At 34.8% G+C, this 72,089-nt stretch overlaps 2 protein-coding genes across 2 annotated transcripts in view; both read right to left on the reverse strand.

The window, feature by feature from the left end:
• Positions 1 to 1,664: 1,664 nt before the first annotated feature.
• LOC123877572 lies at positions 1,665 to 27,930 on the reverse strand. The gene is made up of 5 exons (XM_045924389.1): positions 27,746 to 27,930; positions 18,693 to 18,853; positions 15,437 to 15,636; positions 6,574 to 6,788; positions 1,665 to 1,881 (listed from the first exon to the last, which is right to left on the reverse strand). Exons 1-5 carry the CDS (start codon positions 27,809 to 27,811, stop codon positions 1,861 to 1,863), a joined length of 663 nt encoding a protein of 220 aa, XP_045780345.1. The 5' UTR covers positions 27,812 to 27,930; the 3' UTR covers positions 1,665 to 1,860.
• Positions 27,931 to 59,534: 31,604 nt separating this feature from the next.
• The window catches only part of LOC123877560, a 17,844-nt gene continuing 5,289 nt past the window's right edge, over positions 59,535 to 72,089 (reverse strand). Inside the window, exons 2-4 of the mRNA XM_045924377.1 lie at positions 71,078 to 71,515; positions 62,277 to 62,452; positions 59,535 to 59,735 (exon numbers count right to left, since the gene is read on the reverse strand). Of these exons, the coding sequence (XP_045780333.1) occupies positions 59,535 to 59,735; positions 62,277 to 62,452; positions 71,078 to 71,507 (807 nt within the window). The 5' untranslated portion in view covers positions 71,508 to 71,515. The remainder of the gene's footprint in view (positions 59,736 to 62,276; positions 62,453 to 71,077; positions 71,516 to 72,089) is intronic.

Genomic DNA, 72,089 nt, shown 5'->3' on the forward strand with positions numbered 1-72,089 from the left:
TAGACTTAGTACTAAAGTTTGAAAGTTAGGGCCGGCGCACATATGGCGGAGCGCAGCGCAGAGCATTTTTCACAGTCAAAATATTATCGACATTGTCCCCATTGAAATAATATCTAAAATCAACTGTGCATCCGTGCGGATACTCGCGCATGCGCGCAGTCCTGCGCGTGCTCGCGCATTCTCTGGGAGAAATTCGCGTAATGTGTCACTCGATTAGAAAACTTCGCGGGCATGCTCTGCGCTGCGCTCCGCCATATTACGTGCGCCAGCCCTTAAAGCGTAGCGATCGCAATCACCTCTGATTGGCTGACACACTTGATAGCTCAGCGGTTAAAGGAGCGGACTGAAATCCGAAAGATCGCCGGTTCAAACCCCACCCGTTGCACTATTGTCGTACCTACTCTTAGCACAAGCTTTATGCTTAGTGATAAACTTGGTTAACATTCTCTCATTATTGGCTAAGCACTTTAAGAGGGGTCTCTCCGTCACTCGCTCCATACAAACGTAGTTCGTTTCTCATTTGAATAGTAACCAATCATACTCAAAGGAATTTTGTAGAAACGTTCCGGAAACTAATATCTATGCCTGTGGTTTTCCAGATTTCCGTTAAAATATTCGGTTTCAAAGTAACGCGGTCTTAAAAATTCACATACAAATCTTTGAGCCCCTGTAATTTTAAAACTACATATTTTTAGAAAAATCTAAAACACCACAGGCACAGATATTAGTTTCTAGAATATGTCTGCATTTCATGGACTTTGGTTGCTTAATATTCAAATGAAATTGGAACTACGATTGTATGGAGTAAGTGACGGAGAGAGCCCTGTTAAAGGCTTTTGAGCACGTACAGCTGACGATCCTGCGCCTGCTCTCTCCGGTCGTGTTAGATTTACCATCTCATCGAATGCAAGTAAGACATTAGAGAGTGCTTCTATCTATAGTTGTGCAAACATTTTTGCACTATGAATATCTCCCGCGCTGATGGCTAATCTCTGTGGAGATTAATATTGTGGCTGGAATTCTATCGATAGGAGATCACTATTGGCTAAAATACACAGTTAGTCTAATTGCAGTAATAGTTTCAGCATTATTAGAATAATAATTGCGATTGACACTGTGTGATTCAATTGTCACAACTTTCGTGCTAGCCTTTGAATGCAGCGCATTGAATTCAATGCGTTTGATAAAAACGCAAGGAAACGTAGTCATGTGCAAAGGCGTTTATTTTTTTTTAATGAGGATACAAAAACAACAAAACAGTGTTAGTGAATATTCCTTTTAATCCACAATAAATACCCATTAGTATATTAATGCCAATAAATTAATAAATTAATATTATTATAACAATTCAAGCAAAAAGCTTGTACATTATATAAATGCTACCTACTATACAAGTTAGTAAAGTATAGGTTTAAATAAAATAAATAAATTATTTACAATCGTTACCGAATCGTTCATGGTAGAGTTAACAATAAACTAAAGACTATTGTTAAGGCCCCTGCACATCACACTATATTAATTAAACGGCCTATATACTCTACGGTTATTAAGCGTTCATGATAATGAAACAAATCCGTATCGCATCTTCTAAATAATAATAGTCATTAGTATAATTCATGACTAAAATTGATACGGATATGGTAAAAAAAAAATACGAAGTTTAAACACGTTGCACTTCGCAAAATCGTGGCAGGTAACCATATAGTGTATAAGCAGCCTTAGAGTTTTTTTTAAATAAGTGACTAAACTACTTTTTTTATTTTAGTTTATTGTTAACTTTCCCATATCAGCAGTTTGTTAGTTGAGGTTAAACCCGTGAAGGTTTCGTCAATCTCCATCAGGTCCCATTCACCAATATGATTAGTCCTTTTTGATGATAGCCTGAAAAGTATTCGAAAAATAAGTTCTTTATGGTCAATTTTACATAGTAAATGGTTCAGGAGGTGGCTAACATACAATTAAGTAGTTCAGAGCCTCAATAGCTCAACGGTTGAGGAGCGGACTGAATTCCGAAAGGTCGGCGGTTCAAACCCCACCCGTTGCACTTTTGTTGTACCTACTCCTAACACAGCTTTGCGCTTAGTTGGAGGGGAAAGGGGAATATTAGTCATGATTAGCATGGCTTATAATCTTTTTTTTAAAAAAAGGAGCATTAAACTTTAATCAAGTTTCGGGAAAAACTGTTATAAAATAACATTTTTTGTTTTAAAAAATGTTAAAAAAATAATTAAAAACGTGTTTAAAGCATGTGTTTAAAAAAATTGATAAGAGCAGATGTCAATTGTCAACCCTGCATTTACTGTAATGATTTGCGATTCGGTTTTGTTACTACAGCAATGTTCTAAGTTGTATTCAAAAAAGTGCGTAGGTGCTGATAACTTTCCCGTAAATTTTGAACACAAAATGTTATTTTAACTATTATAGAAGCAGAGTTTTAATATTTAAGCAATATGTAACAATACTAAATGAATTTCACTTTACTTTTGCCTCATAGTGAAAATTTATTGTAGCCAAATTTGCTAGGAAACAATTCGTGATATTTCATGAATAAATAAATACCATGTGCGGGAAGGTAGGCAAAATAATATGTACGGAATTCAATAAAAGTTTGCAGACAAAAAGTTTTAACAATACATTGGAAAAGTTTGCGAAAAATAAATTAGATCTAACTTTAACAGAACATCTAGGCAAACATGTTTCATGAATTCGGGCAAATTGTAGACCGGAGCCTACTAAGATACTTTGAGTTTGCTCAGATAAGAGTAAAAACGAGTCAAATTTTTATGTCAGACACGTAACTCTGTCGCGTTTGAACACATCCGAGATATTCTCACAGATGACTGAAGTCGGATCTAGAGCATAAGTTTCCATCGAAATATTTGTATGAATACTCCAGAACGTATTTTCATGGACTCGGATCGGATGAGTGCCTCACCGCCCTAAGGCTGAGATCTATAAAGCGTACTTTGACTTTGCTCAGACTTAAGCTTCAGTTAAAACGAGACAGATTTATACCATTGATATAACGCTGTCTCGTTTTAACAGTGTCTTAAGTCTAAGCTAAGTCAAAGTGGGCTCTATAAATCTCAGCCTTAGAGTTACGTAAATCTGTCTTTGTATACATTAACTGACAGACAATGACAGATATACGATAGCATACCTATTTATGTCACGTTAGTTAACTTGAAAGCCTCATCCAAGCTTTTAAGCATTAGATTTATATACTTATGAATTGGAAAAGTTTTATTTCAATCGATTCAGTTGCTTTCATGTGAGCCCAGATATTTTTAAGAACATTAAAATTTAGACCATATTATTAAGTGCATAAATAAAGCATGAAAAAATTAGAATGTTAAACTATTGAAAAATCAAATCCAGTTGAATGGTAGTTTCTGATGGTCTGATTTTGTTTTTAAAGCGGCGTTTGCTACTTATAATATTATATTATGCTTTTGAAATTATTGAGTGAGCAAAGTTTTGTCTCAAACGGCTCAACGCATTTACGAAGAAACTACTAGATAACATTAAAATAATTTCATTTTAATAGTTAAGAATCAGTTCAAGAACAATTTGTTTCTACTAAATCATGACTGTGATGTAGATAAATAGTCTGAAAGTTAAACAAAAGTTCGTACAAGCGAAGTTTTGGTAATAAATAACAAGTTGAAATATTCGTACCGACAGCTTAGTTCCTAGAAACTTATTATTGCAGTATGTTTTATCCGTGCTTTACTAGTTGATACCCACGACATTTCCTACTTAGATTTAAGCCTCAATAGCTCAACCGGTAAAGGGGTGGACTGAAAACCGAAAGGTCGACGGTTCAAACCCCGCCCGTTGCACTATTGTCGTACCTACTCCTAGCACAAGCCTGACGCTTAGTTGGAGAGGAAAGGGGAATATTAGTCATTTAACATGGCTAATATTCTTTTTTTAAAAAAAAAAAAGAAGTAAAGAATTTTTTGGGTTCCGCACCCAAGGGTGTAAACGGGACCCTATTACTAAGACTCCGCTGTCCTTCCGTCCGTCTGTCTGTGAGTGGACTGTATCTCGTAAACCGTAGAGATAAGGTAAAGATAGAAAGTTGAATTTTTTTCTATTGCCGCTATAACAACAAATATTAAAAATTTCAAAATGGCTGTCATGAAATTAAAAATAAATAAAAATTGTAATTTCTTATATTACGATTGATAGTACGGAACCCATGATAATAATTAATTATTGTAATGCACCTTCTATGTAAAGGTTTAAACTTACAGTATATTATTAAGAAGGGTCTCTCCGTCACTCGCTTCATACAAACGTAGTTCCAATTTCATTTGAATATTAAGCAACCAAAGTCCATGAAATTTAGCAGACATATTCTAGAAACTAATATCTATATCTGTGGTTTTCCAGATTTCTGCTAAAATATTCGGTTTCAAAGTTACGCGGTCTTAAAAATTTATATACAAATCTTTGAGCCCCTGTAATTTTAAAACTACATATTTTTAGAAAAATCTAAAACACCACAGACACAGATATTAGTTTCTAGAATATGTCTCCAAAATTTCATGGACTTTGGTTGCTTAATATTCAAATGAAATTGGAACTACGATTGTATGAAGCGAGTGACGGAGAGAGCCCTGTTAAAGGAATAAATATTTTAACAAGTATTTTTAGCTGTCAGTCCGAAGTAAGAGTACCTACAGAGCAAAAAAGCAGATTTTGTTCATAAGAATATTGAAAAGAAAAATTGAAAAGAAAATTAAAGAAATGAAAAACAGAAAGTATGTGAAATAGATTTTTAATAGTTATGTATTTTGTACTTTTAAAATATTGTCAATAAGCTATTGATTGGTAAAGAAACAGTATCATACACTTCTAAAAAAATTAGTAAAAAGTTTTCAAATGTTTAATTTGGTTTCTTTTTCCTAATTTTACAGTTGTAATAAACTAAGACTTATGTAAGTTAAGTATTAGGAAAGTGCAATATTTTCTAAGGAGTAATAAATAACCTCATCTCTTTCTTATTAATGTAATAAAAAAGGATAAAATATTTTCGATTAAATTATATTTCTTTACCACCAAAGTCGTTTGCAAAATACAGACACTTAAATTTATTAAGTGTGCATGCAACGTGCCTTTTTACATAACGACTTTTTCATACAGATTTTGCATAGTATGCAAAAATAAGCTCACGACTATATCGTCGTATGTTCTAAAAGTCGTCATAAGCAAAGACTTTGAACCTATTAATCTAGAACTAAGGCGCAAATTGATCTTATATCGCTATGATTCAGTGAAAGTAATCGATGTGTATAAGATAGGCCTTTATAAATGAAAAACACGTTCATAAACCAATCTGGGGCCTTACTACCATCGCTTAAGAGGACTCTCTCCGTCACTCGTTTCATACAATCGTAGTTCCAATCTCATTTGAATATTAAGCAACCAAAGTTCATGAAATTTTGCAGACATATTCTAGAAACTAATATCTATGTCTGTGGTTTTCCAGATTTCTGTTAAAATATTCGGTTTCAAAGTTACGCGGTCTTAAAAATTTTCATACAAATCTTTGAGCCCCTGTAATTTTAAAACCACATATTTTTAGAAAAATCTAAAACACCACAGACACAGATATTTGTTTCTAGAATATGTCTGCAAAATTTCATGGACTTTGGTTGCTTAATATTCAAATGAAATTGGAACTACGATTGTATGAAACGAGTGACGGAGAGAGCCCTGTGAAAATGTTTCAATATTGTTTTGAAATTTTCATATAAAACTTGTATGAAACTGTCAAAACAATATTGAAATATTATTACTTCAAGCGGTGGTAGTAGGGCCCCTGATTTGCAAAATTAAACTCATTTTGTTTTACAATCGCATACAGGTTCAACAAGTGCAACTTTGAAACTACACATTTTTACGGAAATCTGACAATCTACAGACACAGATATTTGTTTCCAAGACGTATAGCGACAGAATTTCATTGAGTTTGGTTGCAAAATATTCAAATGAGAAACAAACTTAGTTTGTTATGAAAAGCACTAGGAAGCGTGCTAAGGTTACTTCTTAATATAATCAGAATACCTTTTACAAAAGGCGGATTTATTCAATTTACAAGCGCATTGTCGTGCTCGTATTTATTTTAGTAACCCCCGACCAAAAAAGAGGGGTGTTATAAGTTTGACGTGTGTATCTGTATATCTGTGTATCTGTCTGTGGCATCGTAGCTTCTAAACTAATGAACCGATTTTAATTTAGTCTTTTTGTTTGAAAGGTGGCTTGATCGAGAGTGTTCTTAGCTATAATTCAAGAAAATCGGTTCACCCGTTTGAAAGTTATCAGCTCTTTTCTAGTTACTGTTAACTTCACTTGTCGGGGGTGTTATAAATTTTTAATTTACACTTGTTTAGTACGAAAAAGGCCAATCTGTATATACATCGATGGTGTAAGTATAAAAGTATCTAACACGAAATGTTTTAACACATTGTCCTTTAGCTCTTAATAGATACGTACATGCAAAGGCAACTCACACTTAGCATGCGGTTCCATGCAACAAAGTCCATGCATGCATTAGTCGGTCACCTGAGGAGAGAACAGTTTCTTCAGTCCGATGATCGTTGCCAGCAGGAGTGCGATCTTGGAGACCAGGAGGGCCTTTCCTACCATCAAATAGAGGCCTTTGAAAGTCAGGGCCCCCAGCAGACCCATCTTCATGGCCGCGGCTGCGAGGAATGGCCCCATGTTTTTGTTCCTTGCTCTACCAGTTTCAATGGCTTTGTGAGCTTTCATTGACACACCTGGAAGAGGAAATGGAAATTCTTAAGTTATTTTTAGTATAGGGTCTTGGAATGTAGAAATAAAGGCAATATGTAATAAAGGGAATACGCGACACTATGAAAATTTCAACACGGATGGACAGATGGACGGACAGCAGTGGAGTCTTAATAATAGTCCCGTTGACACTCTATGGTTGAATATGGAACTCTAATAAGCTTTTAACAAGAAAATTTTGTCCACTAGCACACTAATCCATACTAATATTATAAATGCGAAAGTGTGTCTGTCTGCTATCTTTTCACGGCCCAACAGTTTAACCGACTCTGACGAAATTTGGTACAGGGTTAGCTTATATCCCGGGGACGGACATAGGCTACTTTTTATCCTGGAAAATCAAAGAGTTCCCACGGTATCTTTAAAAACTTTAAATGCGGACGAAGTCGCGGACATCCTCTAGTACTAGCATAAAGCTGGAGTAGGTAACTGTTAATTATTAACATTAAAAGAGCGAAGAACAGGTCTCTTTGTACCTGCACTAATTAATTTCAATGCTGTGAAGTAAATATTGTTTAGGACCTAGTTACAGTTTAATGAACGTTTTTATAAATTGCTCCTTACAATACATTAACAGGGCTCTCTCCGTCACTCGTTTCCACTCGTTTCATACAATCGTAGTTCCAATTTCATTTGAATATTAAGCAACCAAAGTCCATGAAATTTTGCAGACATATTCTAGAAACTAATATCTGTGTCTGTGGTGTTTTAGATTTTTCTAAAAATATGTAGTTTTAAAATTACAGGGGCTCAAAGATTTGTATGAAATTTTTTAAGACCGCGTAACTTTGAAACCGAATATTTTAACAGAAATCTGGAAAACCACAGACATAGATATTAGTTTCTAGAATATGTCTGCAAAATTTCATGACTTTGGTTGCTTAATATTCAAATGAAATTGGAACTACGATTGTATGAAACGAGTGACGGAGAGAGCCCTGTTACTCGAGCTCGAGGCGTGTGCCTGCTATATTTGTTTTACAATATATACAGGTGTAACCAGAACGCTAACAAAGATACTGAAGATAAGAATAACGATTACTGACAAAATACCATTAAAAAAAAACTACAAAAGAAAATGAAAAAATAATCCTATACTGTATTTTTAAACGTTTGCGATGTATTGCAAATAAAACATCTAACCGACGCTACAGGTCAACGAACGTTTACGTAAATAGGTCACTCGAGGGTGTTATAAATTAAAAATTTATAACACCCCCGACAAGTGAAGGTTACAGTAACTAGAAAAGAGCTGATAACTTTCAAACGGCTGAACCGATTTTTTTGGATTAAAGCTAAGAACACTCTCGATCGAGCCATCTTTCAAACAATAAAAAACTAAATTAAAATCGGTTCATTAGTTTAGGAGCTACGATGCCACAGACAGATACACAGATACACACGTCAAACTTATAACACCCCTTTTTTTGGGTCGGGGGTTAAAAATGGTTACCGTAATTTGAAAACAGCAGACGAACCAATGTATCGAGACTTCAAGCAAATTGTTTTGATGTGGCAGAAATTAGAAACTGTCGACCGACGTTGACTGATTCACTCCCCTATCGATCGATTGCATCGATCAACGTCGATCGGATGAGTGCTATAACACTCTAGAGGTCCATAATTCTCTTTAATGGGTTCTCCGAATAACAGCCAGTGATCAGGCTTAGCATGGTATTGCAATCGCGAAAACGTTGATAGATTTCGAGCATCGAAACACGTAAAGTCAAAGTAAAACTGACCCAACCAACATTTTTTTGAGTTTCATAATATCAGCCTCAAGGAAAATTTTGAAAGAAATCGGCAGTACGCCGTATCACTAACTTTAAACCGTTTTTTATAACACTGCATGACCTGCACTTTGTTATCGTTTGTCCGTACTTAAATAATCCATTTTTAAACCAAGTATTTTAGCGTCCTGGTTACAGTAAATATTTTGCTTAGTAGTATATCAGTCAGATCATAAAGCCAGCATGTCCGCAAAAATTAAGGGCTATAAATTATATAATACTAGCTGATACCCGCGACTTCGTTCGCGTGGATGTAGGTTTTTTAAAATTCCCGTGGAACTCTTTGATTTTCCGGGATGAAAAGTAGCCTATGTGCTAATCCAGGGTATAATCTATCTCCATTCTAAATTTCAGCCCAATCCGTCCAGTGGTTTTAGCGTGAAGGAGTAACAAACATACACACACACACACACACACACACACACACACACACACACACACACACATACAAACTTTCTCCTTTATAATATTAGTGTGATTATATAAATCTCATTGTATAAGTATATTTACGCTGTGATAATACTCAGCATCTTTTAAATAGAGGCAATAATAGTTCTGTCTGGTTTTCCGGGCAACTGCTCAGAAATGAACAATAGCCTGACCTCATTATCTTCAATCTATAATAGACGTCTAATCCTCTTTTGTTGTGAAACAGTTTTATTAAATTTTTCTACATCTTTACTTTTTACTCGACTGTGGCAAAATAAAAAACAAAAGATTCAATTAGAATTTTACAAGTACTTTTGAATCGTCAAATGCATCTACCACTGGTTCGGAAAGCCAAAAGGAAGATTTATGATTTTAGTAGTATTATGTATTTAGGTATGTTCTACCGTATCGCCTATACTACTAATTCAATTTTGATGAATGAAGTGTCAATCAATTCGTTATTATAATTAGAGTGATATAACATTTTATACAAACAAAATCAATATGGCGGATTTTACATCCAAAGGAGTGTAAATTAAAAATTTATAACACCCCCGACAAGTGAAGGTTACAGTAACTAGAAAAGAGCTCATAACTTTCAAACGGCTGAACCGATTTTCTTGAATTATAGCTAAGAACACTCTCGATCAAGCCACCTTTCAAACAAAAAAAACGAAATTAAAATCGGTTCATTAGTCTAGGAGCTGCGATGCCACAGACAGATACACAGATACACACGTCAAACTTATAACACCCCTCTTTTTGGGTCGAGGGTTAAAAAGTAGAGGTCTCTGAAATTTTTGTTTTGGTATCGTATCGAGTGGAATCGTATCGTATCGTACAAATGAAAGAGGAGAAAATTCTGAGATCATAAATATGAACTCAGAATAACAGAGACCATGGGATCATGGAGTCTTAGTGCTAAAAAAAATTTGCGAGACGTTTCACCGCGAATTTCATTTTTTTGGTGGCAGAAAGGCTGGCTCATTTCTTGCGCAACGGATCAGCCTGGCTGTCCAGCGCGGAAATGCAGCCAGTATTCTTGTCACCATTCCACAAGCTAGCCATAAGTTTTAATGTAATATTTACTAAACCTAAAAATAATATGAATTTAAGTACAATGTTAAAATATACCAAGCGACAAGAAACAATCTTAGTATATTTCAGCCTTGACAGATTTTAGTTCTGAACCTCAGCTTCTGTATTTTTTTGCGACGAATTTTTCAGCACTTCTAACAGTCTGAAAAGAGCATGCTGATTCTGCTCGGTAGGAAGTACATTCCGAACCAGTGGTAGACAGTGACAACTCAAAAGCACATAAAAAGTATGATTAAATAAAAATCTTTCAATTTTTTTAGACATTTTCCCATCTTTCCATTAATTATTATCTAGCCAGATATGGAAAGATGGGAAAATGTCTAAAAAAATTGAAAGATTTTTATTCAATCACTAGCTGACGCCCGCGACTTCATCCGCGTGGATTTAGGTTTTTCAAAATCCCGTGGGAACTCTTTGATTTTCCGGGATCAAAAGTAGCCTATGTGCTAATCCAGGATATTATCTATCTACATTCTGAATTTCAGCCAAATCCGTCCAGTGGTTTTTGCGTGAAGGAGTAACAAACATACACACACACACACACACACACACATACAAAATTTCGCCTTTATAATATTAGTGTGATTATGATCTAGCCAAATATGCTATCCATTACATCAACTAGACAGAAAATGGATTTAGGGTATAAGATATATCTAACACATCCTAATGGTATTATAATAGTTCAAAGTTCACAAGTCATCCCTCACTAATGGTCAAAGTAAATAGCTTAGCCTTATCTCACAGTCTAAGATAACTTCAAGTTTGGGGTCCCGTATAAACTTTGACTAAACTTAGAATAAACTTCTTAAATTTGAGATTAATCTAAGGAATTTACATACTTTTTCAGTAAAAGGAATTTAGGTATCTGGGCCCAAAGATACTAAGTACAAACTTTCTTGTAATTTTACAAGAAATCTTGGGACATTAATTGTAACCGTCACTCGGAAAAAGCAAATATTATTGTCTTGTTAAGAAAGTAAGTATTAATTATTGTCAATATTAGTACCCACGCAATATCGTGATTTCATATCGAAATAATATTGTTGGTATTGAAAATATCGCAATAATGTTGACATATTGTATCCGTTTGTTACTGAAATCCTACGATGTAAAAAGTTGACAACTAAAACCCGACCACGATCGTCTTAGGAGGGGTCTCTCCGTCACTTACTCCATATAAACGTAGTTCCAATATAATTTGAATATTAAGCAACCAAAGTCCATGAAATTTTGCAGACATATTCTAGAAACTAATATCTATGCTTGTGGTTTTCCAGATTTCTGTTAAAATATTCGGTTTCAAAGTTACACGGCCTTAAGAATTCACATACAAATCTTTGAGCCCCTGTAATTTTAAAACTACATATTTTTAGAAAAATCTAAAACACCACGGGCACAGATATAAGTTTCTAGAATATGTCTGCAAAATTTCATGGACTTTGGTTGCTTAATATTCAAATGAAATTGGAACACGATTGAATGGAGTAAGTGACGGAGGGAGCCCTGTTAATAGATGCTGAAATATTATGATAAAATTGTTTTTCTGTCGCTTGGTATATTTTAATGTTGTAGTACATTTATATTCATGAACTCAAAATTTTCTTCTCTTTCATTTGACATCCCACTCGATACAATAGCAAAAAAATATTTTGGAGCCCCCCCCCCCCCCCCACTTTTTTGATGCGACATCTGTTAGTTCAGTTTTTTCGTATAAAATATTGCTATGTCACCCGGACCTTTACAACGAGACAATTGACACCAAAATCGGCCCAGTAGTTTAGGCGCTACGACTGAACACACAGAATCTGGATACATACATACATACATAGACTGCTAAAATCATAACCCTTCCTTTTGGCATTCCCGTAGTCGGGTAAAAAGCCTAAATCCACGCGAACGTAGCCACGGGTATTATATAATACGAAATATGCTATCAAAGGAATTATAAGATGGTTTTAATAAAATTTCTACCTACAGTAAATTTTATTAATTTACGTATGAAAGTTATTGCAGGCGTTGATTGCCTTTTAAATTAAAAACGTGCGCTGCACAAGAGAATACCGGGAAACCGCAAATTTTAAAATAACCAATAAACCAATTGTTCCATTCCACGTGAATTACTTACTAGCCATACCCACCCATATTCCACACTATACTAATATTATAAATGCGAAATTGTGTCTCTCTGTTTTTCTGTCTGTCTGTCTGGCTACGCTTTCATGCGTGGGAGTCCCCCCGAAAAATAATTTAATTGAATTTCTTATCGAATTCTGGGTCAACGTTCTACACCAAATACCAAAATCTCTTCAAAAGTCAAAAGTTTCTATCTATATTTAGTCTACGAGCTAGAGACCTGTGACATGCGGACAGACAGACGGACAGACAACCAGCAGAGTGAAATTAATACGAGTAGTGATCCGTTTTTACCCTTTGGGCACGAAACCCTAAAAAAACAGTTACAAGCTGAGTTAAAAAGAGAAGTTCTCAATTCGATGCGTACTTTACCTAACTATACAGCTAAAAAAATTCGTAACTATTCAAGTTTATACCGATTTTCTCCGTTTTCCAAGTGTCTTTTTTCTGGTGGGAGGCTTCGGCCGTGGCTAGTTACCACCCTACTGGTAAAGCCGTGCAGCCAAGTAATTTAGCGTACCGGTACGATGCCGTGTAGAAACCAAAGGGGTATGGGTTTAATGAAAACTGCCATACCCCTTACAAGTTAACTCGCTTCTATCTTCTAAGATAGAAGCGAGTTTCACCTGGTGCTAAGTGATTATGCATTCTAATGCATAATCACTTAAATTTTGAAATTGTAGACAAATTGAACTTGTAACAAAAACAAAAGAAAATTAAATCAAAATTTATGAAACCGGCAGGATTCGAACCTCCGTCTCCTCTGGGTATCGCACTTGCAACGCCATCGATTAACTAGGCCACAAATTGCCGAAATTTAAAAATTGTGCGCCGATATAGGGGATGAAATGTTTTTGTTCGGGACTGCATATTATCTTGTACTTTAATGATCGATGGCCCACCATAATTAATGGAACGAATCTAATTAGTAATGACACTCTTCCCTAGTCTCAATAATTCACCGTGACAAATTGTCCTATAAGACGAAACTCATTTAGAAAAACAGGCCCAAGATAAATGGCTTACAAATTAGGTTACTATTACCAAAGGAATTTTGCAAGGAGGTTAAAGCCGTGATGGCCCAGTGGTTAAAATGTCCACCTCCTAATCGTTGGAGAAGGAGGTAGTCAGCCGGTCAGCTTTTTCTTTTAAATATTATAAGTATAGAAGATAAAAACAATGATCAGTTTTTAACCCCCGACCCAAAAAGAGGGGTGTTATAAGTTTGACGTGTGTATCTGTCTGTGGCATCGTAGCTCCTAAACTAATGAACCGATTTTAATTTAGTTTTTTTTTGTTTAAAGGTGGTTTAATCGAGAGTGTTCTTAGCTATAATCCAAGAAAATCGGTTCAGCCGTTTGAAAGTTATCAGCTCTTTTCTAGTTACTGTAACCTTCACTTGTCGGGGGTGTTATAAATTTTTAATTTACACTTGTTTAGAGTAGTGAGTACCAAAGAATGTGAATTAAAGAAATTTGTCTTTTTAGTATATTTTTACGATATAGCATACGTTTTATTTGTCAGATTAACGCACCTTTTTGAGAGAGCTATAAATGGATGAAAGATAAGTAGCCATTATAATATCATCGGTGATAAAATAACGCAAGTTCAAGCGAAAACCTTTATAACCGAATGTGTATAAAGTGGATTCTGCAAGGTATTATGCTTGGAGTACTTTGGACGTAGACGACCTCGTTTCACCTTTTTCTATTCACCATCGCGCTAAATAGCCTCTTAATGTTTGCCATCTAGAGAACTTTCAGCGTTTTCAACCGAAATAATCGTAAAATAAATTCGGTCAGGTACAGGAGCGTTTCTAGTTTTCCGGTACGTATCGTAGTTTGCTATTTGTACAAACTGTGTTTTCCTTACCCTGTTCTGCTAAAGATTAACGCTTAGTTGGGGAGTAAAGAAAAACCGGTCAGATGCGAGTCAGATTCGCGCACTGAGGGTTCCATACTCTGGTATTTTTTCCAACATTTTTCACGATAAATCAAAAACTATTATGCACAGTTAAAGAAGCCCTTTCATATGATACCCCACTTAGTATAGTTATCTTACTTTGAAAATTGAAACATATTTTAATTTTTTTTTTAAAATGATGTGACCACAAACTCGATTTTCAGATTTACCTATTCTATACTTGTGCTATATTAAGACCTACCTACCTGCCAAATTTCATGATTCTAGGTCAACGGGAAGTACCTACCCTATAGGTTTCTTGACAGACACGACGAACGGACGGACGGACGGACGGACAGACAGACAGACAGACAACAAAGTGATCCTATAAGGCTTCCGTTGTTCCTTTTGAGGTACGGACCCTAAAAATTGGTACCTATCGATAAACTAAGAAGAAAAAATAACAATAAACAAATGCTAACAGACGAACGATTCTGTGGGAATAATTCACGCACAGAACTGATGCATTAGATTTCAATATAGATGGAACAAATAGAGAGGGACGGATTTTTTTTTCTAACTACTCCGCAAGTTTTATTAAGGGCTTCAGGTTACAAAATAAATGCTTGGACAAAATAATGGGCTAAACAGGCTTATTTATCCAAAGTTAATTTAGGCGGCTTTAGATAGAGAAGCTTTTCGGATGATTATCGCTTTTAACGAGGCACGCGTTAATTATGATGAAAGTTAACTTGATTTGGAGTTGTAGTAACTGTTTTAAAAAAAATTACGTACCAACACGCAATGTGCCATCCTTTTCCGTTTTGCCAGCAATGACGACATAAGCATTGTCGAATAGCCTATATCTAAACGACTGTGTGGTTGCGAAGTTTTATAGTTTGTCTATGATCAGCTGTTTTGCTTGGTCTTCTAGTGATATTCCCGCTCTCGCGAGGGATTCTGGCTTGACTGGCATTTCTGACGCTGTTCCATAGTTGAAAATTGTAGTATTAAAAGCTTTACGTACCAACACCTAAGGTGCCATCCTTTTCCGTCTTGCCAGCGATGACGACATCAGCATTGTCGAGTAGCCTATACCTAAACGACCGCGTGGTCGCGAAGTTCCATAGTTTGTCCATGATCAGCTGTTATACTTGGTCTTCTAGTGATATTCCCGCTCTCGCGAGGGATTCTGGCTTGACTGGCATTTCTGACGCTGTTCCATTGTTGAAAATTGTAGTATTAAAAGCTTTACGTACCAACACCTAAGGTGCCATCCTTTTCCGTCTTGCCAGCGATGACGACATCAGCATTGTCGAGTAGCCTATACCTAAACGACCGCGTGGTCGCGAAGTTCCATAGTTTGTCCATGATCAGCTGTTGTGCTTGGTCTTCTAGTGATGTTCCCGCTCTCGCGAGGGATTCTGGTTTGATTGGCATTTCAGCTGCGGCCCCATTGCTAGAAATTGGTGAAAAGAGTCGATGAATATTGGTTTTATGAATGTCTTACTTGTATCTATTATTGCATGGCTGCCAAAAAAAAAATATTTTTCCAGGGTTTCCATAGGAACGGACACTCATACACACATACAGGTCAATCATGATATAACCCTCCTTTTGGGCTTCACCGCATTCCAGTAAAACCTTTTTAAAATTACTTGTTTCTTGATCTCTAAAGATCAAGAAACAAGTGATTTAAAGTAAAGAGATATTAAAATGAAACAGTGAGTCGGATCAGAAATTATGGATACCCTTTAACTGTCAATGGGTATTTCACACCTACCTGTATTTGAAATTAATTCCCAAGTTGTATGATTGGTATATAATTGTATTGTACCTACTTCCGAAGGATTAAGTTTTGAATGAACTTGTTTTGATGATATAATAAAATTATTCAATCAAATTTCAAATCAAATAGCAAAGATTTGGGAATCAACGTGGGAAGCCAAGAGCAGGCTTAAATTAAACCTTTTGATTCATATCAAATAGTTATTTTCAGAAATATACAGGACCGGATCTATATAAAGGCTTTTGGGCCGCGGCCCAGGGCCCCGTGGGTATAAAAGGCCCCCAGCCCCCATTGAAGAAAAGGGGACTGTATTGTAATTATTGTAAATTAAAAAAATCATAAGGTTAGACGACAATGCCATAGTTTGGTTTGATCGACTAAATCATTTATCAGTTCTTTCCATAAATTGTGATAAGATTTAACAAAGAATGAGCTAATAAAGGAATTTACACCACAAAAATACAGACAGGTACTTTATAATTTTCTTCCCATACGTGTAGGTATCTAGTTACTAAAATGGCAATTAGTTGATTGTCTAATTAGGAAGGGCCCCAATTAATATTAGCCCAGGGCCCAATGAACCCAGGCCACAGTCCGTCCCTGTAAATATTTGTTATTTAACTTAGAAATTCTCCTGATCTCGAAATTGAGATAGGTATTTTGTAAATAGGCGAAATCAGGCTAAATGCTTTTGATATCAAACAGTTCAGAAAATATTTTTATAAAGATTTATTAATACAAGAGATTTCAATAATAAAATACGCTTTACTTACTAAGAGCCGTAAAAGCCTAGTGGTTACAAGTGTAAATTAAAAATTTATAACACCCCCGACGATCCAAAGTATTTGAGTTTTCCAAAACATCATTTTCAAATAAATAATTATGTATTTAGGCAACGTCCATCTTGACAGCTTGACATTTGTCTATTGACATAATATTAAGAACCTAACGGTTATCTAACCTTCTTTTCTACAAGAAAACTAGAAAAGAGCTGATAAATCTTAAACGGCTGAACCAATTTTTTTAGATTATAGCTAAGAACACTCTCGATCAAGCCACCTTTCAAACAAAAAAAACTAAATTAAAATCGGTTCATTCGTTTAGGCGCTACGATGCCACAGACAGATACACAGATACACAGATACACAGATACACAGATACACAGACACACAGATACACAGATACACAGATACACACGTCAAACTTATAACACCCCTCTTTTTGGGTCGGGGGTTAAAAACGTCCGCCTCCTACCTTGCGGTGAAGGAAAACATCGCGAGGAAACCTGCATGCCTGAGAGTTCTCCACAATGTTCTCAAAAGTGTGTGAAGTCAACCGATCCACACTTAGCCAGCGTGGTGGACTATAGCCAAACCCTTCTGATTACGATAGGAGACCTGTACTTAGTTGTGGACCGGCAATGGGTTGATCATGATGATAATGATGAGGACTCTTAATAATACTCTTACTCTGATCACTCTTGTGTGAAGCTGTGATAGCCTAGTGGTTAGACCGTGCGCCTACTAATCGGAGTTCGAGGGTTCGATCCCGGGCACGCACCACTAACTTTTCAGTTATGTGCGTTTTAAGCAATTAAATATCACTTGTTTTAACGGTGAAGGAAAAAATTGTGAGGAAACCTGCACGCGTGAGAGTTCTCCATGTTCTCATAGGTGTGTGAAGTCTGCCAATCCGCATTGGGTCAGAGTGGCAGACTATGGCCTAAACCCTTCTCATTCTGAGAGGAGACCCGAACTCAATAATTTGGCGGAAATGGGTTGATCATGAATACTCTTACTGAACCGGGAGTCCTAATCTAATAACAAGGTTTGCCCTGATTCAAGTCGCACCCTTAAGAATCAATCACCGGTACAAAATTGCTTTCACGGTTAAACAAATCACACATACCTATTACATAAACGACGCAAAAAAGCGAGTTTCTTTATGTTGGCAAATTGGGTAATTTAGACCCTTACTTTTCGAATTTACTAGTTCATTTACAAACTTCGCATTTTCTGGAAACTTAGATACTTTTACGTTACATGATTGTATTCTCCTTATGGGAGATTATTAGGGCGAAGCTGGCTAGTAAATAACAGTATATTATACACGATCATTTTCTATTCCCTCCCTTCCCCACTCCCTCACTCTTATAGTCCAATGGGACGGTAACCCAACACGACCGGGAAGAGATTAGACGTAGGACCAACGGCTTGCCGTGCTCTCCAAGACACCTGGGGACTATGAAACCGCAAAATCCTCTATCCATATGGTTCTTACATCTCAATACCTCTCTTACCAATCATGAGATCGTCTGACAGGTGGAAGGCAGCGATTTTCAGCATTTCAACTACATAACCGACTAGTTTGATGGCTATACTGGGCATCTCCCGTGATTCACATAGTTCTTACCTCTCATCTACAATCATGAGTTCATCTGACAGTTGGAAGGCATTGGCTCTCAGCATTTTAAATACGTAACCGACTGGTTTGTAATGAACCGACCAAATTAAGTCCGCTATGGGTGGTGCACGGGTGTACCAGTCTATCAGCCAGCAGGGAGAAGTGGCGAATGCTCGTGAGGCGTATACCATCTTCCCCCAAAAACGTAACTTCGTGATGACCACGACCGCTCTGCCAAGAATGTTACCACGAAGAAGAAGAACCTATTAGTTCGATGGCTATACAATATACATGGCATCTCCCGTGACTCACATGGTTCTTACCTCTCATCCACAATCATGAGGTCGTCTGACAGCTGGAAGGCAGCGGTTCTCAGCATTCTATCTACATAACCGACTAGTTCGATGGCGATACACGATGACGTTTCTCGTGATACGCATTTGTTTGTGAGGCCACGTTTTAGTGAGTCTTCTGTTGTTGACATCTGGAATTAAAGAAAGGAAAGCTTAAGAGACACTCTTTTTTTTTAAATCTTTAATTTAAGGATTTTTTTCTTTCGGAACATGTCTCTCCGTAAGGCATCTATATTTATTAAATTACCTACTTTCGTAAGGCTTTCTTGTACAACTATAACAGAGTCCTAACATCATCCGACAGAGGATGGGATTGGGCGCCGTGACAGCCGCCAATCTGACGAAGCATGGGAAATTGTGTAAATACCTCCTATCATACGCCTCGTTACGGACACATCCATACTCATATTATAATTGTGAAAGTGTGTCTGTCTGTCTATCTGCTACGTTTTCACGGCCCAACCGCTGAACCGATTTTAATGTTTGGTACAGACTTGGAAACATCTCGGGGAAGGACATGGCTACTTTTTATCCCGGAAAATCAAAGAGTTCCTACGGGATTTCAAAGAAACCAAATTCCACGTGGGCGAAGCCGCGGGTATCCTCTAGTAGGAAATAGAGGTTCCCATCTGACATTTTTTCTTCTATAGAAGTCGGTTGGATAAAAACTTCTGATTATGCGCATCAACACACCGCGAGTAGGTACCTATCACCAAACCTTAATCGAACATTCTAGAACTTTACGGAGCTTTCTAGATAATATCGAACTTATGTTTTGTCCGGGAATTATTCATAATTTTATATCGTCGTAACAACCCAATTCGATTACGAAATTATCCCAAAAGTTTTCTTCGCAGATAGAGATCTCATAGAGAATAGTGCTTCCATGTCTACTTTTATATTTTTTTTTCTTCTTTTTTCAATTTTTTCGCTATGACATATTGTAAATCAAATCTTTAAAAAAAGCAACCGCTGGTTACTTGCTGGTTCTTCTCGGACGTAGGAAAGGCATTCCGAACCAGTGGTAGATGCATTTGACGATCCAAAAGTTAAAAGTACCTGATTGTAAAAGTTTATTTGAATAAAAATACTTCTATACTATTGAAATTCCCATCCGATGAGATATCAGCGAGAGTTTTCTCGTGTGATAGTTCGGAAACAATAATAGCCACTTATACTAAACACTTTCGCATTTTTCCATTGCAACAATAGTGCTTGCAAATGCAAATACCTACTTATTAAGTAATTGGTAACATGAGCATTGAGTCAAGATCATAATTTTTACTACGCATAGATTACGTAACTTCGTCTGCGTGGACCACACACATTTCAAACCCCTATTTTGAACCTGAAGGCTATTTTTTCACCTTAGGGGTTGAATTTTCAAAAATTCTTTCACCCGTCTAGCAGTTTAAGCTGTGCGTTGAGAGATGAGTCAGTCAGTCACCTCTTCGTTTAATTTTTCATTCATCAAATAACTTTTATCAGAGGAATAAAGAGAGTTTGACAGTTTTTGTATAAGAAATCTGTCAATACGTCAAATCTATCCCTCAGATAAAAGTTATTTGGAAGTCGGTTAAAAATCGCCCTTAGATGACTTCAATCGATAGTCGTCCACGTCTTCTGGACAGGTTTTTCTTAGTGGGGTCCACTGGGTTTAGGTTACGAACTTAAATTATACACCTGTTTCGTTTTATTATAAACCACGTGCACTTTGACCTTTTGAATTTTTTTAAACCCCGACCCAAAAAGATACACAGATACACCTCGTATCTGTGTATCTGTGAATCTGTGTACTTGTGTATCTGTGTATCTGTGTATCTGTGTATCTGTCTGTGGCATCGTAGCTCCTAAACTAATGAATCGATTTTAATTTAGTTTTTTTTTTGTTTGACAGGTGGCTTAATCGAGAGTGTTCTTAGCTATAATCCAAGAAAATCGGTTCAGCCGTTTGAAAGTTTCAGCTCTTTTCTAGTTACTGTAACCTTCATTTGTCGGGGATGTTATAAATTCTTAATTACATGGAACGCAAGCTACCTCGGTTTGAAATTTCATGCAAATCGATTGAGCGGATGGGTATTTAGGAATCCCGTGGGAACTCTTTGATTTTCCGGGGTAAAAAGTAGCCTATGTCCATCCCCGGGATATAAGCTAACTCTGTACCAAATTTCGTCAAAATCGGTTAAACTGTTGGGCCGTGAAAAGGTAGCAGACAGACAGACAGATGGACAGACAGACGGACACACTTTCGCATTTATAATATTAAGTATGGATACTATGGATTCTGCCTATAAACTAATATTTACCACGAGTAAACAAAGTAATAACACTGTACAATATAACACCACTTAAAATGATTACACAAATTGGTTAAATACCTTGTTATACCATAAAGCAATTAGGTTTATAAATGTTTGGCCTATAAATTTAATAAATATTAAGCATTATAATATTTTGAAGGGGTACGGTACCTATTGTTAGAAATTGGGCTTTTATTAAAAACTAGGTTACTCGTCTGGCTTTCAACGATTGACCTTTTAAACTCTTATTTATACTAACTAGCTTATGCCCACGACTTCATCCACGTGGACTACACTTTACTATTTTAAATCATTAGGGCTTGAATTTTCAGAAATCTTTCTCAGCGGATGTCTATGTCATAATAGCTATCTGCATGCCGAATTTCAAGGTGTAATTATGCGAGTGTCACGTCCTATTAAAAAAAAAACTAAATTCAAATCGGTTCATTCGTTTAGGCGCTACGATGCCACAGACAGATACACAGATACACAGGTACACAGATACACAGATACGAGGTGTATCTGTGTATCTTTTTGGGTTGGGGGTTAAAAAAATTCAAAAGGTCAAAGTGCACGTGGTTTATAATTAATCGAAACAGGTGTATAATTTAAGTTAGTAACCTAAACCCAGTGGACCCCACTAAGAAAAACCTGTCCAGAAGACGTGGACGACTATCGATTGAAGTCGTGTAAGGGCGATTTTTAACCGACTTCAAAATAACTTTTATCTGAGGGATAGATTTGACGTATTGACAGATTTCTTATACAAAAACTGTCAAACCCGTCAAACTTATAACACCCCTCTTTTTGGGTCGGGGGTTAAAAATGATTTGAATAGCAATACCGAATTCCCCACTAGCGACGCTATCACCTGAGCAGATAAGTTGGTGGCACTGTACCGACATCAATCAGTGCTGGCACAAATTACGAACAATTGCACTGTCGAGGTGACAACTTAATTTGTCACAGTTGACGACACGCTTTCGCCGGTCCAATTCACACTATACCTGGTGCTTGTAATTAAAACTGTGCCCTAGTTGATTGCTTTCAAGTTGAAGTCATAAGCTATAGTTACAATTAAAGGGTTTATTAGGGCCCCGTACCTCAAAAGGAAAAACGGAACCCTTATAGGATCACTTTGTTGGCTGTCTTTCTGTTTGTCCATCTGTCCCTCTGTCCGTCTGCCCGTCTGTGAGTCTGTCCGTCTGTCCGTCTGTCCGTCTGTCCGTCTGTCCGTCTGTCCGTCTGTCCGTCTGTCCGTCTACGTGTCTGTCAAGAAAACCTAAAAGTAGTACTGAATGTAATGAGACCAAAATTGTCGCACGATACGAGAAGGCAGCGAAGCCGCGTGAAACAAATAGCAATTTTGAAAATACCTACTCGCGTCGCGTTTTGTAGCAGATACCATTTCTATTACCTTGATTAAAATTATTCTGTGCCACAGAGGGATAGCTTAAACAAATTTATCCTGGCTTCATACTTTCTTGTCTCTGTAATTTTAAAGAAAATCCATAAGCTTCGTGAACCACTATTTATTCATGTATTTTAAAATTGTCACTAAAGTTGGATATTCACGGTCCAAATTATCGCGAATCATAGTTTGGCTTTTTGCACTCAATGGGAACAGCTACGATGTCTGTTTTTAGCCCCTGACCCAAAAAGAGGGGTGTTATAAGTTTGACGTGAGTATCTGTGTATCTGTCTGTGGCATCGAAGCTCCTGAACTAATGAACCGATTTTAATATAGTTTTGTTTGTTTGAAAGGTGGCTTGATAGAGAGTGTTCTTAGCTATAATTCAAGAAAATCTGTTCAGCTGTTTGAACGTTATCAGCTCTTATCTAGTTACTGTAACCTTCACTTGTCGGGAGTGCTATTAATTTACGCTTGTAGAGCGAACACATCACAGTTCTCTACTACTACTACGTCGGCTTTTTTTGGACAGGTCTACACTGATTTTTGTTACTAACTTGTGGTGGTTTCGGCACCAGACGCTTTCGTAGTGTTCGCATAACGTGGTAGTTGTGGTCTGCGATTTCACACACCGTGAGAAGTTACCTTTACATTAATCAATCTCACTTCATAATGTACATGAATTAATCATTACGAGTAGATATTCCTCTTGAAGCCACTTGCGCATGTCAGATGGTTAAAATTATATCACGGTTACCGATAAACTTTGACCACACAAAAGCAAAGTCTCACAATTAAGAGGGCTCTCTCCGTCACTCGTTTCATACAATCGTAGTTCCAATTTCATTTGAATATTAAGCAACCAAAGTCCATAAAATTTTGCAGACATATTCTAGAAACTAATATCTATGTATGTGGTTTTCCAGATTTCTGTTAAAATATTCGATTTCAAAGTTACGCGGTCTTAAAAATTTTCATACAAATCTTTGAGCCCCTGTAATTTTAAAACTACATATTTTAGAAAAATCTAAAACACCACAGACACAGATATTAGTTTCTAGAATATGTCTGCAAAATTTCATGGACTTTGGTTGCTTAATATTCAAATGAAATTGGAACTACGATTGTATGAAACGAGTGACGGAGAGAGCCCTGTTAATGAATCATACTTCCATGAAATTTTTTGTCCAAAGTTAACAAACTCTGGAGTTTATTGAAACTTACTTTTATTGACGATCAAAATAAAACCGTACTGTAACGTAACTTTAACCACCCAATAATATGTGGCTTTTTGGAATCGGTGAAACGAGTCATAATATTCCAAACATACTCAGTGGGCACTAACCATTTTGAGTTGCAAACCAATCACAAACGAAACCTATGGTTTCTAGTTGTCGAATGTTTTTAACCCCCGACCCAAAAAGAGGAGTGTTATAAGCTTGAGTTAAAAAAATAATTGACTGACTGATCTATCAATGTACAGTTTAAACTACTGGACGGATCGGGCTGAAATTTGGCATGCAGATAGCTATTATGACGTAAACATCCGTTAAGAAAGGATTTTTGAAAACACAACCCCTAAGGAGGTAAAATAGGGGGTTGAAGTTCATGTAGTCCACGCGACGAAGTAACGGCCATCGGCTAGTTTAAAATAATAATCAAAATCAGTATGTCAGTCAGTCAGTATCTGCCTCGTCAGTTTTCCGACGCTCCTATTAGCTTCTAGGCATCTGTGTCCTATCGTGCGAAGAATGTTTAAAACATAGTTACACAACAAATTTGCATTTAGATACCTAGTATTAACTAGACTTCATATTCAAATTGGGGTCTTTTCATGTAGTTTTGATATTAGTCCCCGATGGCTTAATTTAGGAATATTGTTCTTGTTACCAGAGGTAGATGTAGGACGCGACCGGTCGACGTGGCTTTCGGGGTATAAGTAGCATTTTTAAGAAGTATCTAAAGAAAATATGCCTAATGAGAAGTTATTCATTAAATGAGAATTAAATTACGTTTGTATGCAGCGCGCTCGGGTGGTTTAAAGTTTAAACCATGTTTAAACAGATATAATAGGGTTCCGTACCTCAAAAGGAAAAACGGAACCCTTATAGGATCACTTTGTTGTCTGTTTGTCCGTCCGTCCGTCAGGTCTGTCAAGAAACGTATAGGGTACTTCCCGTTGAGCTAGAATCATGAAATTTGGCAGGTAGGTAGGTCTTATAGCACAACACAAGTACAGGAATAAATCTGAAAACAGCGAATTTGTGGTCACGTCATTTAAAAAAAAATTAAAATATGTTTCAATTTTCAAAGTAAGATAAGATAACTAGACTAAGTGGGGTTATAATATGAAATGGCTTTGCCTAATGGCTAAAACAGATTTATTTATTTTTATGCATAATAGTTTATGTTACGTGCAAAATGTTGGAAAAAATACCCGAGTACGGAACCCTCGGTGCGAGAGTCTGACTCGCACTTGGCCGGTTTTTTCTTTCTTTCTTTTCTTTAACATATGGATTTGAATTTGTAATCCACGTGGGCGAAGTCGTGGACATAAGCTAGTATAATAATGATAAATTGTTAAATCATTACCAATAATAACCGCATGTATCAATCATTATACTCGTAAATCTATATGTAATATTTTTTGCACTAAGTAGAAAAGAGATCCAAGAAATACTGATTGTGTTCAGGCATGCGTTGTTAATGAATTAGATATTGTTTTCTTTTCGACGCCATTTTCACATTGGAAATAGATCTGTACTGAGAGCTGTTATTACTAGAGGCATTGATGTAACGTAAACAAACTGAGTATATTTTTTCACGGAGATGAACTTTACTCTATATGGCAAAAATAGGGAGAGTATAAGACGCTCTCTCGTGCACTAAGGTTAGCGTAATTATCCTATTATTATTTACTTATATATCTCAAACTTATAACACCCCTCTTTTTGGGTCGGGGGTTAAAAACGTACTAAATTATAGGTAATTGTAGGAGAAGCACTAGTTTTGCGATTTCTCATTCAATAAATTGACGTTGGACCTGTCTCTATAAATTTATAAAATATAGGTTATTTTGACTAAAGTTTGTTTGGTTTCAAATATAGTTAGAAAAATAAAATTCTTATTATCCCCCGACCCAAAAAGAGGGGTGTTATAAGTTGGACGTGTGTATCTGTGTATCTGTCTGTGGCATGGGCCGATTTTAATTTAGTTTTTTTGTTTGAAAGGTGGCTTGATCGAGAGTGTTCTTATCTATATAATATATAAGATATAATATATTAGTATAGAAAAAATCGGTTCAGCCGTTTGAAAGTTATCAGCTCTTTTCTAGTTTTCTTATAGAGGTTTTTGTGTCGGGGGTTTTTTAAATTTTGAGTTATTTTATCATCAAGGCTATACTACCTTGCGTGTTCTGATACACACTTGAGTAGTTTTCGATGCATGAGGTTGGGACCTCCATTAGCTTGTATCTCTCTGGATCTGAGGTCATGACCGTACGTTGACGATTTATAATCTATATTGTCTCTACACTACCTTATACGGGATGTTCTCAATTTTTGAAGTGAAAACTTCTTTAGGCGCGTTGGGCGACTTTGCTCGTGAAAACTTCAAGGTCGCGTCACCGACATGCTAATTTTATTAGCTTTCAAAAGTTCCTTAACACAACCTATTAAGGTTCAAGTATGCTTTCATAGTTTCAAGTTTTCCCCACTGATTCCCAATTTATTTTTTCAATTTAATTTACCCCAAATTCGGCTTAAAATACTAGATATCAAGAGTATTTTCAATTTATGAAGTACATAGGTAGGTCTACCGAAATTATTTCTTCTCACCTTTTGGTGATTATAAAACTCCGTTTTAGTTTTTGGAGTAAAATGCAGCTTGTTTCGCAAATTTCACGAAGATTGGTTATAAAAATCGAATGGAATGTTTTTTTGCCTTGATAGCAATAGTTGGTATAGGTGCTAAGTTCTTTTAGGTAGGTATCTACTCTCTTCTGATGCTGATCCACAGCCATCATACCTATTCATCTAAACCGATTCAGTATTAAAATAATGTAGGTGTACAAACTATGGTTTTTTGAATTATTTTTGAAAGCCAAAAAGTTTGGACTGTCTCCCAGAAAAAAATCTCGGAGACAATTAATTACTACATCATAAGAAGGTACCTACCTACTTATGGCCAGTAGGGTAAAGTTAGATGAGACTGCTAGTATTAAATTACAATGTCATAAATATTAATAGTCAGTTCAATTCGAAACTTATTTTATTCAAATAAACTTTAAGTGTAAATTACGAATCTTTACATCAATGTTCAAAAGCCTTTTAATACCTACCCTAGGTATTAAAATCCAGCGGTCTAAGTATACATAATTTAAATAAACCACCTTATATTATAAAATATACATAATAAATGTAAATAGGATACGCAAAATTGGATACTAAAAAGCTAACTGCTCTTCTAATTGTTGTATTTATTTTAACATTGTACCTGTACTAAAGTTTTTCAGTAATTTTAAATTGCCTATATTTAAATAAATTAATCCAAGAAATAAGTACCTAGGTTAAAAAAATATTGCAGTTACATTAATTAATTATGTTTTTTTGATTAATTAATAAATCCGTAATACAAAAGTGTCCAAATATTAAATATCAAAATTGACTATTTTACATAACTTAAAATTTAAAAACCCCCAACTTAAAAACCTCTATAAGAAAACTAGAAGAGCTGATAACTTTCAAGCGGCTGAACCGATTTTCTTCGATTATAGCTAAGAACACTCTCGATCAAGCCACCTTTCAAACAAAAGAAACTAAATTAAAATCGTTCCATTCATTTAGGAGCTACGATACCACAGACAGATACACACGTCAAACTTATAACACTCCTCTTTTTGGATCGGGGGTTAAAAAATGACATACTAACCGACTTATTTCATTCAAGTTCATTTAATTTATTTGTTAAACAAGTGTAAATTAAAAATTTTCAACACCCCCGACAAGTGAAGGTTACAGTAACTAGAAAAGAGCTGATAACTTTCAAACGGCTGAACCGATTTTCTTCGATTATAGCTAAGAACACTCGATCAAATCACCTTTCAAACGGAAAAACTAAATTAAAATCGTTCCATTCGTTTAGGAGCTACGATGCCACAGACAGATACACAGATACACAGATACACAGACACACAGATACACACGTCAAACTTATAACACCCCTCTTTTTGGGTCGGGGGTTAATAAATATTATCTACTTAATGATTAAATTTGAAAGAATTAGCAATGATTTGTATAAAAAAAAAACCTTACCTCATTGTCAATTTCATTCGCCGCCACGATTCCCAGGACTAAAAACGCTAAAACGCAACCCTTCATCTTGTATCAAGTCCGTCACTTCACTACCACTAAGGTACCACTAATATGGTGTATGGCCACACTATGATAACCGCTGCACTCAAGGCAAATGCACTTACGTCTCTAGGAATACAGTTTTATACGAGCACGCATCAATGAACATACAGTGGGGACCTAATGTATGATAGTTTCTCGACTGGATTTGATAAGGCGTTAAATCTTTGGATATTGTTTAAATAGCCCTTGAATTATGTAACTGGAATAGTTGCTACATACACTACACGAAACATTGGGGTTGGTATACCTATATCAAAAGTTTGTAATTCTCAGTTTATTGAGATTCAAAAACGTGTCTGAAGCTACCTCATTTTAAAAGTTAAAAATCTTACGGTTATGTATAACAGTTAAAACTAAGGAGTTTTTTTTAATATATATTTTATAAAATTATAGTTAAAAGTCACCAAAAAATACATAGAAAACCTGAAGGGATATAAACAAGCTAGAATCATAAGTTTGTGAAGATACATAAGGCGAGTAAATCTTTGATCCGACAAGTAGGCACGTATATAAACTGAAGTTTCAACAAGTATAAATTAAAAATTTATAACACCCCCGACAAGTGAAGGTTACAGTAACTAGAAAAGAGCTGATAACTTTCAAACAGCTGAACCGATTTTCTTGGATTATAGCTTAGAACACTCTCGATCAAGCCACCTTTCAAACAAAAAAAAACTAAATTAAAAACGGTTCATTAGTTTAGGAGCTACAATGCCACAGACAGATACACAGATACACACGTCAAACTTATAACACCCCTCTTTTTGGGTCGGGGGTTAAAAAAAGATAAATGAAAGTTTCAATAATTGAAAGTATGTTTATCTTTGAAGCAGAATGAGTATCATGGGTTCTATCAAGGTACGTATGTATTATATTATTTTATATGTGTATTATAAAATAACTAGGTATATCTTACTTGTAATCTATTTTATAACCACAATAAGAATCATAATAGCGTCTAAATTGCTTGTTGCATCTACCTGTAGATTCCCAATTCCTTACTCCAAACTACAAAGGTTGTCTGGGAGAGATTTTGCACGATACAATTTTGAATGTTTATTTGTCTATCGTAGCTGCGCATGCTTTTTAACCCCCGACCCAAAAAGAACGGTGTTATAAGTTTGACGCGTGTATCTGTGTATCTGTCTGTGGCATCGTAGCTACTAAACTAATGAACCGATTTTAATTTAGTTTTTTGTTTGAAAGGTGGCTTGATCGAGAGTGATATTAGCTTTAATCCAAGAAAATCGGTTCAGCCGTTTGAAAGTTATCATCTCTTTTCTAGTTACTGTAACCTTCAGTTGTCGGGGGTGTTCATGGGTGGTGGTAATCACTTAACACCGGGTGACCCGCCTGCTCGTTTTCTCGCTATTTTGTATTTTAAAAAAGCAATATTTTCCAAATAAGTTTGATAGTTTCTCCTGAAATGAATTTGTAGGCGTAGCAATGCTGTGGTTCTTACTGAATGTAATTTGAATCCTAATTAGACTCAAATCCAGTTTCAATCATAACTTTGAAAAGTAAAGAAAAGGAAAATGAGTGAAACCCAATCAGTTCACGCCTTCTTACATTACGACGCTATGAAGAAAATCTATCATTGATGTAGGGCATGCGGATTTACGCTCACTAGTAACTTGACCTAAATCAATAAGCCAACCACAGACAAAGTTATACGTCATCTGTTTATCATCACACTAATATTATAAAGGAGAAAGTTTGTATGTGTGTGTGTGTGTTTGTGTGTGTGTGTGTATGTTTGTTACTCCTTCACGCAATAACTACTGGATGGATTGGGCTGAAATTTAGAATTGAGATAGATTATACCCTGGATAAGCACATAGGTTACTTTTTATCCCGGAAAATCAAAGATTTCCCACGGAAATTTTAAAAAACCCACATCCACGCGAACGAAGTCGCGGGCATCAGCTAGTATTATTATAATTCGACCATGTGGCTCTCGTAACTCAAAAACTATTCATAATGTTTCACCGACTTATGTTATTACGAACTTCTGAGGTATAAAGTACGGTCGAACGATTCGCAAAAGATTTAATTCGAACGTTTGCGTGTATAAAAGATATTAAACTCATTTAAAGTTTATTAAACCAATGTCAATGTTGTCCAATTAAACTTTAAATTGCTAAATAAAAATTGCGTGCTGCTTTCATAAATAATACTCAATTAATTACTTACTAATTTTATTTTATTTTTGTTTTCAGTGCATGGGCTATTCTTTTTATATTATTAAAAAAACTGGCCAAGTGCGAGTCAGACTCGCGCACTATAAATCAAAAACTATTTATTATACACGAAAATAAATAAAATCTGTTTTAGGGTGTACAGGTAAAGAAAGCCCTTTCATATAATGCTCCACGTGGTATAGTTATCTTATTTTGAAAATTGAAACATTTTAATTTTTTTTTTTTAAATGATGTAACCTCAAATTGGCGGTTTTCAGATTTATTCCTGTACTTGTGCTATAAGAGCTTCCTACCAAATTTCATGATTCCAGGTCAACGGAAAGTACCCTATAGGTTTCTTGACAGACATGACGGACGACGGACGGACAGACAGACAGACAGACAGACAACAAAGTGATGACAAACGGAACCTATAAGGGTTCCGTTTTTCCTTTTGAGGTATGAAACCCTAAAAATCCTTTCATAGCGGATGTCTACATCATAAGCAATAGTTATATGCATGCTTTTCAGCCTGATCCGTCCAGTGGTTTGAGCTGTGCGTTGATAGATCATTCAATCACTTTTTTCTTATATATATTACTAGCTGATGCCCGCAGCTTCGCCCGCGTGGATTGGTCAGATCCCCTGCAGCATCAGGATTGAGGAGTTGGACTCCAAATTTTTTATCAAACAATGTCGCAAAGTTCCTCTATCGATTAAAAAAGAAATGACGCAAATCGGTTCAGAAATCTCGGAGATTTCGGTGTACATAGGTAGAAAAACACAACTCCCTTTTTGAAAGTCGGTTAAAAAAGTAGCCTATGTTACTTCCTGGTCAATTCTCTACTTGTCTGTGAAAATCCCGTCAAAATCGGTTCAGCCGTTCCCAAGATTAGCCTTTTCAAACAGACAGACAGACAGACAGACAAAAATTTTAAAAACGTGTGATTCAGTTATGGTATCGTTCAAATGACCATATTAGCTTAATATGAGGTAGTTATTTCGAAATTACAGACAGACACTCCAATTTCATTTATTAGTATAGATTTAGATACATACTATACCGACTACTATTCTACTATTTTAGAGCTCTTTTTGCTTTTGTTTCTGTCATATAATTCCTGGATGTGGTTTATATAGTATTCAGTGGGAACTCATTAGTAAGCAAAGAACCGAACAGGTTTCTTTTTTTACTTCGGGATTCAAAAATACGTAGCCGCTTACGTTTATTATAGCAATACAGACTTAGTCTGAGATAGACTGTGGGAATTCCATGAAACACCTATATCCAGTAAATCCAGTCAAAGTTAGGTCAGCTAACAAAAAAACATTCGTGATTTACTGAGCGCGCCCCACAGAAGCCAAATATTTGATGGCATTATGAGTACTTTATAACTTCCAGTCAAACATTTACTTTCAGAGTTAGTATGGTTTTAGCTACGGGTTTATAAAGTAAGGGTTTGTAGAGTAAATGAAGTATATATAACCTGAGATATCGCGATTTTAAAATTTTCATTCTGGATATGTCATGATTTACCTATAATTTTTGTCTAACCTATTTATGATAAAACTTATTTGTGAATTTTGGCCTTGAATATATTTTTTGCTTATGTGGGATCGATGGGGACTTTTCACAATTCATTTATATTGGTGTTCCCAACATTCGTGCCAATTTTTAGCTCTATCCGAATTATTGTATCCTTGAATGACCAGACTATAAAATACCTATCCCATAGTAAAATAAAAGAGATGAGTTTGGTTGAACTTTATTACAAATGTTTGTATAAACATTTTTTTTATTGTAGTTTTTATTGTATTATAAAACCTCTGATATAATATGGCATAATATTGTATTATTAAATCTTTGAAAAGAGCAACCGCCGAGTTTCTTGCTGGTTCTTCTCGGTAGGAAAGGCATCCCGAACCAGTGGTAGATGCTTTTGACGATTCAAAAGAACTTGTAAAAGTCTAATTGAATATTTTGAATTTTGAATTTTTCAGAGTCCTTTTCTACATTTTTAATTTACAAGCTACTTTTGTTTATTTATTCATTTTCACTGCATTATAGTAACAATTTTTATCTAAGTTATTAATTTTATTCTTATAATAAACTTAAAAGTATGGATCTCTATCATTAAGTATAATATATTAAAACATTTATGGTAGCAATTTAGTTTTATTCTTATTTATACAATTTTTGGCAATTTTTGTGCAGAAATCGAGGAATGGCATCTGGTATTGCCTGTTTGTAATCAGTACATCCAGCGTTTCTTTCTGTATTGGCATTCCCGTTATCTAATCCAACGCATAGCGCTCTTTGCAATACTTGGGGCAGTCCAGAAGTAGGTGTAACACCGATTCCTCGTTCGCTGGGTCGCAGTCACAGGCTGAGTCGTCCTTACACTAACAGGGCTCTCTCCGTCACTCGTTTCCACTCGTTTCATACAATCGTAGTTCCAATTTCATTTGAATATTAAGCAACCAAAGTCCATGAAATTTTGCAGACATATTCTAGAAACTAATATCTGTGTCTGTGGTGTTTTAGATTTTTCTAAAAATATGTAGTTTTAAAATTACAGGGGCTCAAAGATTTGTATGTAAATTTTAAATTGAAATTGGAACTACGATTGTATGAAACGAGTGACGGAGAGAGCCCTCTTAAACCTTTTCAAGTACTGCCCAAACCCTCCATGTCCCGTCAGCACTTGAACGTGAATCGGTGTCAACCTAATCTTTCTCACTACCCCAAAGGCGCTATAGACGTCCGGGAAGAACAGCTTCGTCAAGGCTGCTGTTTCAGCGTTTTGATATCTTCTATTCCAATTTTCTAAGGTATTTTTAACCCCCGACCCAAAAAGAGGAGTGTTATAAGTTTGACGTGTGTATCTGTGTATCTGTGTATCTGTCTGTGGCATCGTAGCGCCTAAACGAATGAACCGATTTTAATTTACTTTTTTTTGTTTGAAAGGTGGCTTGATCGAGAGTGTTCTTAGCTATAATCCAAAAAAATTGGTTCAGCCGTTTAAGAGTTATCAGCTCTTTTCTAGTTTTCTTGTAGAAAAGAAGGTTAGATAACCGTTAGGTTCATAATATTATGTCAATTGTCAAGCTGTCAAGATGGACGTTGCCTTGATACATAATTATTAATTTGAAAATGATGTTTTGGAAAACTCAGATACTTTGGATCGTAGGCGCGGAATAGTCCAAGAAAATCGGTTCAGCCGTTTGAAAGTTATCAGCTCTTTTCTAGTTACTGTAACCTTCAATTGTCGGGGGTGTTATAAATTTTTAATTTACACTTGTTATCAAATGTTAACAAATGTCGAATTCGAAACTATAAATAGAAGAACAAAAATCATACATAATTCAAGACATAACAGCGGGGAAAATCGATCAAAAAAATTACTTTCAAGAACGTCGATCTTATAGTGGAAAGTAACACGGCAGATGGTCACGCGCAATGCAGTAATTATCTGGATTATGTATGTGTATTGTAAATGAGGTGGGGAGAAAAAATGGGGAGACGTTCGTAAGGGTGCGGCTATATTGGTTTCTTTGCCGCTTAGCTAGCTATCTGCAATAGATAGCTTAGTGGTTAAGTCGTCGGCCTCCTATGAGGTCGGGGGTTCAATCCCGGACAAACATCTCTAACTTTTCGGAATTATAATATATGTGTTATATATAAGTATTTAAATATCACTTGCTTTAACAAGCCTGTTTTTAACCCCCGCCCCAAAAATATGGCTGTTATAAGTTTGACGTGTGTATCTGTGTATCTGTCTGTGGCATCGTAGCTCCTAAACTAGTGAACCGATTTTAATTTAGTTTTTTTGTTTGAAAAGTGGCTTGATCGAGAGTGTTCTTAGCTATAATACAAGAAAATCGGTTCAGCCGTTTGAAAGTTATCAGCTCTTTTCTAGTTACTGTAACCTTCACTTGTTGGGGGTGTTATAAATTTTTTAATTAAACTTATATCAGTTTTATTAAATTTTTTTAACAAACTAGTGTGACTAATAGAGGAAGTACCAGCGCGCGCCAGACCATCGTTATTTTATAAAAGCTGAAAGTTTTTTTGCATATTGTCCCCAACACAGGGAGGCACGATCAGCGACTATGAAGTTTTGATCATGATAGCTGTATAACAGATACTTAAAAAAGGTGTAAAAAATCTTACAACAAAATATAGAGGCTATTTTTTATATTTTCTTCGGAATTGTATTAGAAATCACGTTATTGCATTGCCAGACACTTATTGTCCGACTCCTACCAGATGCCCCTAAACTTTTAAACTTTGCCACGATACTGTCTGGTAATGCATGACGTGATTTCTAATAGGTACTAAAAGACCCAAGAAAAAATTAAAAAAAATGATTTTATATTTTGACGTAAGATTTTTTACATCTTTGTTCTACCTATTATCTTTCAAAGCAACCATGATCCAAACTTCATAGTCGCTGATCGTTCCTTATTGTATTGGGGACAATACGCACAGAAACTTTCAGTTTTCATAAAATAACGGAGGTTTGGCTGGCGCTGGCTCTTAGCTGTGCTCTTAGTCCATAAGTCTGTTGTTCATTATCTCTAAAGTCTAAACTAATCTAAAGTGAGTTCAAATCTATCGCTATCCTTTTCATTATACTCCACGTGGAAAAGGATAGCACTAGGTTAAGACCTGTTCAATTTAAATTAGCTTAAAACTTAGTCACAGAAGGGTGTTTTTAAGAGAAAATAAAACCATAGAAATCGCACCTTTATAAATTGATCATTGCGTGTCATTAAACGTACAATTGACGAAATAAACAATCAGTCAGTACGAAGAATGATTTAATAGATTTTGTTTTAAATTATTATCGTTTAAAAGAAATTAGCAGCATTTGGGCATTTTTTTTTTAAAGAATATTAGCCAAGTATATAAGTTAAACAAGACTAATAGTCCCCTTTCCCCTCCAATTAAGCGTAAAGCTTGTCCCAGGAGTGGATACGACAATAGTGCAACGTGTGGGATTTGAACGGGCGACCTTTCGGAATTCAGTCCGCTCCTCAACCGTTGAGCTATTGAGGCTTTTAATTTACTTTTGTGCTTATTTGGATGCTCCAAACTATTTTAAATTGACTGGTTTAAAAGCAACTTTTGGCGGGGGAATATTGTGAAGACCTATCATTTTTACCCGACTGCGGCAAAGTCAAAAGTAAGGGTTACGATTTTAGCAGTCTATGTATGTATGTATGTGTGTATGTTTGTATCTAGATTCTGTGTGTTCCACCGTGACGCCTATACTACTGGGCCGATTTTGATAAATGAGGTGTCAATCGATTCGACGTAAACTTTAGGCTACATTTTATACGAAAAAAATTGACCTAACGGATATTACATGAAAAAAGTGGGGGTCTCCAAAAATTTTTTTTTTTTGCTATTGTATCAAGTGGGGTGTCAAATGAAAGAGGAGAAAATTTTGAGTTCATAAATATAAGTAAATGTACTACAACATTTAAAATAAACCAAGCGACAGAAAAACAGTTTGTACTATAATATTTCAGCGTTTATTAAGAGGGCTCTCTCCGTCACTCGTTTCATACAATCGTAGTTCCAATTTCATTTGAATATTAAGCAACCAAAGTCCATGAAATTTTGCAGACATACTCTAGAAATTAATATCTATGTCTGTGGTTTTCCAGATTTCTGTAAAAATATTCGGTTTCAAAGATACGCGGTCTTAAAAATTTTCATACTAATCTTTGAGCCCTGTAATTTTAAAACTACATATTTTTAGAAAAATCTAAGACACCACAGACACAGATATTAGTTTCTAGAATATGTCTGCAAAATTTCATGGACTTTGGTTGCTTAGTATTCAAATGAAATTGGAACTACGAGTGACGAAGAGAGCCCTGTTAAAACGATCGCAGTCGGGTTTTAGTTTTCAACTTTATCTTGTTAGAGCTGTCAATTTCATTCAGTGTTATCGCGGCGATAGTTGGTATCTTTTGACACACGGCGAGACTATCGCCCCGATTATTTTCTCCGTTCGTGAAGATGGCAAGATGTTTTAGCGCCTACTTTTTTATACTAGCAATATTACTTTACATTGCAAATAAAAATCAATTTTGAAAGAAAGAAACCCTGGCCAAGTGCAAATCGGTCTCCACACGAATGGTTCCGTAACACCTTGTTACCAGGCCTACGTGTGATTATTTATTTTGTTGCTCGAATTATCCCTAACAGTAAATATATTTGTATATACCTAATTGGAATATGATGAAGAACAAATTCGTGCCTTTCATGATTCTAAGTCTACAGGAAGTACCCTATTAGGTTTTGTCCTGGCTCACTCTTTAACTGACTGACCTTTGTACCTAAAAACTAAGTTTTGGACAGAGGCTCCCTTTATAAAGTAGAAGAAGTAGAAGAAAGGAATCCAGGCGGCTAAGATGTGTGGAACTCAAGAGAACTCCAGCAACGTACTATGTCTGTCGGTCTGATGATGCTTTATGATTATGGTTTGATCTATATCTGAAGCGAGAACGACCGAGCAAAGCCAGGGCAAACCAGCTAGTATATTGTTATGATTTAAATATTGTTTTAAAAATGATTGTTACAAAGGGAATGAAAGTTAAATGCTGCAATATATTTACAGTACCCGCTTCATCAAGAGGCAATAAAATTTATTAGGGCAATAAACCATTCCTTTGTACGGCAGTTTGTTATTTGAATGAGTCGAGTCATGTAGGAGATCACTTTTACAGTGGATATAAAATGCAAATTACGTTTATTAGGTAAGTTGATAGTAGGGTAATATTGTGTGTTCTAGCTCAAGTCTCTAGATGACGCGGCGCGCCAGCGCGCGCCGGATCTATAAGACTTAAGCTAGAACACACAATATTTTCACAATAGATATCAGTTACAAGAGAATGATCAGGTTATTGTTACTAACTCATGTAGAAAGATGATTCAATGGTTGATTTAGCACATTCTCAACTGATGCAACTACTTACGATACTGAGTTGGAATATTTTATACAAATTCTATTCTTAAGCATCGATTAGATTATTTAGAATAATTTATATTTTGTACTGGAACCCTCAAGAACCTACCTAATGCAATTAATGTAGCACTCATCTCAAATTTATGTTAAGCGGAGGTTCAGTTTATGATGGGAGCAAGTTAAAGCGGAACAGGTATGTCAGTTTATTAATATAAGTAATTAGTAACCACACTCCTTTATCGTAAAGTAAAAATTCAAGTGTTGCGGTATAAAGGTTCAAACACGATCGTTCAATTATTCAATCATTCATTTATTCATTTATTCAAGTATTCAACTCATGGTAAGTGGTGTGTCAGTTTAAGATGGAAGCATACTAAACCAGAACAGGTACGTTTGTCAGTTTATTAATATAAGTATAATTAGTGACCACACTCCCTTACCGAACATTCAAGTGTTGCGGTATAAAGGTTCAAAGACAATCGATCAATCATTCAATCATTCATTCATTCATTTATTCAAGTATTCAACTCATGGTAAGTGGTGTGTCAGTTTAAGATGGAAGCATACTAAACCGGAACAGGTACGTTTGTCAGTTTATTAATATAAGTATAATTAGTAACCACACTCCCTTATCGAAAATTCAAGTGTTGCGGTATAATGGTTCAAAGACGATCGTTCAATCATTCATTCATTCATTTATTCAAGTATTCAAAACATGGTAAGTGGTGTGTCAGTTAGGATGGAAAGCATGCTATGCCGGAACAGGTAAGTATGTCGGTATATAAGTATCAATAATAATTACTAACCACACTCTTATAATAGAAGGTTAAAATTCAAGTGTTGTAGTATTAAGGTTCATCCAATTCATTCATTCATTCTAGTGTTATGGTATACCACTAAAGCAAGTGTCCGAGTCAGAGGTGCATGCCCGGGATCGAACCCCTGCCCGACTTATAACCGGAGGCAGCGGACGTCTTAATCACTATGCTATCATGACTCATAGAGTAGATCGAGTTCGGTTGATAGACCTACTATTCCATAAAATACTTACATTAACACTTTTCTACCTAACTATTTTTGCCGATAAAATCATATTTCATATAAGTAAGTATAAGTACTTTTTATTCTCTAAATGGGCGATAATTTTTATAAAATTATTATTAATCGATCCGCTTTTGGTAAGTAACTAATGAAATATTATATTGTATTTTGGCATTACACTATTTCAATTGCTGTAAACATTACCTACATAGTGCATAATATGCATACTTATCTAATGTAGAAATACAGAACAGACGCCATGAGTGTTAAAAAATAATATCAAAGTAGGTATAGTCGGGATACATCATGTGTTAACTAAAAGTGATTCTTTTTCGGTGTCTAATGACTCGTATTGCAGGATTGCATATTTGCAGTTTGCTTCCTAATAGGGAATCCTAAACATGCATGCGGCATCTTATGTATGTGTGTAATAATGAGATCTTTGAATGTCATTCTAATTACTTTTATGTTTAAGAGTCATTATTCTATGCAAATACTATGAACTTTTGACTTTATTGATTGACTATTAGAAGAACCTAAATTCTGTAAGCACTGTTTTCACTACGCATTTCTTTTGTGAGCACTTCAACGAGCAAACGTTTACTTAATTCACTTAAAAAATCATTTTTTAAACTCAAAAAGCAGTTGTTTAGCTTCAGTATGTATGTATTTTTTTATTTTTTACATATTTTAATGAAAGAGTTGTTGCATCTACAGAGAAATAATATTTTTTTTAATATTAACTTCTTACCTAATAGTATTTTAAAAAGTTACATTAAGTACATACATGTTTAAATTTCATTTCACCAAAAAATCTTTAATTGTTTCAGAACTAGTTAATAGTATGATGTAACAACATTAAAAAAATGTTTTTTCTATAACAGGGCTTCGAACTTTAGTAATAATCCTTTTAATTCGGATGACGAATTACCTATAACTTCAAATTCAACTTCAAAGAGTAAATCACTCAATAAATTGAAGAAATCGAAAAAGCGGCAGTCAGATTCAGAATCTGAACCGGAACCACCTGTAAAGCGTAAGAAAGCGCTTCAAAAAAAGCCTGTCAAGGCTGCACGTCCTTCATGGGAGTCTGAGGTGAGTTATTACACTTTATTTTTACTGTAAATATAATATTATTACAATTGTTTTCAAGAAATATTAGAATTCTGACTGAATATAAGCATCAACTAAACCCTTTAAGAAGATATTAATGGTTTTTTTACATCATTATATTTAATTATTTAATTATTAGTTAATATTAGCTTAGCACGTTTGAATATGGAGCCTAAGGTCTCAAGTTCGATTCTTGAGCTGGATCAAATAAATTGTTAGCTTTAGGGGAGGTTTCGCAACTCAACTCTGGGTTGTTGAATTTATTGATGGAAACCTATTCATTAATAAACATTTTATTAACTGAGTTAATATTTTTTAATAACTAAAAATATTATTTTTGTCTTTTCAGTACGAAGAAGAAGTGGTGCAAAAGCTTGAACCACTTAAAAATTTTATCACCAAAAAAATAGCATCAGGGTATTCTACCCAGCGAAAACCAGAGAAATTAATAACGGAAGGCGATTATTACTTAGAACTCCGCATCTATAACGCTGCTGAAGCATCAAAGATAAGCCCGGGTAATCGATGGCGTCACGCCCTTTTTACTTATAAGTCATGTATGGATACCAACTCAGAAATTTGGCAGGCAACGAATCGCTTGGTCGCTGCTGCTAAGGAAGATTTTAAAGGGGTTAAACCTACACTATACCCAGCATGAAAATTTTAACTGCATTTTACTAACTTCAAATAATAAGTACTCTTACTTAGTATAATCTCATAATGACTTTTTGTGATATTTGTAATATAACAGTGCCAAAATACTTTTCACATAAGAAAAGTTATATACATAAGTCTAATTGTTTACTTCGCACAGAATTCGATAATGTTCAAATAATTGGAACTGCTTTTAAGAACAGAATACTAAGCTATCGTGTATGTCCATCAAAAAAATTTTTGTTACCTGAGCAATTTTTATCTGAAGTTGTAAATACGATATGTAATTTAGTAAAAAGAAGTCTTGAGAAACATAATGCTCTTAAAATAAATTTTGAACTATTTGCGACTTTTACTTTGCCAAAAAATAATGAAAAATCTTTGAAGTCGTTTAATACTAAATATGTACAAATTTTTCAATCCACAAACATAAAAAATATATATTTAGAGTGTGTAAAAAGCCTGCTTAACAAATTATCAGAGTTTGAACATTCAGAATCAGGCTGGTCTTTTGACTCTTTGAATAATTTAGAAGTAAACATTAATAAATATAATCCTTTAAGGACAGGCTCCTATATTCCACTACCAATAAAAATTCTGAAAACTAGATCTTGTGTAAATATTAAAAATAGTGATGATAAGTGTTTTCTGTGGAGTATATTAGCACATATGTATCCCACCGATAAAAACTGTAATAGAGTATCTTCATATCCTCATTATTCAAAAGTTTTAAAAACAGATGGTATGTCGTTTCCACCATCTTTTGAGGATATCACATTATTTGAAAAAAATAATTCTGACATAAGTGTTAATATATACAGTTTAGAAAAAAATGGTGATATTAACGGACCTCTGTACAAAACCAGCAAGCGTAAACTTGTTCATGTTAATTTGCTTTACATTACTAAAAACAATAAAAGACATTTTTGTTTGATAAGAAACTTTGAACGGTTGGTTCATAGTCAACTTACTAAAAATAAGTCTAAAATTTTTTTATGTGAGGAGTGCTTCATTTATTTCAATTCAGAAGAAAAATTATGCAAACATAATTGTGCTAGAATTAAAACTGTTCTTCCAGAGAAAAATAGTAAATTATATTTTGATAATTATGAAAGAACTCAAAGAATACCAATTGTGATTTATGGTGATTTTGAAAGTTTATTAAGAGAATATTCTGATAAAAGTAAATCTGGGCATACTGAAACCATACAGGTTCATGAAGCCACATCTTTCGCGTACTATATTTGTTGTGAATCTAAACCTGAACTTAATGAACTGGTTTCATACATAGGAGCTAACTGTGCTCAAAAATTTGTAGAAACAATTTCAAATGATGTCAAACGATTACATGCAATTTTGTTAGAAAATAATCCCATGAAACTACTTACTGAAACTGAAAAGAAATGTTTTCATAATGCAAAAGTTTGCTGTATATGTAAACAAAAATTTACATCCACAGATAAAATTGTAGCAGATCACGATCATTTTACAGGGGAATATAGAGGCGCGGCTCACAACATTTGCAACTTGAGTGCAAAGAAATGTCCTTTTATACCTATTATATTTCATAATTTAAGTAATTACGATTGCCATCTTTTTATTAAAGAGTTAGCGAGTATTAATGGTCGTATAAATATTATTCCAAAAAATAAAGAAAAATACATATCTTTCACAAAATTTATATCAATTGATTCAAAAACTGCTGCTCAGCTGAAATTCATCGATTCTTTTAATTTTCTCAGTTGTAGCTTAGATAAATTAGCTAGATCTTTACATCAAGATGACTTCGTAAACTTGCGTAGGTATTACAGTGATCAGTATTTATTTGATTTGATTTGCAGAAAGGGTGTGTACTGCTATGATTATATAGACTCTTTAAAACGTTACGATGAAACTGAGTTACCAAAACGAAAACATTTTTTTAATAAACTTACTTCAGAACTTATTTCGGAAGAAGATTATAAACATGCATTGAAAGTTTGGAAAACTTTTAAAATAAAAAATTTAGGCGAATATACAGATTTATATTTAAAATGTGATGTTCTATTACTAGCAGATAGTTTTGAAAAATTCAGAAAAATTAGCTTAGCAACCTATTGCTTAGATCCGTGCTATTATGTTTCTTCACCTTCTTTAAGTTGGGATGCAATGCTTTTGCATACCAATGTAAAATTAGACCTTATAACTGATGTGGAGATGTATCAAATGATTGAAAAAGGTATACGAGGTGGTCTAGCTCAGTGTTCTTTAAGGTATGCTAAAGCTAACAATAAATATATGTCTGACTATGATATCAACAAATCAAGTAGCTTTTTGGTATATTTAGACTGTGTGAACCTGTATGGTTATGCAATGATGATGAAACTTCCTACAAGTAATTTTAAATTTTTGAACAAAGACCAAATTGAGACTTTTGAAATTGATTCTATTACTGTTGATAGTAACATTGGTTATATACTTGAAGTAGATCTTAGTTATCCATCTGAAATACATGACGCTCACTCAGATTTACCATTTGCTGCTGAAAAATTCACACCTTTTGGTCATAGAAATGCCAAGCTTATTGCAAATTTATACGACAAATGTTCCTATGTTATTCACTACATCCATTTAAAAGAATGTCTTAAAAACGGTCTAAAATTGTTAAAAATTCATAGAATTCTATCATTTGAACAAAAAGAATTTTTGAAACCATATATTGAATTGAATACCTCTTTGAGGCAAAAAGCAGAGTCTGAATTTGAAAAAGACTTTTTCAAAAAACAAAATAATGCTATTTTTGGTAAAACCATAGAAAATAAAAGAAAACAAGTAAATGTAAAACTTGTTAATACATGGACAGATAAGAATAATAAGACAAACAGGATTATTGGAGCAGAAAAGTATGTAAGTGCGCCTAACTTTAAATGTTTGTCGATATTTACAGATAATTTGGTTGCAATCCAATTAGAACAAACGAAATTAATTTTGGATAGACCAATTTATGTGGGGTTTACTGTTTTAGAGTTAGCTAAAACACATTTATATAACTTTCACTATTCTATAATGAAACCATTATATAAAGAAAATATTGAACTTTGTTATACTGATACTGATAGCTTACTATATCGCATATATACTGATGATTTTTATTCAGACATGAAAAAGAATATTAAGTTTTTCGATACCAGCAATTTTAGCGATAAAAATGTTTACAATATCCCTCAAGCAAATATGAAAATTCCGGGGTTTTTTAAAGATGAGATGGGTGGAGATGTTATTGTTGAATTTGTTGGCTTACGAGCAAAATTGTATTGTATTGAATCACAAAAAATGTCTATTAAAAAGGCAAAAGGAGTGACAACATCTGTTACCAAAAGGTTGGATATAGATAAATACAAAAATGTGTTATACTACAATCAATCAGTCAGAAAGAATATGTGTGTTATTAGATTTAAAAATCATAATGTATATACCCAAAAAATTAATAAGTTAGTTTTAAATAGTGAAGATGATAAAAGACAAATTTTAAAGAAGCAATTTAAAACGTTGCCGTGGGGGCACTACAGTACAATTTTTTAGTTGTTAATTTGTACAAGATTTTATGTTATTCATTACTGTGCAATTTTGATTGTTCATGTATGCATGCAAATATTGAAATAAATATTTACTACTCATCATCACTGTCATTTTATTATTTTACCTTTTAGTTTTTTATTTTTATATTTATCGAGATCAATAACTTGAGTTATAGTGATATCATAGCAGGTGATAATGTTTGCTTACTGACCTTTACGTTTGTTTATATAGACCTTCAATTTCAACATTATATCCTTATCACCTTGGTCAAGAAATGAAAATGCAGTAAGCAAACATTAAGCAAAATTAAAAAAAACCTTTACATTGAAGGGAATCGAACCCTTGAAATATTTGAAAAAACTTGATTGTACTACCTAATATTTACATGGAATACGTTAATATTATTAGGTACTTAGTACAATCATAATGTTTTCAATTAATAGTTTAAAATTAAAAAAAACAATTTTATTCTTTTAACTACGTTTATTTCATAAATAATGAATTCATGCTACAGCTCCTTACTCTAAAAAACACTATTTTTATAAACAAAAAATATGATGATATTTAAAAATAAGCAAATTACATTTCAACAATAGTTCACATTTATATGGAGTGAGTAATTTTTGACATTATTTTACCTATCAAATTTTCTGTAGCATCCATAACTTCATCGTAATTATCCTTGACTACATACTGTGCACTAACACTAGGAGTATCACCATTTATATTTTCATCTTGTTCTCCTCCATTTAGTCCATAAATATTTATTTTTATTAAATGAAGCCGTCTTCCAGTTGCTTTGCGAATAACATAGGATGTTGATGTAGAAGTCGGGGGTGAAACAGGCTTCAATAGTGATAAACTGCATTTTTTCTTTTTTTTCATCTCCTTACTAGATGCTTGAACTGGTTCTGCTGCTTGTTTTTGAGCTAAATCCTCGCAAAGTCTCTGAAATTCAGTTTCCGCGAACCCGTTTACATCTTGTGCGTAGTAAAAAGGATTTGTTAGATTTTCGTTGGGTAAGATAGGAGTCGACATAATTCTGAAACAAAAAGAAAAATAATTAATAAATAACGGTAAAAAAAATACATGCTTTATTAAAAGTCAGCACATTGTTATAAAATAATTATAATAACTTACCAAGTAAAATACTCGATATTTATTATGATAAAATTATGAGCGCGGCTACTGTTTTCTTCGGGAGCTGTAGCAGGAATGAAGCTTTAATAAATAATAATTAATCTAATACTGTCTTGCGATCTAAAACGATGTAATTTGAGCAAAACGAAAACATAATGCTTTAGTGACACAGCATCACATTCCAAGTTTTTCCCGAGAGCTGTAACAGGAATGAACATGCATCGATAGTAAAATCTTATATAATCTTGTATTCTCAAATGGGTAATTTGAGCAAAGTGAAAACAAATCTTTAGTGACACAGCAACGCATTCCGAGTTTACACGTGTATGGTGTCATTTCTTTAAATTGGTTATTAACATTATGTTACATTTTAGTTATAAAATTATATAGAATATAATGTGAAGACTTTATAACAGGATTTTATCTTTTTTAACAGAAAACACAATGAAGTTGATCAAACAACCAGTAACATTGGAAATTAACAATTTAAATATAGAAGCGTCATCAATCCAAAAAAGGCATAGTTTGCTATTGCCCGATACGATTCGCTGTATAATATGTGGACCGTCAAATTGTGGCAAAACAAACACAATGTTAAGCTTATTACTACATCAAAATGGTCTCAAGTTTCAAAATGTTTACCTATATTCTAAAACAACATTTCAACCAAAATATTGTTTTTTGAATAAAGTTTTAAGCATGGTTCCAGCTGTTAAGCTCTTTACCTTCAAAGATGATAAAGAGGTTATTCCTCCTACTGAAGCCTTGAAAAATTCTGTATTTATTTTTGATGATGTTACTTGCGAGAACCAAGTAAATATCCGAGATTATTTTTCAATGGGTAGACATAAGAACATCGACTGTTTTTATTTGACTCAAACATATTCTAAGATACCAAAACAATTAATTCGAGATAACGTAAATTTTTTAATAATTTTTAAACAAGATGATATAAATTTGAAACACATCTATAACGAACATGTCAATTCTGACATGACTTGGTCAGACTTCAAAAAATTATGTTCAGATATATGGAAAGATCCATACACATGTTTAATAATTAACAAAGATTGTGAATTAAATAACGGTAGATATAGAAAATCTTTCGACGTTTTTGTAAAATTTTGAATGAAATTATTTAAACAGATTGTAATTTAAAATTAGTTTCATTTTAATTTTTACTACATAGTTCAATGGTTGTGTAAAATAATTAAAAAAAGAAATGGAAACAAGTTTGAAAAAAGAGTTAATTAAATCAGTAAAGGCTATTAAAAGTAAAGTAAAAAGATTACGTGATGAAGATGAAGAGTTAGAACTGAGGCGGAAAAAAATATTTAAACCACTGTCTGATCCTTTGAAAGCAATTGTTACACTAAATAAATATGCTACAAACAAATCTTATCACGAAACTAATTGTAACAACGCAAGTGTTGAAAATAATCAATCGCCTGAAATTCCAAATATAAACTCAAAACAAGATGGTGATATTGAAATTACTCACAACGATAATAACTTTGAAGAAAATCCGAAAAAACAAGAGGAAATGTCTGAACCTTTGGAATTTCTAAATGATGAAGTCAACATTTCCGAAACACTGGCAGACAATGATCTGTTTGGCGAGCAAAGCAATGTATCTATACCATTTGGTATACGTCGCATTAACAAAAAATTGATGATAGGAAATACCCCCGTCAAATTTTCAACTGTAGATGATATGTCTTCAAACAAATTAACTTTTATTACTATTGATAATAAAAGTTATGAACTAACTGCTGGTTTAATAGAACTTTTATTAAGAAATAAACCAAACTTGAATAAAGTAACTGAAAGTGATAAAATCACATATAAAGATATCTTAATTAGTACTAGTGCTCATAAAAGGGATTACAATCCTGCTAATCAAATTAAAGGTGACAAAGGAAAAAAATATTCTCAAATCATCAAACCATTATTTTATGAAAAGGATATGTGTGAAACAAACAAATTAAAGTACGGTGGTAGGCTACCAGTTTTAAAGAAATACAAAACTGATACTGATCTCATCTATTGGGATGATCCTAATGAGTTAATTGAAAGATTAAGATTGATTATTGCGTCCAGAGACGCTGGCAACACTAATCATGATAATGAAATTCTTTCGATTATTGAAGAGTTAAAAGAAGCGGGTATAATAAAAGAATAAAAGAAAGCACATTTATGGAGCGTGTTCAGTATTGATAAGCAGGTTGAACATGAAAGTTGATAAGTTTGGACATCATGTTAATAAGATGCGAAGAATGAAAGGAGTGTTATTAGAATGCGCTTTGAAGTGTACAAACAATAATTTGGATGCTCAGCATAAAAGAGTAAAAAATCTTGCGCAGCCGGTAGATTCTAACGATTGTGTTACAAAAGAATACGTTGATGTTTTGGCAGAGAATCTTTCAAAAAAAATATCATCAATTAATCAGTTTATTACAGAAATAAATATTAAAGTAAGTAATTTGATCGAAATCACCGAGGCTAGTAAAGTAAAACATGAGCAAAAACAGCGTCGTAAATGAAATACATAAAAATGCAAGAGTAAACTTCCCTCGTCGACATGTTGTCATGAGAGATATAGACGATTTATGGCAAGCTGACTTGATTGATATGAAATCTCTTTCGAAACAAAATTCAGGTTATAAATATATTTTAGTTGTAATTGATACATTCTCAAAATATGCTTGGGCATTTCCACTAAAGTTTAAAAATAAAGATCAGGTCTCTAAAGCGTTTGAATCTATATTAAAGAAAGGACGTATTCCAAAAAACCTTCAAACAGATTTTGGAACTGAGTTTTACAACGAAAATTTTAAAAAGATAGTCAAAAAGTTTAACATCAATCATTATTCTACATATTCCACTAAAAAAGCTTCTATAGTTGAAAGACTTATAAGAACTTTAAAAAATAAAATGTATAAACAATTCAGTTTCCAAGGAAACTACACTTGGACTAAAGGTGTGCTAGAAGAAATAGTTGAAAATTATAACACCTCTAAACATAGAACGATCGGTTTATCCCCTAACGCAGTTAATGAAAATAATAAGAAACTTATACTTCAAAGATTTAATGTAGGAAAACAGTTAAAAATCCTTAAGAAGAGAAATTTAAAAGTTGGAGATTTTGTGCGGATTAGTAAGTATAAAGGTGTTTTTGAAAAAGGTTACACTCCTAATTGGTCCACCGAAATATTCCGTATTAAAAAAGTACAGAAAACGAATCCTGTTACTTACCTTATAGAAGATGCTAAACATCAGCCAATTTTGGGCTCATTTTATGCAGAAGAACTTCAAAAAACAGAAAATCCTAATGTCTATCTTATTGAAAAAGTTTTAAAAAGAAAAGGAAACAAGATATTTGTAAAGTGGTTAGGATTTCCATCGAGTGAAAATAGTTGGATAGATAGAACGAATATTTTATAACTAACCAGTTCCCAATTTATTTATTGTTATTTAAGTGATAGTATAGTTATTTTACATTCATTGTAATAAAAGTAATGAAAGAGAGCAGTATTCTCAATTGGTTTATAAATCATTTACCATTTGAACTTCATCTACCTGGATATAATTACTGTGGTGCTGGTACAAAATTGTATAAAAGGCTTGCACGGGGAGATCAAGGTGTAAATAAATTGGATGAATATTGTAAACAACACGATATTGCATACGACTTGTCAACTTCATTAAGTGATCGTCATAAGGCTGATAAAATATTGATGAAAAGGGCTAAGCAACGTGCTTTAGCATCTGATGCAACTTTGGGAGAAAAGATAGCAGCAAATTTAGTTAATAAAGCTATGATAGCTAAATTGTATACCGGGTCGGGACTGACTAGTAAAGCCAACAATTCTAAAACAGTGTCGCCAAAAAAATCCGCTTCAGGCACTGGTTTGAAAAAACACTTTAAACATGTTGTTGCTCATGCAAAAAAGCATGTGCAAAAAATGAAACCCAAATGTAAGAAAATGGCTATAGAATTAGCCATAGCAGCGGCTAAAGAATTGACTAAAGACTCGTCAATAAAACTTCCTCGAATTATACCAATTCCAAAAACTGGTGGAGTACTTCCTTTGATACCTATTTTTGCCGGATTATCTGCTGCGGGTAGCTTAGCTGGTGGTGCTGCAGGAATCGCTAAAGTTATAAATGATTTGAAAGACGCTAAAAAACGTTTTACAGAATTAAAGAGGCATCATGAAAAAATGGAAACCCTCCATATAGGCAAAGGTTTACATATCAAACCGCATAGAGGTAGTTTAGGAATTTACATTTCAAATGAAAAAAACTAAGAGAAAGGCTACCCAAACGAGCGCTCACCAATATCGACATCATCAACCATTCGCAAGACATTCCTTACTTTCGAGGGGTGTTTATGAGAGATGAGATGCCAAAACATCCTTTTCGAAAAGAATGTGGTATAGTTAATTTGGATAGCTCCAATAATCCTGGCTCTCATTGGGTAGCCTATGCAAAAGTAAATAATGAAATTCAATACTTTGACAGCTATGGAAATTTAAAACCACCTAAAGAGTTAATTCAATATTTAGGAACTGGTATGAGTTATAATTACAAAAATTTTCAAGGTAGTCATCCTTATAACTGCGGTCATCTATGTATAAAGTTTTTAAGAAGTTTTTGGAATACACAAAATAAAATGTATAAATAGTTCAGTGAAATCAGTAAATATTTAGTTTACGATCATGTCTGTAACAATCACTATTACCGGGCACAAATCTGTGTTGGAATCATTTTTTCAACCTCCTCTTATTCTCGATGGTGAATATGAATGCGGTTTATTATATTTTTCTGCTCTGAACTCAATACCAAACATAAATCATAGCAATAACATATTTGCATATGGTGATGAATGTAAATATTTAAAAATTCCATATGGTACTTATGATTTATATGACATAAGAGAATATCTTGCGAGTAAGTTAGACAACTGTGAAATTGAAATAAAACCAAATAATAATACTTTAACATGCTCGCTTTTTTGTTCCAAAACTGTACATTTTGACGTAGAAAACAGTTTAGGACGCTTACTTGGTTTCCCAAATGTAAAACTTGAAGCAAATAAATGGCATGAGTCTGTTAATCCAGTTAACATTCTTCCCTTGTCTGTCATCAGGATCGAATGTGATCTTATATTCGGATCATTTAATAATGGGTTTGCATCACATATTATTCATGAATTTATTCCTAACGTTCCTCCAGGATATCGATATATAGAAATTCCAAAAAATATTATTTATCTTCCTGTTAATAAGAGTAATATATCATCCATAACTGTTAAAATCATTGACGAAAACGGTAACAATATTGATTTTAGAGAAGAAAATATCCAACTGAGACTTCATTTACGTAGAGCAAAATGATAGTGTTTAATAAAACACTTGGATATGAGGTGAAAAGAATCAATCATTTGCCTGCTACTAAAGCGCGTACACGTATTAAAGCAAATCGTAATATTGTAACAAAAAGAAACAAAGATTTTCTCCGATCACTCGGATTCAAAGTATGAATATTCTAAATATTAATAACACCCCAGTATTCGATAATTCTATCGAAAGTTATGAGATCCACACGTACAATCCATACAATAACAGCTTTAAAGAAAATGATGAAATTCGCATTCCAATACATCAGCAAGACATATACATATTACCATGTAATAGTTCAATTTATGTTGAAGGCTTTGCCACAGTGACTGGAAAAGATCAATCGGGGAAAGAAATAAAGAAACCTGTAAATTTTACTAATAACCCTGTTATGTTTCTATTTCAAGACATAAGGTATGAAATGAACGGTATTGAAATAGATCGCGTAAGAAACCCTGGAATAACCACAACATTAAAATCATACATATCGATGAATGAGGGGGATAGCAAAGTCGCAGCATTGTGGGGTTGGCAAATGGATGGTTTTAAAATGACAGAGGGATATTTTAATGCTGTTATACCATTGAATAAAATAATGGGATTTGCTGAGGATTATAATAAAATTATTATAAACTGTAAACATGAACTTATTCTGAATAGAAGTAATAGTAATTTAAATAGTGTAACAATTCACAAGGATGATAATATAGATATAGAAGTACGAACAATTCAGTGGCGTGTGCCGCATATAAAAGTTTCGGATCGTGAAAGACTCTCACTACTTAAGTATTTAGAAAAAGACAAACCTATTCAAATAGCATTCAGAAATTGGGATTTATATGAATATCCTTTACTTCCTAAAACTACAAAACATTCGTGGTCAATTAAAACTACTTCTCAACTTGAAAAGCCTCGATATGTTATTTTTGGTCTACAAACTAATAGGAAAAACAGTAAGACTAATGATAGTTCTATATTTGATCATTGCAAATTAACAAATGTAACACTGTTTTTAAATTCACAGTATTACCCATACGATTCACTTAATTTGAAATTTGATGAAAATAAATACAGTATATTATACGAAATGTACACTCAATTTCGTCAGTCTTATTATAATCTTCCTGTTGACCCGTTGTTTGATCTGATCACATTTAAAGAAAAGGCACCACTGTTTGTAATTGACTGTTCAAGACAAAACGAGAATTTAAAGACAGGACCTGTAGACGTACGTTTGGAAATTGAAAGTTCGCAAGATATCCCGGATAAAACATCAGCATATTGTCTTATAATAAACGATCGCCTCTTTGAATATAAACCCTTAAGTAATATTGTTCGCAAGTTGTCATGAGTGTCATCATTGATGTACAAGGATTCAAGACGGATTCCAATGAGTTTATAGTAAAAGAAATAGCTATATTGTGTAATAACCATATCCAGACTTATTTAATCAAGCCACCATACCCATTTTATAATTTAACGAAAACGGAAAGAAAACAAGTTTGTTGGATAGAAAAAAACAGAGGAATACATTGGAAAGAAGGTTTTATTTCATACTTAAACTACAAAGATTATGTAAACATGAATAATTATTTAAATAATAAACGTGTTTATGCTAAAGGTGTAGAAAAAGTGCAGTGGATATCGAAAATGTTTGGTTGCGATAGTGTTTATAATTTGGAAGATAAATCTTGCCCTAGCTTATTAAGTTTGTATGAACAATACGAAACGAATAGTGATGTGTTTAGTTGTTTATACCATCCTTCAATATGTGCATTAAAAAACGTGCTTGTTTTAAGAAAATGGTGTCTCGATAATAAAATTTTCTAAAAAAAAATATATATATATCTAGTAGTTTTTATTTACTTTCCTTTTGTTAAGGGTTGATTAGTAATATAAGTATGACTAGCAAAGTATAGTCAATATTTTTATTAGTTGTTGATTAATACGACTTTAGTTTATTCATGTACATGGTCTAAGAAAGTCATTCCTTTTCAAAAACTCAAAGTAATCATCATAATTATAAACAAATAAAAATGATATTAAAAGTTAATGATTTAGTTGACGTTGTTATTGTAAAATGGAATTTGTGTGGGCTGCATCATGTACATATATTAAACTATAAGGAATACGATGGTATTCTGATATCAACGATCTCAAAGAAATCCAACATTTATTATCAAGGTCTTAAAGTTTCCGCACGCGTATTAAGAATAAATAATAAGTATGTTGACTTGATACCATCAGCTGATTAATGTGTAACTAAAACCGTCTGATTTTCATAAATAACCTTATAAAGCTGAGTCATTAGGATTTATCTGAAATTGACACATTAAAAGTAATTTGTTGAACGATTTAAAATAAACGATTACTTATATAAATCCAAATAATGCTAAAATGAGATGTCAATAGTGATAAGTAGGCTATCCAAGAATAATATCACCATTGAATCATCTTCGAGGAGTTTGTGACAACCTGATCATTCTCTTGTTACTGATTATATTTAACATCGATCGTGAAATTGGAAGTTGTAGCTCACGTCTATACGATGCGCGGCGCGGTGCAGCTACACCGCTAGACGCGCCGCGCTTTATCTAGAGACGTGAGCTACAACTCCCAATTTTACCCTACTGTTGATAATGGTATGCTAGAATGAAGGTAGAATTTTCCATTTTCTTCTGTGTTCTGAGTATTATATCACTTTACGTCCATTTTATATCCTATCCATTTTCTTATCTATTTTCTTCTGTTTTGTAAAAGCGTTTTAATCTTTAACCTATATACTTTCAAAGCTAGAGTGAATAGGCATCTTCTAGGCAAGCGCGCTGCAACTTAGACTTCATCATTCCTTTTTTAAAGCTTGATTAATATCGTCAAGCGCGAGCCTATCACGCTATAAAAAAACCTGCAAAGTGCGAATCAGACACGCGCACTGAGGGTTCCGTACTCGGGTATTTTTTCCATCATTTTGCACGATAAATCAAAAACTATTATACATAAAAGTAAAGCCCTTTCATATGATACCCCGCTTGGTAGGTATAGTTATCATACTTTGAAAATTGAAACACATTTAAATATTTTTTTTAATAATGTAACCACAAATTCGTGGTTTTCTGATTTATTCCTGTATCTGTGCTATAAGACCTACCTACCTGCCAAATTTCACGATTCTAGGACAACGGGAAGTACCCAATAGGTTTCTGGACAGACAGAAAGACAACAAAGTGATCCTATAAGGTTTCCGTTTTTCCTTTTGAGGTACAGAATCTATATTGTCCTTTATTTAATTACCTACTTTCCACCTACAGGCAGGCTATTTACCTAGTAGTTATTTAGTAGTATAACTTTTGTGAGTAGGTAGTGGTGCTTACCTACCAGTAGGTAAGCACCACTGCCTACTCACAAAAGTAAACAAATAACTAACAACTTCTGGAAACGTTGAGACACGAACAACTAAAGGCAATTTGAGGCGCAAATGGCTTGTTCCATACATATTACTGGCCTCATTTATAATTGTCTCTCCTACAAATAGCTGTCATTAATCGCTTTCCCATACACGCGAGGGCTTGTGGGTGCGGAAACTCTGTTTTAGAAGCATTATCATCTCAACCCATTACCGGCCCACTACTAAGGACGGATTTCCTCTCTTAAGAGGGGTCTCTCCATCACTCGCTTCATAGAAACGTAGTTCCAATTTCATTTGAATATTAAGCAACCAAAGACCATGAAATTTTGCAGACATATTCTAGAAACAAATATCTATGCCTGTAGTTTTCCAGATTTCTGTTAAAATATTTGGTTTCAAAGTTACGCGGTCTTAAAAATTCACATACAAATCTTTAAGCCCCTGTAATTTTAAAAGTACCTACATATTTTTAGTAAAATCTAAAACACCACAGGCACAGATGTTAGTTTCTAGAATATGTCTGCCAAATTTCATGGACTTTGGTTGCTTAATATTCAATTGAAATTGGAACTACGATTGTATGAAACGAGTGACGGAGTGAGCCCTGTTAATGAGAAGAATTAAGGCTACAATCCGCAACGCACGCTCACGCTACTGACTTCACAATAATTAACTATAGAGCCACCAAAATCAAATGAAAATCTATACTCTACAATATTATAAATGCGACAGTGTCTGTCTGTCTGCTGCCTTTTCACAGCCATCCGTTTAACCTATTTAACCGACCGACAGAGAAAGCTTGCACCCCAGGGAGGGGCATATGTAAATAGGTAAATTTCCGCGGGATTTTTAACAGGGCTCTCTCCGTCACTCGTTTCATACAATCGTAGTTCCAATTTCATTTGAATATTAAGCAACCAAAGTCCATGAAATTTTGCAGACATATTCTAGAAACTAATATCTATTGTAAGGTTATTTTTAAAAAGTTGATTTGAGTTGTCAAAAATAACATAAAATTATTAATTTAGCTGATGAAGGTAGTTTGGTAAAATCGATATTTGGCTCATTCGATGTCATACAATCTGTTACTAGGAGGCCAACAAGATTGAACTTGCATAAATACGGGTGTTTTGAAGGTTTTAGTTCAGTCTCCTTCCGAGATTCGGGGCGATATCGCATATTTTCGGTATTTGGATTGTGAACTAAATAATTAGATGTTGTGATAGCAATCACGCTCTAATTAAATTATTTATTTTGGCATTAGTTTGTTTAGATTAAAACTCTCGGATAACCTTACACATTAAACTTGTGTTTTTTGTGTTGGTTTTTGGAGAGGACATTCCAATAATTCGATAAAATATTTAAATAATACCTGCTTTTCTGAGTGACGCCAATAATTCAGAAGTGGGATGTGTCTCACGTTGTCTTAATTTCGCTTTGGTATCTTTTTGTAAACAACCCACATTTGATTAAAATTTTTATTGAGTTTGATTTGGTGATTAAAATTTTTAGTTTTTTTTTAATAATTTAGTCTTTTGTGAATTGGAAAGTAATTTGCAATGAGTGGTTCAGATTTTGTATACATCGAATGAGAAGTTAGTCGTTTGGATTTATTGTTGACTTGATATTAAAACTGAGAGTTCGGCAGTTCAGGGGTAGGTTTTAATGATTTGACGGAGGGCAGGATAGCCCATGATTTGGATTTGACTTAGGGCAAGGAAGCCCGCGACTGACATGACAAGATTATTTAGAAACACGAGGGCGTGTTAAATTCAGGACGGCCGAACTGTAAGGTTATTTTTAAAAAGTTGATTTGAGTTGTCAAAAATAACATAAAATTATTAATTTAGCTGATGAAGGTAGTTTGGTAAAATCGATATTTGGCTCATTCGATGTCATACAATCTGTTACTAGGAGGCCAACAAGATTGAACTTGCATAAATACGGGTGTTTTGAAGGTTTTAGTTCAGTCTCCTTCCGAGATTCGGGGCGATATCGCATATTTTCGGTATTTGGATTGTGAACTAAATAATTAGATGTTGTGATAGCAATCACGCTCTAATTAAATTATTTATTTTGGCATTAGTTTGTTTAGATTAAAACTCTCGGATAACCTTACACATTAAACTTGTGTTTTTTGTGTTGGTTTTTGGAGAGGACATTCCAATAATTCGATAAAATATTTAAATAATACCTGCTTTTCTGAGTGACGCCAATACTATGTCTGTGGTTTTCCAGATTTCTGTTAAAATATTCGGTTTCAAAGTTACGCGGTCTTAAAAATTTTCATACAAATCTTTGAGCCCCTGTAATTTTAAAACTACATATTTTTAGAAAAATCTAAAACACCACAGACACAGATATTAGTTTCTAGAACATGTCTGCAAAATTTCATGGACTGTGGTTGCTTAATATTCAAATGAAATTGGAACTACGATTGTATGAAACGAGTGACGGAGAGAGCCCTGTTAAAAACCTAAATTTCCACGCACACGAAGTTGCAGGCATCAACTAGTGTTCTAATATTTGAATTATCGTAACTATGTTTGGTTCTCCTGCGTATTTCCTCATTTCGGATCTTATCCCTCAGGGAAACTCCTAACATAGCCCTCTACATAGCTCGCTGAGCGACTTTGAATTTGTGTAACTATTAGCAAGCTGAAGTGGCAGTGGGCGGGCGATACCTGTCGTAGAGGCGATGGCCGTTGGAGCCAGAAAGTCCTTGAGTGGAGACCGCGTTTAAGGAAGCGTAGTGTGGCCCTCCAGCACGATGGACCGACGATATAAAGCGGCTGGCGGGAACTGGCCGGATAAGGAAGGCTGAGGATTGCGTACTGTGGCGCTCTTTAGGGAAGGCCTATGTCTAACAGGACGTCCACAGGCTGATGATGATGATGATGAACCATGCTTGAGATACATTACTTGTAAAACAATGAATCGAATAAGAAAATGGTCGAAGTGTTGATTCGCCCGAAATAGACCCTAGAATAATCTAACTACGTTACGAACGGGGATAAAATAACAGTCGTGTTTTCCCTGTTACTCATAGCCCCTATACTTACTAGTTTATCCAGCGTAGGCAATCGGCGAACGTGTTACTTACCCATGAAATATTCCCCGTTTCCCCTCCAACTAAGCGTAAAGCTTGTGCTAGAAGTAGGTACATCCGTTTAACCGCTAAGCTATTGGGGCTCTAAAAAACATTGACAAAGCTAAGATAATATTTCTAAGATTTCTAGATTGTTGGAAAAAGCTCAAAGAAAGCTTGAAACATCAATTCCTGGATCAAGTAACAGAAATGCAGAGCATTTAAATTCTAGGTTTTATATTTCAGACAAATATTAAATTACTTACATTGAAAACCTTCGCAGAAATCTTTTTATGGAAAAGATTTTCTGCATCAGCTAAGCTATTGAACAAGTTCGCACAGAGGGATTTATATTTTTACTTATTACGCAAAATGAAGATGAGAAATAGATGCAAAAACTTTTATTCATCAAATTTTTGTAAAAAACATTTGTTGTCCATTTGGTCCTTTGATTTCACATCATAATTTGAACTAAAATTAGGGGTTTCCAGTTTTAGTACATCTTAAGGTTCAAAAATGTATAGAGGATGTGCTAAAATGGATATTTATTCGCCAACCAGCACTGGGTTTATTACTGAACTGAGTCTCTCTTCTCAGAATAAGAAAAGGCCATAGCGTTTGTTAATTGGAGATTGGCAGGGTCCTAAAAATTATTATTTAAAATGGGAAATAAAAGCGTAAAAACATTTATTAAATAAATATAATTCATAACTTGTTGTGTCCTATGAATTAAAATAAATAGTTCGAATAAATTAATTTACATTATAAGTTAGCAATAAATAATCAATAACTTACTTACAAAATCAATATGTATTAACAAATACTTAAATCAAACGCAAAAAATAATAAAATTACTTAAATAAAATAGCTATTTTATAATATGAAATACCTATTTTATGAAAAATAGGTATAAAATAGGCATTTCATATGCCTATTTTATTTAAGTAATTATCATTTTTTGCGTTAAAAGTTGAAGAAAATTATTTCAAGTATCTTGAGTAGGTACTAATAATAGACAATTAATACCAATTAGAGTGGAATAAAATAACAAAAGCCCTAAGACTAACGCAGACAACCCATTTTGTCGAAGACCGAGTTTTATTCATCGACGATTGAATTTCAGATGATTTCAGCAGTTTCGAATTCCGATTTTATGCCGACTATACGCATAGCTTTTGCTTTAGCATAATTACTCGTATGTGGGTACAAGTAGGTACACTCATATGTTCTGGGGTACTAGCAAAGTAGTTGTAACTATCGCAATTGTTGTAATTGGCTGAACCTTAGTATTCTTTCTGCAACTGTGCATTTTAGCCAATAGTGAGAGAGTGTCAGCCAATCAGAGGCGATTGCAAATATAATATTGCAGCTTTAAATTTTGGAGCTAAGCGTGACGTTTCAAAAATCGGATCGGATCAGCGAGAATTAATTATAAGTAACTCTATTTATTGTTATGAGAAGCCAGACAAATTATGCGTTATACAGTATGAGTACAATATTATGATTATTTCAATCTGTAAACTAAACTATAATGGCAGATATAAAATGTATTTCTATCCCTATAATAATGAAAATGAATAGCGCTAGATTTGTATCTGACATTTTAGTCTAGAGCTGCCCGGCTAGCATAGGCAGTAGATAAAAATTATATCCCCGATTCTATGTCCCCGATGTCATAGAAATCAGTGGATATAATCGGGGGATATAATTTTTATCTACTGCCCATGCTAGCCGGGCTGATGTTTACAACAAAATTGCAGAAATCTTGCCCCAATATATCTTTCGTTCTATTTTCTCGGGTGTTTATTGGATCTCTTACAATATTATCGATCGTCTGTGATAGGCATTACAATTGAACAAAACAGTACAAGTGATCTTTAATTCACGGCCAAATACAAAATGGCCGCCCTAAGCCTTTCGAAGTAGGCAATTATTAATACATTAAATTGCGAACTTTCACTGTAGAAATCCTCTTACAAGTGGCGAGTTTTTGAACAATTTAGCAGACAGCAGCTTTAATTCAAATTGAAAATAGAAAGTTTTAAGTGAAAATCGTAAAAGCAACTTTTTCTTTGAAATGTTCCTTAACTTATGTATCAGGTAGGTCATATTTTATAGTTTAAAAACGTATCTACATAATATTATAGTATTGTACTATGCTCCAACCAAATAAAGTCGTAATCAAAAAAATGACAGAATTTTTGGTTTTTTATCTCCCGTGAAATTGACTTTTCCGATTGCACTTTTATTCGGTTGAAGCATCAAATACAGTTATGTAATTATAAAGATAATAAAAACATGATTTTTAAATGCAATAAACTGACCATAAAAAAAGTTACAAATACCAATAAATATTACTTACAAGCTTATAAAAATAGTTAAATGCTTGAAAAGTTACCTAAATAAAATTACAACTACCAATATATTAATAAACAAAAAAGGTGGTACTAGGTACCTAGCTAACATAGTAGGTAATAGGGGAAGTTAGAGTAAGATTAAATTACGACGTTACAAACTGCGATATAACGAGATACAACAGGTCCTAAAGGTCTTAATATCTACGAATTAGCAAAGAATCCATACTAATTTAGTACTATTATTAATTCTGTCATTAATATAAATGCGAAATTGTATCTGTTACATTTTCACGGCATAAGGATTTAACCGATTTTGGTGAAATTTGGTTCAGAAAACGCTGCGCGTACCGGAGACAGATATGCCTATCTTTATCTAATTATTCTAAATGTTAGTTTTTTGGTTTGTCCTTCAATTACTACAAATGATTATTTTGCATGAGTGACATAGGCTACTTTGTGTTCCAAGGATGTCGTACGGGATTTTCAAAACCCAAATCCAAGCAGACATCGCGTAGTATAAAATACTAGCTGACGCCCGCGACTTCGTCCGCGTGGATTTAGGTTTTTCGAAATCCCATGGGAACTCTTTGATTTTCCGGGATAAAAAGTAGCCTATGTGCTAATCCAGGATTTTATCTATCTCCATTCCGAATTTCGGCCAAATCCGTCCAGTGGTTTTAGCGTGAAGGAGTAACAAACATACACACACACACACACACACACATACGAACTTTCGCCTTTATAATATTAGTGTGAAGAATTGAGTTAAGCGACAGCACCAGGTGCAGTGATATACACCGGCGCAGCCGTAGGCCTGTGTTTTGACAGGGAGTACGCGCGGTTGGAAGGCCAGTCCTTGCCATAGCCTCCGCCTGATGAATACGAGTAGCTGTTAGCGTAGTCGGAGTTGTAGTCCGAGGTATCGCTCCCGAAGTATGAGTAGTGGGACATCGGATGGTGGTGTTGCTGAAACAGAAATAATGGAATTTTAATAAGTAACTTTTTTGACGTGACAACGTCTTATAATTCGATAGAGCCGGCTGCACGCACGAAAAAACATGACTCATGCGGCGTTACCTCGCTCTGAGGTAACGCCGCATGAGTCGTTCCATGTAAGGCTTGAAGTGCAAGCGAGAGTGCGGAACGAGCGACAAAGAAGCACAATCGGCCTTTGTTGTCACGTTCAACTATCGTCAGTAAACCGACTTTACAGACAACCAATTTTTTGACGTGACAACGTCTTATAATTCGATAGAGCCGGCTGCACGCACGAAAAAACATGACTCATGCGGCGTTACCTCGCTCTGAGGTAACGCCGCATGAGTCGTTCCATGTAAGGCTTGAAGTGCAAGCGAGAGCGCGGAACGAGCGATAAAGAAGCACAATCGGCCTTTGTTGTCACGTTCAACTATCGTCAGTAAACCGACTTTACAGACAACCAATTTAAAAAAAAAAAAAAAAACGAGCAGGTGGGTCGCCTGATGTTAAGTGATTACCGCCGCCCATGAACACTTGCAGCACCAGAGGAACCGCCAATAGTTGCCAGCCTTTTAGGAATTTGTTGGTCCGCCTTGAATAACCCCATGTTGGAATCTAATAAAGACACCGCAGAAGGCAGTTGATTCCACAGTTTGCATGTGCGTGGAAAAAAGGATGTGGTATACAGGCGGTCGAAGTGCACCAGCCACCCAGGTGGTGAGGGGTGAAATTGCTTGCGGTGGCGTGCGGTGCAGTTGTAGAAAAAGGAGGGTGGAATGAGGTCAAACAACACTTTAGATTTTTCTTTCGACGTTTCTGATAAGAACTGCTAAGGTGTAGGAATGTTTTTCAAGGCAAGAGTGAATACTAGGCATTATCTAAGCAAGCGCGCTCCAACTAAAGCTGCGTCATCATTTTTGTTCATTTAAAAAAAAAAGAATATTAGCCATTTTAATCATGACTAATATTTCCCTTTCCCCTCCAACTAAGCGTAAAGCTTGTGCTAGGAGTGGGCACGACAATAGTGCAACGGCTGGGGTTTGAACCGCCGACCTTTCGGAATTCAGTCCACTCTTATTCCTTCTGGCTGGTCTGATCATTCCTTTTTCTTTTATTCGTGTTTGACCTGGGCATATTTTGTGTTTATTATATTTTGTGTATTTTTTTCACTCCTTTTTGGTACATTAAAATAAACTTTGACTTTTGAAAAGTTTGCTTAATATTTAAACTTCTAATTTGTTACTTGTTGATGTATACTCGAACTTCATTATCAATGTACACTATACTTAGAATTTTAATGGTAGAAATGCTATTCGCGTGCTCTTTATCAATAAAAGCCCATATCGAGTGCTTATGATAAAAGTTGTATGGATTATGTCTATTGATTTATGCATAAAATGTAAATATATGTACATATCTAATAGGCACCTAGTAGACATGTCAGTATATTTATCTACCAGCATACAGTTAAACCATTAGCGGATGGGACTGAAGAATTGACAAGTGTAAATTTAAAATTTATAACACCCCCGACAAGTAAAGGTTACAGTAACTAGAAAAGAGCTGATAACTTTCAAACGGCTGAACCGATTTTCTTGGATTATACCTAAGAACACTCTCTCGCGATCAAGCCACCTTTCAAACAAAAAAAAAACTAAATTAAAATCGGTTCATTAGTTTAGGAGCTACGATGTCACAGACAGATACACAGATACATACGTCAAACTTATAACACCCCTCTTTTGGGTCGGGGGTTAAAAACTGACTTATTTGGTGAAATGTAGGGTAGGCTAGGGTTGTAACAGCACGCATAGCTCCGAACAAGTTAGAAGTGCGTGTCCGGAATCGAATCCCGGATCCCCTCAATAGGATGCAGACGTTCTAACTACTAAGCTATTACCGCTTTTTACAGGTTACTATCTACCTACTTATGTAACAAAAACTAATTAGTTTTGGGACCACCGCAATTAGCAGTAAATATCTCTATTCTTACTGGAAACTGGGTTCTCGTGAAAAGGTATTATTACTTTCCCAATTTAATTAAAGTTTTAGTTGAAAAACGGATTTGGAAAACTAAAATGTTTGGTCTTTAGTTTTACGTTAGGAGTTTTCGAGAATGTAGGATTCATTACCAGTAATATAAATTCTATCTACCAAGTATTTAATTTGGGTAAAATATCAATTTTAACACCCTGTTCAATTTTTTTTTCATTTTTTATGCGAACATTTCATTTTTTCTATTTATTTATCAATTTTATTTTATCTTCTATTACAACATATACTTGGTTAAAACTATTTTATGGGATGGAAAGTGTGTCTGTCTCTGTGTTTGTCTGTCTGTCTGTTTGCTAGCTTTTCACGGCTTATCCATTTGACCGATTTTGACCAATTTTAGTAGAGAATTAGCTTACATCCCGGTAACGTATTCAGGCTACTTTTTGTCCACGAAAATCAAAGAGTTCTCACGGGATTTCTAAAAATCTATATCCACGTGTATCATCCAGTGACATTATTATATCCTTTACTGACCTTACAAGCCTTCAGCGTACTGAGCAAACCGGGCAGCAACAATGCTGCAATCAGCAGCAATTTCTTGATCAGCATAACAGCGAGGAGTATTGGGATGAGCAGCATTTTAACCTTCAGTGTTGCGAGGAGGTTCAGGAATGGGATCATTATCGCTAGCCTCTTCCTTTTACCACGGGCTGAAACGTGACGATTATATGGTTATTATAACAATAGGATATGCACATAATGAAGGTAGTCATCTCTATTATATTACTAATGAATAAAATTGAAGTGTCTGTCTGTTTGAACGGGCTAATCTTCGGAATGGCTGAACCTATTTTGAGGGGACTTTCACAGACAAGTAGAGGCTTAAGCAAGGAGTAATTTAGGCTACTTTATTAACCGACTTTAAAAATGAAGGAGTTGTGTTTTTCTACTTATGTACACTGACATCCCCGAGATTTCTGAACCGATTTGCGTATTTTTTTAATCGATAGAGGAACTTTGTGAAATTATTCCATAAAAAATTTGGATTCCAACTCCTCAATCCTGATGCTGCAGGGGATCTGACCAATCCACGCGGGCGAAGCTGCGGGCATCATCTAGTAATGTAATAAACCAGTCCTGTATTATTACAATGGCAGCGGTTGATTAAAGTATAAATTATAACATTTTAATGACTCTACTTCAATGACGACAAACACAAAAACTAAAACTTAATTTAATTTATTACAGAATATAATATACAGGGTGTGACCAGAATGCTAGCAAAGACTTAGCGGTATTGTTAAGTTGGTCAGTCTGATAAATTAATCAGACTGTTCAACTCACTGACTGACTGACTGCTCTATCAACGCACAGCTCAAACTATTGGACGGATCGGGCTGGAATTTGGCATGCAGATTCTGACGTAGACATCCGCTAAGCAAAACTTTGAAAATTTAACCCCTAACGGGGTAAAACGGGGTTTGAAATTTGTGTAGCCCACGCGGACGAAGTCGCGGGCCTAAGCTATTTCATAACGAAAAGAATTCGCTCAGTATGAAACAAAATATGTTGTATCTCATAAGTTGATAAGTAGGTACTTATAAAGTTTATTCTTAAAGTTTCACCTGACCCCAAAAAACTAATAATTGGCAATTCAAAGTTATCGAGTACAAAGATTAGTTCCAAATTAGCTTCGTTCTTTTTCCCACGATTCAATCCAATTACTTTCGATGCAGCGTTAACACTTTTCCTCATTATGTTCTTAACTGTGTTTGTTTAATCGAAATTGTATGGCCTAAAGCTTATTTTTCACTATCCATACTAATATTATAAATGCGAAAGTGTGTCTGTCTGTCTGTCTACTAGCTTATCACGGTCCAACAGTTTAACCGATTTTGATGAAAGGTATAGAGTTAACTTACATCCCGGGGACGGACATAGGCTACTTGATCAGTATCGGATAGTCCATACTAATATTATAAATGCGAAAGTGTGTCTATCTGTCTGTCTGTCTGTCTGCTACCTTTTCACGGCCCAACAGTGTAACCAATTCTGACGAAAGGTACAGGGTTAGCTTATATCCCGGGGACGGACATAGGCTACTTTTTATCCCGGAAAATCAAAGAGTTCCCGCGGGATTCCTAAAGACCCATCCATTTAACCAATTTGTATGAAATTTGGTACCGAAGTAGCTTGCGTGCCTGTAATCGAAATTGGTTTTTATCCCGGAAAATCGAACAGTTCCCACGGGATCTACAAAAATCTAAATCCACGCGGATGAAGTCGCGGGCATCATAAAAAGTACAAGTAATAATAAGAAGTAGATCATAAAATTATCTTCTAAAATTGTTTTAAACTTTTTTTTCTAAGAATCACCATTCCTGAGATATCGCGATTCTAAAAGTTTTACTTCAAATTCCTTCAGGCTTAGTAAAAGGTTCCCGTTGGCACCCTTGGGGTACAAAACCCTGAAAAGGACGGCAGTGTTGTGAACATATTGTGTTAACAGGGGCTCTCCCTCACTTACTCCATACAATCGTAGTTCCAATTTCATTTGAATATTAAGCAACCAAAGTCCATGAAATTTTGCAGACATATTCTAGAAACTAATATCTGTGCCTGTGATGTTTTAGATTTTACTAAAATGTATGTAGTTTTAAAATTACAGGGGCTCAAAGATATGTATGTGAATTTTTAAGACCGCGTAACTTTGAAACCGAATATTTTAACGGAAATCTGGAAAACCACAGACATAGATATTAGTTTCTGGAACGTTTCTACAAAATTCCATCGAGTATGATTAGTTAGTATTCCAATGAGAGACGAACTACGTTTGTATGGAGCGAGTGACGGAGAGACCCCTCTATCAGTGCATTGTGCTCGTTGAATATGTCTGTGTAAAGTCAATTTGAAAGTTTCAATTATCACGCCTTGGTCTATTGTCTCAAAACCCTTGAGCACAAAGTGGCGCTTTTCACAAAAGTTTATTTGATGATACAACACAAAAGCAATTGAGAATTCTATCCAAACTCTAAAATTTTAAGTACCAATATGGTGGCTTAGCCCGCCTGAAAGCATCATGGTGCACTTGTGTCTAAATGATCTGCCCTTTCCGTTAGCCCACGCGTATATTGGTCGCTAAATAATCTGTTGTAGTCAAAATGTCACGTGCGACAATATGGTCAAGTTACTCGCAAGATCGGAGGAAAGAGGCCCTGCGAGTGCAGCTCGAGACATTGTTTTGGTCTGAACAAATAGGAGAAGCGATCGATATACCCTTTTGCAATGTCTTTCGCATAGTTTCCAATATGGCACAACATCGTGAAGAAAGTGATATATCGAGAGGACCATGATCCCCAAAGCTGTGAAACCGACGCGAGAAGAAGAAAAAGTATCGGCAGGTATAATAATATTTTAGTACAGACTAATTTTAGTTTAGTCAAAATTTTAGTTTTGTTTACAAATGAATGAATAGGAGACTTATATATTTGTTTAAATAGTTGTGTGCACAGTATCATATTGTATATTGTGTGTGCAAATAAGTATTATTTATGTGAGTTATTTTTAAGATGTATGACTTTTTGAAAATAAGTAAATTTTGAAATTTGAATTTAAATATTATTTTTGATTCTGCAATTCTGCAAGCCAATAGTTCAAAGAACGGATAGACGTTTAGATCTCAAAGTGCTTGAATGGCGACCTCACGTCAGAAAGCGCAGCACTGATAACCCCCCTCCCCCCACTTTTTGAATAGATGACCTCTAGGCAGTTACTGGAAGTCGCTGGGATTAAGCAACACAAGATTTTTCTGTAGCTATTATTGCAATTGATATCCAGCTGTCTAAGTCTATTGGTTGAGATGATAATGACAACGATGACTTGATCCATTGATATATCAAGCAGTCTAAGCCTGGCTGAGATAACAATGACAACGATAACTTGATCAATTGATCCACTCGCCTAGCTGAATCAGCTGCTGTAATCTGATCTTATTCTATAGGACGACCGCGTCGATCTATGATCTCAAGCAATGTCAGCCAGATAAAGCTTTCACTGGCACTCCAAACTGAAAGGATTCTCTTGTCTCTCGATATATACAAGTATTTTCTTGTTTGCTTCAACGTGCTTACGGAATGCCTAAAACCATCTTGAACATGCAAAGTGCTGTGTTAATAATCCATACTATCCATACTAATATTATAAATGCGAAAGTGTGTCTGTCTGTCTGTCTGCTACCTTTTCACGGCCCAACAGTGTAACCGATTCTGACGAAATTTGGTACAGGGTTAGCTTATATCCCGGGGACGGACATAGGCTACTTTTTATCCCGGAAAATTAAAGAGTTCCTACGGGATTCCTAAAATACTATCCGCTTAACTGACTTGTATGAAGTTTGGTACCGAGGTAGTTTGCGTCCCTGTAATTGACATAGGCAACATTTCATCGGGGAAATCAAACAGTTCCCACGGGATCTTTAAGAACCGATATCCACGCGAACGAAGTCGCGGGCATCCTCTAGTAATAAATATATTCGTAGAGTTGCTTTTACACACTTACTTATAAGTATTTGTCCAACGACTATTTTCCGATGTCGTTTGCAAGTCAACGCACCCTGAACGACTGGTATACTGAATACTCAAAAGCTTGGCTAGGCTACAAAAGCTATTCCTAAAATCTTTCGCTAATGAATTCTGAGGGATTAATGTATTATTTTTGGGACATAAAAAGCAATATTACATTTAATGCGCCACTAAGTTTTCGGAGATGATCTGTTTTTTAACCCCCGACCCAAAAAGAGGGGTGTTATAAGTTCGACGTGTGTATCGGTGTATCTGTGTATTTTTCTGTGGCATTGTAGCTCCTAAACTAGTGAACCGATGTTAATTTAGTTTTTTTTTGTTTGAAAGGTGGCTTGATCGAGAGTGTTCTTAGCTATAATCCAAGAAAATCGGTTCAGCCGTTTGAAAGTTATCAGCTCTTTTCTAGTTCTTACTGTAACCTTCACTTATCGGGGGTGTTATAAATTTTTAATTTACACTTGTCTACAAAGCTGTCAAAATTTGTAAGACGCTGCACATAAAATTATTGTAAGCAAAATCTAATTGTAGACTGCAAAAATTTTATTCGAAATGACTTATCCAGTGCGTAATTTTATTCGAAATGACTTATCCAGTGCATAATTTTATTCCAAATGACTTATCCAGTGCGTAATTTTATTCGAAATGACTTGTCCAGTGCGTAATTTTATTCGAAATGACTTATCCAGTGCGTAATTTTTTTATTGATAAATATCTATGTACCTACATAGATACAACTTTCACAACGTTAATTTTAGTAAGGAAAGCTACAAGTTTAGTATGAAGCTGTTAATCGTAATACGTAACAACAGCCAACCGCCGCAATTTAGCTTTGCCCGCTTTGCTGTTTATATTTAGTGGCTAAACCCAACATGTTTACTGTATTGCTAATCTAGAACAACCCTTTGGGACTAATTGGACTAGCTTGTTTACTCAGATGCCATTATGTTTCTGGTTCTAGCTCTCCCTTTGAAACTTAACAGGGCTCTCTCCGTCACTTCTTCCATACAATCGTAGTCCCAATTTCGTTTGAATATTAAGCAACCAATTTAGATTTTCCTAAAAATATGTAGTTTTAAAATTACAGGGGCTCAAAGATTTGCATGTGAATTTTTAAGACCTCGTAACTTTGAAACCGAATATTTTAACAGAAATCTGGAAAACCACAGGCATATATATTAGTTTCTAGAATATGTTTGCAAAATTTCATGGACTTTGCTTAATATTCAAATGAAATTGGAACTACGTTTGTATGGAGCGAGTGACAGATAGACCCCTCTTAAGCAGACAAATCCAATACACATAGTGATGATGCAGTCTAAAATGGAAGCGGGCTAACCTGGGAGGAGTATGTCAGTTTTTATTAAAACCACATATCTTGTACAATGGTACGGGACCCTTCGTGCGCAAGTCCGACTCGCACTTGACGGGTATTTGTTATGTGATATAGGTAACTACAAAATATCGATTTTGGTTATTTTTTACTTATGCTGTGAGACCTTGCTTCAATAACCTTAACCTTGCTAAATAGAAGTAGGTATGTCATAGGTATGAGTTTGATTGAATAAAAGGAAAAGTTGACTTACTGACTGATCTATCAACGCACAGCACGAACTACTGGACGGATCGGGCTGAAATTTGGCATGCAGACACAGATTTTTGAAAACTTAACCCCTAAAAATAAGGGTTAATAGTTAATATAACATTTAAATTTTATAGGGGTTCGCGGACGAAATCGCGGCCATAAGCTAGTAAAATCACACTAATATTATAAAGGTGAAAGTTTGTATGTGTGTGTGTGTGTGTTTGTGTGTGTGTGTGTGTGTGTATGTTTGTTACTCCTTCACGCAAAAACTTCTTGACGGATTGGGTTGAAATTGAGAATGGAGATAGATAATATCCTGGATTAGCACATAGGCTACTTTTTATCCCGGAAAATCAAAGAGTTCCCACGGGATTCCCAAAAACTCATCCGCTTAAGCGATTTGTATGAAATTTGGTACCGAGGTAGCGTCCCTGTAATTGACATAGGCATTTTTAAAAGCCTAAATCCACGTGGACGAAGTCGCGGGCATCCTCTAGTATAAGAATAAAACTTAATTTTTTCTGGAGCTCACTCGAGAGCTCTCGAAGGAGACTCCTCTTAAGCCTCAGCTAAAGACGTAAAATATTATAGCCCCAATAACTCGTAAGCCAACGATTAACCGTACTCAAACCGTAGCTGTGCCGTAGCCATATTCAAATACCCTATGAAATTTTCTTCAAAAGAAAATTTCGTCGCCTATGACGCACTACCCTCTAGCGAGCTATGATTGGTCAATTATTGTTATTTACATGACTGCATCATGACTACGAAATACGAATTATATAAAAACTAGTCAAATGCGAGTTGGGCCTCGCTCTTATATTTTTAACCCCCGACCCAAAAAGAGGGGTGTTATAAGTTTGACGTGTGTATTTGTGTATCTGTCTGTGGCATCGTAGCTCCTAAACTAGTGAACCGATTTTAATTTAGTTTTTTTGAAAGGTGGCTTGATCGAGAGTGTTCTTAGCTACAATCCAAGAAAATCGGGTCAGCCGTTTGAAAGTTATCAGATCTTTTCTAGTTACTGTAACCTTCACTTGTCGGGAGTGTTATAAATTTTAATTTACACATGTAATAATAATTCAGGGTATAATCTATCTCCATTCTTTTCAGCCAAATCCGTCCAGTAGTTTTTGCGTGAAAGAGTAACACATATATACATTATACACATATTATACACATATGCATATGCATACAAACTTTCGCCTTTATAATATTAGTTGAAATAGGGTGATAAGGATTCAATGACTATTGGATCTTTAGTAGTTGACTATAACGGTAAAAACATGTACTTAATGCGAAAGTAGAACTTTGAACTCCAAACCCTGGAACTCTAGGGTATGGCTAGGATATGGAATGCCCTTCCGACAGCAGTTTTCACCTCCACTTTTAATATGGATACCTTCTAGTCAAGAGTGAATAGGCAACTTCTAGGCAAGCGCGCTCCATCTTAGGCTGCATCATCACTTGCTAGCAGGTCTGATTGCAGCCAAGCGCTAGTCTATAAACTAAAAAAAACTCCGTCAATTTAATCAAGCCTAAAAGTTGATGGACAGTAAAACTAAATCAATTTAATTTAACTCGTCCGTTAGATAGGGTTAGGCTAATCAATCAATCTAGCCTACCGACGACATGCCCTAATAGATTACGGGGACGGATACTAATTTATTACTAAACGTGATTTGAATTAGTTTCGTTTAAGTTAGTTTGTATAAGTATAATAAGTCCTGAGGTACTAGAGACTGGTTCCGATTTTGCACGAGTTTTTAAACTAAGTCTAGTTTTGACACTAATAAAAACCCAGGTGTTTTACCATTTAACGCTATTAAGAAGGGTCTCTCCGTCGCTCGTTTCATACAAACGTAGTTCCAATTTCATTTGAATATTCCAAAGTCCATGAAATTTTGCAGACATATTCTAGAAACTAATATCTATGTCTGTGGTTTTCCAGATTTCTGTTAAAATATTCGGTTTCAAAGTTACGCGGTCTTAAGAATTTACATAGAAATCTTTGAGCCCCTGTAATTTTAAAACTACATAGGTATTTTTAGAAAAATCTAAAACACCACAGACAGATATTAGTTTCTAGAATAGGTATGTCTGCAAAATTTTATGGACTTTGGTTGCTTAATATTCAAATGAAATTGGAATTACGATTGTACGAAGCGAGTGACGGAGAGAGCCCTGTTAACGTTTTATTAACTTTACGATCCAATTATATTAGACAATGTTATTATTTTGAATAAATATTAATATAACAATTCATTTACTATTATTAATGTTACAAACGATAGTTAAAACGTCATTCGGGATGATGTAGTTTTTTAACATACAACATATCCAAATATGTTGCGGCATTTAATAGTTATGGCGGATTAAAAAAAGTCAAATGCATACATAGAGTACATGAAACCTGAAACATTACCTACACTCCTTTTTTTGAGCATTCGTGTTATATATACGAAAGTATGTCTATCTGGTCTACCTGTCTGTCTTTTTGTAACCTTTTCACGATAAAGAAAGATACGTAGCTTTAATCCCTATGATACTGACGTAGTATATTTTTGCTCCGGAAAATTAAAGCAGCGGGCATGTAAGTTTAAGTACTTATAATAATTTAATGTTTACAATAATTTACAGCCATCATTTGTTTATAAAGGCCAAATTAGCAATTAATTTCTGATCGTATAATCTATAATTTGAATCTATCCCTAATTATAATTTATAATGCCCGCAACTTCGCCCGCGTGGATTTAGGTTTTTCGAAATCCCGTGGGATCCCGTATAGCATACGTTTTATTTGTCAGATTAAAGCACTTTTTTGAGAGAGCTATAAATGGATGGAAGATAAGTAGCCATTATAATATCATCGGTGATAAAATAACGCAAGTTCAAGCGAAAACCATTATAACCGAACTAGCCGATGCCCGCGACTTCGCCCGCGTGGATTTAGATTTTTGAAATCCCGTGGGAACTCTTTGATTTTCCGGGATAAAAAGTAGCCTATGTGCTAATCCAGAATATTATCTATCTCCATTCCAAGTTTTTAGCTAAATCCGTCAAGTAGTTTTTGCGTGAAGGAGTAACAAACATACACACACACACACACACACACATATACACAAACTCTCGCCTTTATAATATTAGTGTGATATATAGTAAAACAAACTCACCATCTTCTTCAACTTCCTGTTCTTCAATAGTCCTCGAACCCTCAGGCAAATTGACCCTCAAAGCTTTCATCTTGAAGAACTCCTTAACCAAGCTCATGAAGTACTTAGCAATTTCAGTCCACTCCGACAAGAAGCCCCTAGGTTCATTTTGGAGTAAATCGACTTCATCAGAGAGGGTTAGATTTTGTATAGTTTCATCATCTAATGGCACCAAACTGATCATTGCACTGGCTTGTATAGTTTCATTATTATTCATATCACCAAAGAAGGTTTTCTTAGCTATTTTCAGAGCTCTGTATTTGACGCAAGAGAACGCTTCTCCCTTTACATAACAGCTATCTTTTACATATCTGAGATACCGATCATCGGATGCAGCAGCGGTTAAAGCAACGATGATTATTTGGAATGCAGCCAACTTGAGAATCATCATGATAGGTCCTGAAACAATACAATAAAAATTATTGAGAGAAGTACCCTAGCGCGTTCCCTAACGCTTTCCATATACAGGGTGTTTGGTAATTAGTATATAATGACGACACGTTCCCATGTTACTTTGATCTGATAAACACAATGCTGAAGTATAATGACGAAATAAAATTATAAAAATTTCCATACAAAATTAAAAAAAAAATTATATCAAAGTTTTCATGACCCTACCGTGCCCTAACTCACTGAGATCGTTGGCCATCTTTAGATAGGCCGAGGCCAACGATCTCAGTGAGTTAGGGCATATTAGGGCCATGAAAATTTAAAATTTTGTATGTAAATTTTTATAATTTTATTTCGTCATTTTACTTCAGCATTGTATTTATCAGATCAAAGTAACATGGGAACGTGTCGTCATTATATTCTAATTACCAAACAGCCTGTATAAAAGTACATAGTTTAGTTATAATGTGAATATTCAAACCATATTCATATTCAACCTTAGGGTTCCGTATGTCTGAATGAAAAACAGAGTAGGTACTTATTGCATTAATTTTATTCCATTATGTTATACTAGCTGATGCCC

This window comes from Maniola jurtina, chromosome 24 (genome assembly GCF_905333055.1).
Source record: "Maniola jurtina chromosome 24, ilManJurt1.1, whole genome shotgun sequence".
NCBI classification, from domain to species: Eukaryota; Metazoa; Arthropoda; class Insecta; order Lepidoptera; family Nymphalidae; genus Maniola; species Maniola jurtina.

Excerpts from the sequence above, each read along its gene's own strand:
- LOC123877572 (XM_045924389.1), bottom strand. The coding sequence starts at position 27,811 with ATGAAGGGTTGCGTTTTAGCGTTTTTAGTCCTGGGAATCGTGGCGGCG. Across the intron at positions 6,789-15,436 it reads GGATGGCACCTTAGGTGTTG|GTGTGTCAATGAAAGCTCAC; the intron begins GTACGTAAAGCT and ends TTCCTCTTCCAG. Across the intron at positions 1,882-6,573 it reads AGAAACTGTTCTCTCCTCAG|GCTATCATCAAAAAGGACTA; the intron begins GTGACCGACTAA and ends AATACTTTTCAG.